Source organism: Sesamum indicum, linkage group LG3 (assembly GCF_000512975.1).
Source record: "Sesamum indicum cultivar Zhongzhi No. 13 linkage group LG3, S_indicum_v1.0, whole genome shotgun sequence".
Classification (NCBI taxonomy): Eukaryota; Viridiplantae; Streptophyta; class Magnoliopsida; order Lamiales; family Pedaliaceae; genus Sesamum; species Sesamum indicum.
The window spans coordinates 11671041-11743129 of NC_026147.1; the positions used below are offsets into that span (position 1 = coordinate 11671041).

The following is a 72089-nucleotide window of genomic DNA, read 5'->3' on the forward strand; positions in this document are numbered from 1 at the left end:
TGCTCCCATCTGGAGAAAAACGGACGCAGTTTACGAAATTCGAATGATCCCTGCAGGCCAACGTAACAAGAGCCTTGAGGGAATACAGAAACTAATAAAATAGACAAAAAAATCAGTTCCAAACCATCAACATTTCCTTGTGTTCTGTTTAGAGCAATATAAAACCAATTTCTTCAAAATTAAGTACAATAATTGACAAGTCTTAGCACTGTGCATAAGAACAGTAAATAATCAAATCCCGTTTTCCCACTCACAGAAGCAATATCCTAACCTCGAAACTTTACAAGGGTCAGAGATAACTCTCACCAACATAAGGCCCACTAAAGAGACAGTAAAGATTAAATCAAATGCCATACAATGGTTGGTCAATGGTTGTGTGCATGGGGTTCACTAGTGAGCAAATATAATTTTGCACAATCGCATTCAGGAAACTTGGTTCAGTGACGAGATGTAAATATACCCCAAAAAGTATCTTGAGGGTTGGGTCTGCATACGCAAACTAGTATAAGTGCACAGTCTAATTCTACGTGGGAGGGAAGATAAAAAAATTGGTAAAGGAATGCAGGGAACTTCCACTAAAACTTTTAACTTGCTCTAACTGAAAGAGCAGTTCTTTGCAGCTTACGAGGAAGGAGGCAAGTAGGAGTGCAGCTCCACCAAAGATTAGCTTTCATACTATGAATGAAGAGAAATTAATATGTTGCATTGTAATATACCAGTTGCTTTAGATATATTTAATATCCAACCTTTTAGGGATTCAAGGAGGATACGGCATAGTGAAGAAAGTCATAGCCATTCAGCTACTGGTTATGCATCATCATCTTTTCCAATTAGAGTTCAAGGTAGAGGATAGAAGAGCTTCCAAATGGATGGTAAATCATGGTAAAATCCTTTTATATAATTTTTGTTTAGGTGGACAGAGAAAGTAACAGGTCAAAACAGTAGTGATGAGATACCTGTGAGATAGCTTGAACTTAAATGGAGGCCCTTCATAAAAATTAACCAAAAAATCCTCCCCACATGTTACAATGCGAAACGGTCTTGTCGGCTTAAATGCACAACTTAAGACTCTTCTTGAGTGCCCATCAAAGTCTCCAACATTAGTTCCTGAGTCCCACCTGCAAATAAAGCCCATCAGACAACAATCACCATCATTTGAAATTTCACAATCATCAGAGATCATATACTGGTAATTGATATAGATCTGACGTAAATTAAAGAAAGAATCTCCAGACTTAAATAAAAAGTGCCTTGTCAGAAAAAGTGAATCATTGCATTGGGAGGTACCCTGTTTTGCAGTTAAAAGAAGAATTTTGATGATAACTTGCTGTCTCTTTAAACAAGTTACAAAGCCATGGGGAATTTGTTAAAGATGTTTCATTGTCGGGAATAACACATCATGTTCAACTGAACTAATATTTTTCTCAAATTGTTGGTAACTTATACAGTTGATTTGGTATAACTACATTTTGGTCTCACAATAATCGGAGCTGCATTGGTAACTTCATGTTCAACTGAACAAGGCACTCCTCTAAGTGATGCTGCTTCAAAATGCCATAAAAGCATGACTTTGTTCCGTCTGGTGCATCAGATGATACAAGAGATCCTAGCTCCCTTTGCCAACACCAACTAAACAAAATTGTGGGTTTCGTGTCATCTTGAAAGCAAATTTCAAATGATAGAAGAAATTGGAGTAGAGAATAAAGGCTTGTCATTTAGTTATTCAATCTATTCCAAGTCTGCAAGTACCTAAAAGCAATTCTCTAACTAATGAAATGCGAAATTAATATTATATAAAAACCTCCTAACTTCAACAAAATGCACCTTATTTGCACTAATTATATTAAATTTGGCTCCATTTTCCCCCGAGTAATAGTAAAATCTTCTGCAGCATTTGGATCTAACAACTTAATGAACTCACTAAATATAGGCACTAACAACTAATCTTGCAAAGTAGGCATAAAAACTGGTAAAGAACCAAATCTTCACTACGTGAACCTTAAGTTCATCCTTCAGAAATTTAAGCCCATTGGTAACATCATCAACTTCAACCAAATTAAACAAAAGAAAGTTCAATATTGAAAACAAACCACTTCCAGAAAGACATAAAAAGAACAACCAATTAACAGCTTCAGAACCAGTTTACTCCCTTGCCCGTTAATGACTGCACCAAATTCCTTCCTGAAATATCTATTGATAATGGCTTATTTCTTCAAAGGACACCAACTCTAAACAAGATGAAACTGGCTGAAGATTTTACTTTTACCATATATAGTCAAAAACTTTGGCCAATTCAAAGAAGGACATTATTTTTAGGATAAACCCTACGTTCTAACTGACACATTATATAATTGAGACAGTGCTTACATGAAGGCGCGAACGAGAGACTTCCCCTTGCCATCGCCAGATGCCACAATGCGCTGACCGTCGGGGGACCACTGAAGATCGTCGATCCGACCCGAAAGCACCCGAAATTCCTTCTTCAGCACGAACTCATTGCGGGTCCCCCAGATCCGCACCGTACCTGACACGTCAGCAGAAGCGATCCACTCGCCGTTAGGGGAGTATCGGGCCACGGTGGCGGGGTAGGCGTGCTCTCCATACACCTGCACCTCTAACGGTCGGTCCAAGTACCGGATGATGACAGATCGCCCGTTGCAGTAGAGGATAGAGTTCGATTTCGAGTCGCCCGATATTAGGATTCCCCTGCCCCGCTCCGTCGACGGCACGCACGCGTATGTTTCTGCTAACTGCGCCATTTTTGGGTAATACCCCTTTCTTTCTTCCTACTATCTGGGGTTTGTGAGGTTCGTTTCGGAGCTGCTATGTGCGTTTCTTGGGAGATGAAACTGAAAGCAGCAGAATGGAAATGCGTTGTCTAATTTTGCTAACTGTATAATTATGTTAGCACGTCTGACAGCACTGCACGATATACTTTTTTGGCTTGACACTGACAGCCACAGTATGATATTATACACAAACATGATACTCTTTGGTACTTCTTTTGAAGCAAAGTAGACTATGGAAGTTGTTTGTGTCCTATTTTGTGAAGCGTTTTTCAACTTTTGATTTTAAATTAGGGTTCTTCTAGTTGTTTTGATTTTTTATAAATAAATTTAATTTATTTTTTATTATTTTAGTCTCGTTATAATAATGTTAATTTGATTTTATTATTTTTAATTTATTTTAAAAAATTTTATATTTAAAGTTGATATTGAAATTTTTAAATAATTCAAATAATTTAACAATAATAAAATTTACACTATCACATATTAAATATTTTATAATTTTTATATTTTATTTGCTATATTATCTAATTATATTATTCATTTATCATAAATAAAATATAAATTAAACGACTATGATTAATTAATAAAAGATTTTGTCATTCATACAAGTTTAATTACTGCGTATGCATCAACAATTATATTACTTAGCGGTTTTCTATTAATATCATACAAGTTTAATTACTGCGTATGCATCAACAATTATATTACTTAGCGTTATTCTATTAATATTTCAGAAAAAATAAATATGATATATACTAATCAAAATAAAATTTATTTTATGTTTTATGAAAAAAATAGTTATTATTGACAAACAACAAATAAAACTATAATAAAAAAATAATATCTTTTTAACATATGAGGACAAAATGGTCTTTAATCAATTAAGTTTGTTTTAGAAATGATTTTTCCGAAACACTATCTAATTTAGTTTTTGTCTACTTTTTATTTTTTTAGAAACACTACCAACTTTGATTAAACACAACTTTCAGCTTTCTTTACAAAAATCACTTTTCTAAAAGTAGAGGTTTTCACAAACAGTCTCATTGTGTAAAAGGAGGAAATTGCATTAACATCCCTTAAGAATATTCTAATTGCACAAAACCTTTTACCTTTAATGAAATTACAAATAGACTACTTGAAATTATAAGTACACTACATTAACATCCCTTAAGAATATTCTAATTGCACAAAACCTTTTACCTTTAATGAAATTACAAATAGACTACTTGAAATTATAGTTGTAATTATAAGTACACTTTTATTCAATAACAAATTATACACATGCACACTTTGAAGTAGATTGTAAATTTACACTAAACACCCAATACAAAAGATATTTGCATGGTTAATCTGAACTTTAAAAGTGTTCTTTTTTTTTTCCCCAAGGAAAAACATAAACTATTATTACTGTAATGTAATCAAATCACATAATTAAAATGTCGGAGCATCTAACGTTGAGAAAAAGAGCCATCGACTCTATGACCTAAAAATCTAGCTAAGTTGTGTGCAATATTGTTCATAGTACGATTAACCTAAGAGAATTCACAAGACGACAGAATTTAAAGCATGTCTAATATCTGAAGTAACTGGTCCAATATTACTAAGATCTAAAGCAGATAATTTGAGTTTATTGATGAGGTTCAGACCAGTGTTCTTAAATTCAAATCGGACCAGCCGTCTGACTGAGAACTAGATCTGCGTCCGATCTGGATGAGAGTACAGAATCAGGGATGGTCAAACCCAAAATGAACAAGGGACTAAAGGAGTCAATCCTTGACCCAACGGAATATACCAATTTAAGTTAACTCCTAAATATTTAGGAGTTTGGAGGCCATGATGGCCACAAGAAGAACAACCAAAAGATGATCCAAATGGAGAGTCAAATCCTTATCATAAAAAACGATTAGAAATCAAGACTATACGATTTGAATTATCATCTAGATTATTCTTAGATAGTAAAATGCACCCACAAATTAATGATTGGTGAGGGGTAAAATCAATTTAACACACCTTCACATTTATGGATAGCATAGTATAAATACCTTCTAATTTCATTACAAAGGGGACTTTCGAAAAATGAATTAAAAGGAGAGGCTTTGATAGAAGCTCTAAAAATTTCTAGCTTGTGAAGTGTATAGCGTACTTTGATTCCGAGCTTCTTGTATTCCCCCATCAACATGTAAGTAAGATTAACTCAATACGTGTGACCATGGCTGGCAAGCAGGTTTCAAGGAAAATACATATGCTGAGCTCGTAGAATCTTTTGTAGCGAGGGAAGCAACTTACCTCGCCCAATGTCATTAGTGGAATAGAATGATTCTGGAGGCTAAGAGCTCATTTGGTTGTGTTTTTATTTTTATTTTCAGTTTCCAACAATTGAAAATGTGTAAAAATGCTTTATTGATTTTTGTGCGAAAACTGAGAATATGTTTGGATTAGTTGTTTCCAAATATAGGTATATAGGTGTGAGAATGTTGAATATAGGTATATGTATTTTTGATGTGACAGAAAGACAACTATGACAAGCCCATGTGACCTATATGAATTTGAAATTGAGAATTAAAATAGGAATGCATTCTCACTAAAAATGGCTTGACCAAACAAATTCCCACATACCCAAATAGTGAAAAGTGGAAAAAAATCTCATTGAAAACACAACCAAACAAGCCCTAACTGTTTATGTATATATATGTGTGTGTATATATATGTATGTATTTATGCTAAAACAGTTAAAAACACCTAAATAAGGTATTTTTGAATGATGACAAACATTCAATGTATTTTGACTTGTCTCGAAAATAATTTGAAAATAAAAACAAATATAGTGGTAAAGGTTTTCAATTTTCTTCAATCTATTTCCATACAAAATCAAGTTTAGAACTTATTTTGCTTCCCAAAACTCGTGCCTAAATTTAAGCCCCTTTCACAATCATCTGGAAATTCATTCTTTTATGATCTTGATGATAAAGCAACATTTAAATATCGTATCAATCACCCAAATTTGTGGAAAACACGGGTTAAATGCAATTTAACTCCTTCCTCTTTGTATCACATCGCGTCATAGGGATATATCTTCATTTAAGAAAGTTCAAGAGGGCAATTTGTTTATTTATTCTTCACATAGAGTATTTTGCACATTTTGTATAGTACAAAAACTAAATTGCATTTTTTCCAAAAACACTGAGCTGCCTAAATGATGTAGTGTAGAAATGGACATAAATAGGCAAAATCATGAAGAAAACCCAGAGTTCCATAGTTACAATACCGTCTTATAAGGACTCCATTCCCCACATATCAAAATACAAAGAAAGAGAAAGAAGCAATATATATATATATATATATATAGGTAGTGCATTTATATATATATAGGTAGATTTGGCTAATACTGACGCTTTCTGTTTGCCGGCTCCTTATGAGCATTGAAATAAACAGTGGCCACAGGCATGCCCAGATCAAGCTCTTGCGCGAACGCTCTGGTGTTGAAATGCGTGCGCGACACTGGTGCCTCCACCCCTTCCACGCTCGCGTTCTGCCGGAAAAGCACTAATATATAACGGTGGATTCCGACGGGTGGCCGTGGCCCTATGTACGGCAGCACCTCCCTACCTGTGTGCATTTTTAGTACCAAGTAAGGTGCTACTTATGAATAGCCTAAATTTTATTTTATTTTCATATTATTTATTGGATAAATGCAATTTCCTCCTATGATATGCTAAACCAGCAAAAAACGAGCAAACAACGCTAATTTGCTTCATTTCCCGAAATACAGAGAGTAATTTGGTAATTTTTCGTCTCATGAATGTAAGTTCATTTCATATATTATAAGAGATAAATTGCATTTAAACTACTTATTAGATATATACCTCATGAATGTATAATTTTTTTTAAAACATCTTTACATAATTATGATAATTAAACATAGAAATGAATGTTTCTTATAATTTTTCATAGGGTTTAATGCAACTTACCCTCATGAGCAAATGACCACTCTATAAAAAAAATATCAATTTGTTTCCATGTTCTCTAAAATGAAACAATTTTAGGGGAATAAATTGCTTCATTTTAAAAAACTCAAAGGGGTAAATTATCGTATTTTAAAAACTATAGGAGGGTAAATTCTTAATTTATCTTCATAGGGGGTACATTATTATTTTTTTAATAAGAAGATAATTTGCTCATTTGTAATATCACAGGAGGATATTTGCATTTTTCCTATATCATTAAATCTTGGTCCAAATTTTGTTATTAAATTATAATTAATCATGTATGTATTAATTCAACGATTCATATAAGTATAAATTCACATAAACAACATTTAATTTTTTCTTAAATAGGCAAACAATTAATGAAATGAATGTGCAACTAATACTAGAAAAAATATATTTTTTCACTACGACTAATTACTATAGTCAAAAAAGAAGAAAATCGTGAAAAATATAAATCAACCACGGCTTCTCAACGACCATTAGCGCTTGTTGCTGCAAGTTTAGCCGAAATTATCATGACAAATGTTTTGACTATGGCTAAAAATTACGATGAATATTAATTAATTGTGGTGAAAATTTAAATTTTTATTTTAATTTTATTTAATCGTAATTAATAGTATTGATTTATTATGATTTTTAAATCGTGATTATTTATAGTGTAGCAAAAATTCAATTTTTTTTTTAAAGCAAAATTTTCGAAAAGTTTTCTTGCCAGAATGAAAAGAAAAAAAGCTTTAATTTACCTCTATTTGTTTAAAAAGGTGTGTAATTTCTTATTGCAAGAGGTGCATCACACGCGCTTGTCACGCGATTTTATTTATTTTTCCAGAGTAAAAGGACATTTACTTAGCTATATTAATTATGAGTGGTTAGATTTTATTGATATAAATCAACGGTCTATATTTAAAACGATAATAATTAACGATTTTGACTTTGCTTTTGGTGTTGATGGTTCAGATTTAATAAACTAATTGATGATTTGAACCTTCTTTAATTTAGATTTTAATAAAAAAAAGGCATTGTTCAACGTATAGAATCAAAATTGCAGGACCAAAAATATAATTTACCCGAAAAAACAAGATAGGAGTGAATTGCACTTTGTGTTTTTACAGGAATTTTTCTGTATTTTTCTGTTAACACTGTGTAAATTGCATTTAACCCTCTAAACATAGATAACAAATATAAGAACAAAAATTTTTAGGAGGTTGATTGATTAAGTTCGATCAGACCTGATTCGGACAAAAAATTTCGACAAGCATGCAGAAACAAAGCATGGACATAGATAAGAATATCAGAGTTCAGATGTGAGGTTTACGTGGCTGATAAATTTGGAGCAGGGAAACCTACCTCGAGTGACATTTGAGCGCCCTGGAATGTCCGTCACAATCCTGCAAAATCACAACTTATTTCATCTTACTCTTTATTCTCTCTCCCTCTCTCTTGAAATTACAGTATTAATTTTCTATAATTACTAACCAATGGACCCACTCCCTCATGCTTGGCTCACTTGGACTCGGAGCATCAGGGTCCGTCATCACCTGCATGAATTGTGAATTGTAAACCAATCACACGATAATATATACTCAAACGGTGTAATTAATTCAAAGATTAACCGTTTGAGTTAAAATTTCGACCAAAAATGATTGCGTATGTGGAGTTAAAAACATGGAGAAAGAGAGAAAAGAGCCGACCAAGGTGTAGAGTTCATTTGCATGTCCGGTGATGGTAACTCGAGGTGGTGCGGCGGCCATGGAAGGCTTAATGTCGCAGCCATTGTTGACATGCTTCGATCCATAGTACACAGACATGGAAACAGTGGGCACAAACATGTCGACCACATCGCCGATGACTCGACCAACGACCAAGGGATCAACGTTTGCAGCCATCGCCACGCACAGATTTGGTCGCACAGCATGCGGATATTTATAGGCCCGTAAAAGTGAGAGTGGGCTGGCAGAGGTTGCAACCTACAGAACATGCACAGGGCAATGCAAAAAGCAGCAGACCACGTGTGAACCGAATGCCTGCCACTGCAGATTAGCCACCAAACTGTTGTTGGCAGCCGACACGCGTTGGGTACTCTTGGGGTATCTGCCATCCATCACTCTCAGATAGATTATGAGACCACAGTATTGTTAATCTTTTTCAGAAGTGGAAAGCTTCGCCGAGGTACTAATCTTGTTACATTGGTTGATTTTTTAATTGGATTGTCAAAGTGAGAATTATAGATTATTTTTATTTTAGTGCATACGGTTAATTTGGTCATTGAGGAAATAAATGAAAAATACCAATTCGGGTACCAAAATAACATTAATGGTGGAATTTGGATATCAATTAATTCATTTATAATTCCTCGATCAAAATCTTACTAATAACAAAATTCGAATATCAAAATGAATTTTAATCGATATGGGATACAAATTGTAGGAAAATTTGCCTTTTTTGTTAAAGTATATAAGGATCTTCAAGGGTTGTCCAAATGAAAGAATCATTATAACTCGAAAAATTTTGTACACAACGAAAATTAAAAAATTGGAAAAATTGCAATATTTCCTTTAAAAGATTAAAACATGAAAATTAAAACGATATAGGGATAAAAGCCCTTTTTCCGAGCGTCCAATGCTAATTAAAATATAAATGAACTAACAAGTGGCTAAATTAGAAAATAAAAAATTGTATGAAAACATGAAACATAAATCACCTTTTGTAGTTAGTCTTTAATCGGTACAACATTGTCCTATTTCTTACCTTTCCGACTTTCACCAAGAGCTAACACAAGCTTTCTTTATTTTGTCCACGTCACACTTGAATCTGTATGCTCCGTCTTGCTACAAACAAATGCGTATAAAGAAGAAAATCGAAACAACTTCGTACAATTAATTTGTACAATTATTTTGTTCTTAATTATTAACTTGCAACTCTTGCAAGAAGAACAAAAGAAAAAACACATCAACTTACACACCGTAATACTCACTACTCTTGCACACCTTGAACTCATAAAAAATGCATGTGTGCGTATTACAAATATGCATGACCGAGTGGTAGGGTTGAAGAACTCCACACTTGGCCATCTCTTGCTTCATGGAAGAGGTAAGTTTATCTCCCTCAAATGGGCTCATGGGTTTGTGCTTGGATTGTTCTGTGTTTTGGGCTTGATTTTGATTTAGCTTTTAAATTAGTATAAGTCCAACTATATTTAATTAGGTCTATTAATCAATCAATTTCATTAATTTTAAGGCAAGGTTCAATCCAAATTAATTTAATAAGATTTAAATAAATCAAGTCTGAAATAATTAAATGCATTAATTAATTAGATTCAATCTGAATGAATTAATCTCATTAATTTAATTGAATAATTTCGATTAATCATATTTGATGTGCATAAAGAATAGGCTGGTCCAAATAGATCCAAACATCTCAAAAACGAAGAAATAAACGAAAGGTCCATAGTATTCTCCGGAAAGCCCAGGACATCCCATGCCCATAACGCCACCAGGAGGCCAAGGATGTCCCAATCCATAGTTTAATTAGGCAGGCCCAAACAACCCAAGAAGCTCATGAAGAGGAAAGGAAGCTTGGAACATCCTCTGACTCGGAACATGGTTAAAGCTCACAAAATATTCAGCTTAAAAAGCCCACACACGTGGCAGCCTATTCTCTCACGTGGCATCTCATCAACCCAGGTGTCAGCAGCCACTTTGGACCACATCACCCCTAACAAGGAGGAACTCCTTGCAGACGAGGGGTCTCCCTAGACAAAGAGGACTTCGATTAACACACATCCAACTGTGGATAAGAACGACCTACTCCTTATCCTAACCATCCCAACCAATCTCCATGAATATCTAGTGAGTGGGATAGACCCTAACTGATAGTGGTATTCCCCTATAAATACCACCTTGCTACCTCTAGGTGGGGGACACCTTTTCTCACACCCCTCTTACTCTTTAAACTCTTCTATCACTCTCTAAACTATCTTTTGAGCTCTCTCTAAGCATATTATCAAGTGTTCTTAAACTTTTCATCAACTTTATTCACAATATCTAGACTTCTAATTAAAATTCACTTATTTTTTCACTTTATTCAATCTCAAATCCAATACTAACTTGGTGCCGAAATACTAACGTCTTTTTGGCAGGTCCCCTCTTGAAGATTTGCATTCGCTTCAACCCCAAGTCTTGGATGACTGTCCAAATTCATTAGACCCGTGCGTTTTTTGAACGCATCAATATTAATTAAAACTTGGGCTCCCATCACATGGGTTCTCTATCAAATGAACATATCATTTAGTCTCTAGAATTAAATTTCAACATTTCAAATTAATTATTTTTTTCTAGAACTAATTCATAATTTATTTCAACAAATCTATAGTAACTTTTATGTGACTTTATAGGTCCACTTTCACCTAGATTAGGGTTTGTGTCAATACATAATTTAATTGAAAAATCGATAAATAATTTCATGTCTTAGACTATGGTTTGGAGATAGCTGCTGGAAGGACAATATCTGTATTTACTCGGGAACCAATAAGTTCATGTTACCTCACCTGTCTCTTCATGGCACGTGCTAGACGGGTACTTTAAGATTAAAAGTTAATTAAGAGTGATTAATCAAATGAATTTTAATTAATCTAGTACAAACTGTGTTGCTGATTGAAGATTCTCTGTAACATGATGGTCGTAGATGGGTTGGACTGGGTTCATGGGGCCGCCCGGCTTCATGGGAAGAGACAGGGTGGTGGAAGATCCACTAAGGTGTCGTTCTCATCACCCTCAGGCGGTGCTTGCAGCTACAAATTTGCCCGATTTATAATGAGGTAGGTGGGATTACGCATTTTGATCCTGCATCATTTTATTTTTGTGATTTTAGTTCTTTTCTTTACTAGAGTTCACCGTGCACCATTGGCGAGAAGGATGAACTCTAATGGAAAAAAATGACAGAACTCGAAAAAATTAAAAAGATGTAGAACCAAAATTCTACTCTACAAAGTTTAAAGACAAAAATGTTGGCGAAAATGAGTTAATTATAGGAATAACTACCCCAATTTTAAAAGATCACATGAGATGTACATATATTTTTTTGGCGAAAAAAGGGAACTGAAATTACGAACATTAAAAAACATGTAGGACCGAAATAATATTCTAAAAAGTTAAAAGACCAAAATACCAAATAATCTAAGTTATGAGACCAAATATGCATTTAAGCATAAATTTACACTATTATATATGGTAAGATTGTCATTAAAATATGACGTAGCATTATATAATTTCAAATTATGAAAATATTACAACGTTTATAAGTTTTTCATGCTTAACACGAGTTTCGTGCTAGTTAAATAATATAATGTGATTCCTGTAAAAAGAAATAATATAAGGTGATACATATCTTTTCAATTGCATTCCGAACTTGTATTCCCCCTGGTACAAAAAACACTAACATGAATAATTTCCCCCAAGAATCACTTTCTCACAGTCAAATAAGAATTATCTCACAACCACCTACAAACAAGATCATATCACAAGGTATGTCGCAATCAGAGGGCATATAATAACCTTTATCTAAAATTTCTATAAATCCAAACAAATGTGTTCTAAATGGCTACAAACTGATCAACAAGGGGGCAGATCACTTGGAGGAGGAAGCAAACACTGATAAGGCTCTTTTCCACTTTTCACTATGAAACCCATAGCCAAACCCCATGATGTATGTTCCTCAAGATGGCAATGGATGAACCACACCCCTGGATTATCGGCATTAAGCCTAATGGCTGCCCATCCCCCCATTGGAACGGCTACGGTGTTTCTCTCTGGAGGATCGACAAGATTGTATCCCTTTGGATCCTTTGCAACATCAAAGTTCCCGAACCCTCTTCCCACAATGAAGAAGTTGTGGCCGTGAACATGGATAGGATGGTTCTCAGGATTCAAGAAGTTGGTGTCTTGGAGCACGATTTCCAGTCTCGTGCCAAAAGGCACTTCGAGTACTTTAGTGCCGAACTGTGTGTTCATATTCTCCGTCACAGGATTTATGCCAGTGTAGTTAAAGACATACGGTGGCTTCTCAGGGAAATCGGATGAAAATTCAGTCTTGAGGTTATGGTAGTGGGATTCAAGGATGGACAAAGAAGGGCGAACGAACGAATGGTTGTTCATGGAAGCGTAAAACCTTTTGCCTAGATAACCTTGGCAAGTTTGATTAACAGGGCAGTCTTGAAGGTTCAGACTTATTGTTGTAACGACTCGTTTGTCAATCTTTTGTGGCACGTTGCACGGGTAATCTTTAGATACAAGGCTGCGGAGATTGTTGGAGAACTGTGCGGCAAATGGGGTGTCTTCCATTGCAGGGAGATTCTTTGGTAGTGCGTAAGGAGGCATTGGGGGCTTGTTTCTTTCAAATTTTGTGTTTCTGGTGGCTTTGTACTTCAAGAATCCAATGGTGGTGGAATTGTCAAATGGGAAAACTGAAGTGAGATAAGGCCTTGCAGCCATAGCAAACATGCCAGTGGAATCAGGGACTTGATCTGTTGTTAACAAAACATTGGTGGTCTGTCCAGGAGTGATCATTATGGCTGATGTTGTGAAGGGCTTTGTGTAAACTGCATCAATCTCGACCACAGTTAAATTGTGATTTGCTACGGCAAAGAAGAGCTCGTCGTTTAACGCTGCGTTTATGATCCTTAGCAAGTAGGTTTTTCCAGCTTCAACGGTCTTGATGAATGTATCTGCCGTGCATAAAGACAATCTTATGAACAATTTCCGCGCAAAAATAGATACTCAAAAAACAACACGTGTATGACATGCGCTCCATTAAAGCTTGAGGGGAATTAATTAAGGTAGTTTTCGTCAGAAAAATTAACATTACTAAAGCTTGAGATTGTGCAAGTATTTTTGGAGGTATGCAATTGGGACAAAATTACAAAAAGATTACCTTATGAGACGTAAAATGCATTTTTCCTAATATTTGTCATAGTGTTAGATATAAATATGGTTAATATTTGTCGATGCGTAATTATAAATTAAATAATATTTATTATTATATTTAATTTTAATTAATTAAACGTGACAAAAATCATATTTATTCCGAAGAAAAACAATAGGAGCAAAACCACATAGTTTTACCTTTGGTGGAACAAGGGTACAAGGGGCCAGGCAGACCATTGATGGTGTATGCATCTGAAGCATTAGGTCCTCCGCCGTATAACATCATCTCGCGTTCAACTACTTCAACGTCTCTATTCCACCATTCACCTGTACGTGTTCTCAATTTAGGAATCAAGTACGCCTATTTTTCCACACATAATTCTACTCCACTCATTACTTGGTTGTCATTAAAATATTTATTAGGATTAAGAAAATAGAAAAAAGAAAATATGAAACCTAATTACAAGTCTACCACCATAAAAGATGCCAACTTACTACAAGTAATCAACAACTTCAAAACATCAGTACCGATTTAGTTATTTTTCTAAAAGTTTATGTGCCGGTATTGAGAAAAAAATTGGATGAAAATTATATATTGGGTAACAGAATAAATAAAATAAAATATATTCTGTTATGTTTTTTAGCACTTTTTCGTCCGACAGTTAACAGAATTGCACTTGAGAGGAGTTTTATATTCATCCCGTCTCTCTTCTTCCTAACCAAACACCAAACTTGTACGTACATTTTACTTCTAGTTCTACAAATTCTAAGTTGCGAAAGTTGATATGAGCAGCCAACCTCCTTAAATCTTTTTCCTTTTTCTCCTCTCTAATTCCAATAGAAAGAAAACAAAATTAACTGTAAGAATTGAAAATTTAATCTTATAGTTAGTAAATCAAAGAAAAAAAAACAGAAAAATGAAGAGGGAGAAGTGATGATTACCAAAGATGATAGGAAAATGGGAGTGGATAGGAGGTGAGAATGGGAAAGGCATGCGCGGGTAAATGATGAAAGCGCCGTAGACAGAAGCACGTTGCCATGCGAAATGAGCGTGCCACCAAAGAGTTCCCCGCTGATCCACAACTGTGAAGTTGTAAGTATAGGATTTGCCTCCTCCGATGGGGCACTGTGTTACGTACGCCGGGCCATCTGCCCATCCTGTTCTTAGCTGCCTTATTCCGTGCCTATTCATTTTCCAGGCGTCTCATCAATTTATTATTCAGTAATTCATTGTAGGGTCGAAACCCAACCCACCTAGTTTTCGATTGGGTTTCAAATTTTCTAATATGGGTTTAATATAGTTTTGTTTAAATAAATTAAAATAGATTACGGGTTCTAATGGGTCCTATATGGGTTGATGATGGGTTCTATATGAGTTGGTAATTGATTTTAAGTGGATTGGTGAGTAAAAGGGTTCTAATTTAGGAGTGTACTTATAATCTTGCAAAGAGTATGAAGTGTTTTTATAGTTATATGTAACCTAATGGAGGTCGATTAATTTATCTTAAAAATAATTACACTTTCCTCCGCTGAGATTTAGTGTAATTACATATTGATCCCATGCGGTTTGAAAAATTACATCTAGTATTTTTAAAGTTTGCTTTCGCCTAACAAATAGGTCCATGCGGTACTAAAAATTCACAAATTTGTTGATATTAATTAAAAAAAAATGAATGAAAATTGATATTACCATCGATTGACTTAATATTGTCTTATTGCAGGACAATATTTTTTTTTTTTGAATAAACTTCTCTTATAACGATGAAAATACACCTCCTCATTGTGAAGATGTATAAAAGTAATTTGATCTTGAAAGATTTATTTGATTTGTAATAAATAAATAATAAGTTAGTTAGAGGTAAATATAAAGTTTTATATTAAGAACAATAGTATATATATTGATGTATAAAATATATTAAACTTTATATTAATAATCATTTAAAATGAAGTACTAAATTATTATGGACCTATGCACGTGAAATGAAGAGAGCCAAATAATTAACAATTGAGAAGGAGATGGATATAAATAATCATTATGAAAATAAAGATAGGGCAAATTAAGGGTGATGACGTTACAAGATATGAAGTACAGTAGCTGAGGGAATGATACAAAGAAAGCTGTCCATAAAGTATATCAATAGCCATGTTGCAGCAAAAGCTTAATCACAGTAATATTTCCTTTGCAATATCATTCTCTAAACTTTTGTAATATAATAATAATTGGGGAAAAATCACAATTTTGATCTTGTAAATTGCATTTATTTTGATAATTTTGTCTTGTAATTTTAGAAAATATGTTTTGAGAACAAAAAATGACCAATATTTGCTGAAATGATCGAAAAATTGGATACAACATTTCTTTTAGCAAATTTAACTCATTTTTGTTTTGAATGTGGGGACTTTTTAATATTTAGGACAAAACTGTCAAAATGAATTCTTGCAGTTAAAACTTATCAACCCTACACTTACAGGACTAAAATTATAGTTTTTCATAACTAAAAAAGGCCAATAAACTCCATGAATACTTCAACTGACGTTTTTTTCTTTGGTAAGGTTGAGGGCTCGTTCGGTTCGTGTCGATAGAATTAGGCATGATGAGATTGGATGGGATGAAAAATTGATTTATATAGTGTTTGATTTGATGTATTGTATATATGATATCCTATGTGATGATATTATAGGTGTTTGGTTCAAGTATTATATATGATATCCTATGTGATGATATTATATGATATTCTTTTGAGCATGTATGTATTTCACAAGTAAGGAAAAAGCCAAAGTGAGAAAAGTGGCTTCCATATTTTCCAGAAAAAAAGTGGAAGGGGCATATAAGGAAAAAAAAAAAATCCTACCTTAGACTAACCAAAAGAATAGTCGACCTCACATTTTAGGTGGGCTATACTATCCCATAAATTTGAATTGCCGAGATTGAACCCAATATTAATATCGAATTCTAATACTATAAACCAAACATATGATTATGCATAATAGACAATCTTATGATACATAATCACACAAATCAAACGAGACCTTCATATTTTTACACGGAATAAAATAGAATTAACCCCATAAAAGTATGTGGGAAATTGAGAAATACTCACCAATGGATGGTAGTGTTCCTGGCAACTCTATTAGTGACAATCACTTGGACGTTGTCCCCTTCATTCACAGCAATAGTTGGCCCTGGATACTTGCCGTTCACTGTCAGAACTGGCTTTGTATGGCAAAGTCTCGTCACAGTCTTCCACTCCACCTGCCGTATATTCATCGTCAAATCGTCACATCTTCACAGAGAGAGACGTAGATACATGTCTCGTCCCCATTGAAAATGAAACTAATCCCGTTTGTTTAAGACGGGATTGAAAGAGTTAATTCAAAATCCAACTCGCTTACCACTGACTCACGACTTGTTTGGTGATACTTTGTTTAACGCAGTTGTAAGGGAACATCGAAATTTATACTATAAAGTATACTTAAACACTACAAACGTGTGTGCGTGTGTGAAAGAAAGATTTGGAGCTCACTGCTCGCGCGCGCATTTTATGTGTTCATTTGTGTAACTTACACTGAACCGAAAACGCTTTGTGGTGACTGACGACGACGACGACAACGACGAAGACGAAACTGGCAGTGCAACTATGAGTACTGCAACTAGCAGGAGTTGGCAATATGAGCTCTCCATCTCTCAAAATTGAACTCTCTAAGACTGACTCTGAACTAATGACACTGCCTCTCTCAGAAGCCCTCTCTGCATGCGGCCCTATATATATACACGAATTGGCATCTTTTCGTCACAAATAGTTTATGGAAAAAACATTTTCTTCCTATAATTTTAGTTTGAATTCATTTTGGTCTCTTTATCTTTGGAAATATTAGATTTAGTCACTTATTAATCAATTTTACGTAGATTTCGTCCTTTAGCATCATTTATGACTATTATATCCTTTTGATGATAAAAATTGATAGTCCATCGAGATGCAAAATGAATAGATATATATGGACTAAAATTGCTCTTGAAAAGATGTGTAGGTTAAAAAATTGTCCGAGAATGGATCAAATGACTAAAATAAAAACGGATAAATTTAAAGAACTAAACTAATAGTACACAAACTTAAACGACTAAACAAATAATTTTTCTGTAAGGAAAATTCTTATCGAAACAAAGTCTGGTCGAACCCAATCAAATGCAAAGTAAGTATGGCGCACTTGTCACGAGTCATATGATAAGTATATTGCACTTGTCATATAATTAATTTAAGTTTAACTAGATTCAATCTTTATTAAAAATTTTCCAAAATATCTCATTTTCAGAAGGTATATGTAATTAGAATTGGGAGGGATTCATGCATAGGCTACAAAGAGTAATACACGTTTTATTTTTCAACTTGAATAAATAAACCTTTCAAGGTATATGAAGTTGTGGAATAAGACAAGAGCCTCATCACAATCCATCAAATGTGTAATTATAAAATGGAAATCCGTTCCTCTCATAATCTTCAGTCCAAAAATCCCATGTCAATTTTCACTTGAGTTTATTAGTCAATTGGGGTATATTTTGAATATTAAAAAGTATTTGGTGGGTTAGGTGTGAGTAATCCCAACAAATTGGACTGTGATATTCAGTCTCATTTTTGCAGCCTCAGATACAATATTTTTTGGTGTAGAAAATAAAAAATTTGATGCATGATCTAGTTAACACATCATCAATGGCTTACATGGGTTGGACTTGATAGGGTTGTCCAATTGTTATAAAAATAGTATTTTTTATTCCATAACTTAGAGTTTTTTTTATTTTTAATTTCATTGATTATGGAATTTTTATTTTTGATCCTATAACTTTAAAAGAAATAACAGTTTTGGTGTCATGACATCTTCAAGTTAGATGCTTAACGAAAAAGGCCACGAGGCCGTTAAATATTTGGGATCAAAAGTATTACTTTTTTGAAAGTTATGGGACTAAAAGTAAGAGGCGTTTAACATATGGGATCAACAGTGTAAATACTCTAACTGTCACGTGCTAAGCCTATGGCATTTTTCGCTAAAATATATAGCGAAAATATATCATGGGACTAAAAATACTATTTTTTAGAAGTTACAGAATCAAAAATAAAAATTTTATAATCAATAAATAAAAAGGCCATAAATTAGGAGACAAAAAAATTTCATTTTCAATGTAGTTGATAATATGAAAGAGAGTTGTAGTTGTCAACATGTGTATAGTTTGTGGTGAGAATCTTGTTGCGTTTGTGTCACTTTGGCCTCCCAACTTGTCCTCCACCAACCACGAGGCCGCCCTCGTTCTGGTCAAGATTGGAATTTACAAGGAATTGGATGAAAGATGGACTCAACCTCCGAATATGGAAAGCAACGGACAAAATCCGTTGTAAAATCTGCAGCAAATTTAACGATTCAATAATTAGCCACTACAGCTATAACGTATGGATCTCAACAACTTTATAGGTCGTCTTAAAAGTTGTTGTAAAAATATCGAAAAATACTGACATTAAGCATAAAACAATCGTTGCAATGCAATTAATAATTGCTACGAACTATTTTCATTGGAAACGTTGTGGAAACTTGTCGATGCTGTTGTAGGCTATAGCAAAATTCGTGGCAAAAGAAATTAGGACATTGCAACGACTTGACTCTGTTGCAATAGTTGTTGGAAATTGTTTGCAATGAATATAATATAAAAATCCATTGTAATGTTGCAAAAACTGCAATTCGCTGCAGCTTCCATTCTAAGTTTGCAATGGAAGACACCTGTGCAATATTTTGTCACGAATTTTGCAACGACTTATGACAATTTTGAGTCATGTAAGAGTTGATCATAATTTGCAAGGGAACATTACAACGGTCTATCCATTGCAAAAGTTTATCATCAGTTTGCACTAATATTTAACATTAAAATTCAAAAAAATTGCAACTCTATGTAATTCCGTGGCATGAAAAAATACAACAAACAAAAAGGAAACATAATGCTACTTATAGAAGGGGCAAATTACAATCTAAACACCCCCTTGTGGAAAAACAAAAGTCTCAACTTACCTCCCTAATCTTTAAAAAACGAGCAAAATACCCGCTTATGCGTTGCGGTGTGCATCACTCGCTTTATGTATGATTTTATTTAAATTTTACTTATAAAATAATTTTTATGCCTCAAAATGTGAACAATTAGGTCTTTATATATATATTTATATCAACGGTTGAGATTTAATAAACAAATCAATGGTGTAAGACGGGGGAGAAGAAGGTGTTTGGGCTCCAACGATGAGGGGGGAAAATGAGGGTGAGAGGAGGTGTTCGGGCTCTATCAATGAGGGGGAAAGGGAATGTGCAGGCGGCAGTGGGAGAAGGGGCTAGTGAGGATGGTGGGTAGGGAGGGAGGATGCAACAACAGGAGGGGACGATGGAGGCGGAGAGAGGGGGAAAGGGGCGCTTTGTTGGGCTGATTAAGGGCATTGACACCGAGGACGGGGCTGGTGGAGGGGCAGCAACAGTGGAGGACACCGGCGGTGGTTGTTGTTATATATATTATATAAATATATAATATATATTTATATTGTATATATATTTCTAAGTGTATAAATATATATGTGAAATTGATCTGGGGCATCCATCTATAAAAATAAGATCCAATAATTATAAAATAAAAACAAAAAATAAACATGGCGTGTGTTACGTCACTAGCGCGAGGGTCGCTCCTTGTATGAACTTTGAGGGAGGTAAATTAATGTTTAATTTTTTCACAAGAGGACACTTATTAATTTTTCATATCACAAGTAGATAAATTGTAATTTGCCACTTATAACAGTACTGAACTTAAAATGAGATTATAAGCAACACGCTGCTAGGGAGGTAAAATGAAGCAATTTACCACTGTCGAGAAAGTTAAATTGCTTCATTTTAAAAAAAATACAGGAGAGTAAATCACTTCATCTAAAATCCCTAATACTGTAAATTAATATTTTTTTTCATAAAAAGATAATTTATTCATTTACAATATTACACAAAATCGCGTGCATTTTTCTTAAAAAAAGATTTGGGTATTGAGTACTAAAATATATTTTCGGAGTATTGAAGTATAAATCACTACAATAGAATAGGATGGTGATAGCTTGAAATATCTGTATCAATGGGGTTTGGTAATGATAAGATGATTGATTTGATGAACTTTGTCCTTTCCCAAGAAACAATTCTGAGGCATGTTAGATAGAATTATGATTGATGAAGAATCTTTTGCTGGCTATAGAATTATACTGACATAAAAGCATGAGCCAAATGCTTATACGTATAATAATGAAGAACAGAAAAATTTAGAGGCATTATGAATACGTTTGCAATGATGCATTGGAAATTTTTGTTTTTTGGGAAAAAATGAATCGTATAAAACAAAGTTTACAAATGCATAACAAGATAGCCCTACTTTATCCGATCCAGCATGGGGTCGTTAAGTAGGCCATTTGCAATTTTCCAAAGTATATACAATACAACGCAAGTGATTGTAAATTAAGGAAGTATTCGTGAAAACTTTTGCTTTTGAAAAATTGATTTTTATAAAAGAAATTAATAGTTGTAGCAGAATTAAGAGCGGATAGTTTTTAAAATAAAAAATGAGAAGAAGATAAAAGTCAATTGAGTAGAGTTTTGAGAAAAAATTACGTCTGGAATAAGTTTTACTGATTAAAGACCATTTTTTATTTCTGTTTATTATGTTTACTTAATATGTGCCATTGTTTTTTATTAGTAATAAAATGTTTTCTCAAAAGATAATATATTTTATTTTAGCTTCTACATTTCATATTTAATTTCTGAATATTTCTCAATTGTATTATTAAAGTATTTAATACTAATAGAAAAATAAGTTGAATGTATGAACGATAAAGTCAAAGTAGCTAAAAGCACCTTGAGGGGTGTTTCTAACTTTTGACTTAAGAGGTTTTTTTTTTTTTTTAACAATTTTAAAAATAGAAGTTGGCAACCCAAATACCTAAAAAATGCTTTTTTAGAGCTAGAAGTTGAAAAGTTTTGGTAAACGCTTCTTGCTAACTGTTAAGTTGTCACTTAAGATCCGTCATCTAATCTGTTCCAACACCAAATTATACCACACTCTGAATTTGTAACGGCTAGTTTGGAATGGCCATAAGGCCATTCCGAAACGCACGGCTTTTGTTACGTATTTGTAATGGATTGGATGTGATGACATCATGCAAGGGTTGATAACAATTTAAGTTATTTGTAACGGCCAAAGCCGTTACAATTTTGTTGTATCCGTAATGCCGTTACAAGATTACAACCGTTACAATGTGTAACAGTCTTTGTAATTGTTTCTGAAGTTAGAGAAAGGCCAACTTTTCACATTATGAGAGTCAAACACATTACATGTATTTGACAGTTACTATTTTCCTGTGATTTTTGTAATTGTGTTTAATATTTGCAACGGCTTGAAAAAAGAATGAGAAGTCGTTACAATTATCGTGGAAAAAATTATGAGAAACTGTATAATAAGAAGGTGTTATAAAAATTGTGTGATTAGTACAACTTTTTTTACTAGATAGTATTACAAGCTGTTCCAAACGTGGATATGATAACGGCTATATTAATTGTTCCAAGAGCCGTTACAAAATAGCATCTATATATGTGTGTTGCAAGTTGTTTTCATTTTATTTCATTTATTATGGAATTACTTATTAACCACACACACTCTCAATATTTTGATTTTCGTGCATATACACTTGATCAGGTAGATTATTACTTAATTTTTGGACCATCAACTGCTGATCATCTCTTAAGTTGGTTGACTAGGTAACAACGACTTTTTTAAGCCTTTTTGTGTTAATTAAACTAATTGTAGTTTGCTTATTTTAGTGTTATTATTTTTTGATCTTATATGTTATGTATTCTTAATTAGTAAAATGTAATATTCATAAATTTATAGGTCGTCGAATTATATAATTATATATATAGGTGTGAATATGCAGTGATATATATATACATATAATATCATGTTACGACAATTGAGGAGATGAATGTATCATAAGAACCTCCTGGATATGGCAGGTCTTAAACTAGAGTTTGAGGATGGGGTTAAGACTTTCATAGAATGCGCCAAATGTTAGCCTGGACATATGGATGGAAACAAAATTAGGTGTCCTTGTCGGAAGTGCAAAAACACAAAATTCAGAACACCTAGCGATGTCAGTTATCACTTGTGTATTCGAGTGTTTATGCTAGAATATTATAATTAGACTTCTCATGGCGAGTAGAGGGTGCACGAGTATTTTGATGCTGTGACTGCCCCTCCAATGCCAGATAAGCAAACCCCAACTGCTCATGAGGAGGGTAATTATTCATATTGAGGTGATGAACAACAGATGGATTGGGCTGATTTTTTATGCAGTTGGGCCGAGTTATTTTTCTTCTTCTCATGATGGTGTACCTGATGATGGTACAAGGTCATGCCTTATTGATGCCAGTCGTAGTTCATATTATTTATGGCAGTGACCCCTATGATTATGTGTTAGAGTTGACAGATCATTTTTACGATGAAGTGCATGTTGCTGACCACCCATTATGGAATAGTTGCACCCAATCCCAATTGGAATCTGTTGTTGAGTTGGTGGATATCATAGCAGATGGCTATATTTTTGGGTGATCATATGATTGAATATCCTAGTGGGCTAATAAAAAATGCCCCCCGATCACACCCTGCTGAGAAGTTACCACAGTACGAAGAAGTTGATAAAGGATTTCAGTTTACTTGTTGAGAAGATTGATGCGTGTAAGATGGCTATAGAATGTACTAGAAGGAGGATGTTGATTTGGAATACTGCAAGTTTTGTGGAGTTGCTAGGTACAAGCCGACTCGAGAGCGAGACCACTATCGTAAGAAGTTCCCGGTATGCCGCCCTTACGATAATGTGAGTGATGATGATGTGATTGATACTATAATATGAAAAATATATAAATTAAGCTAGGTACCATGGCGCGTAGGGTATCGGGGTATTTCGGGCAGTGGGGAATATCCTGTGCTGTTAGCTACACATTGGGGTGGTGTGGGGATGCCATGCTTGTTGTGATGTTCTATGCTGATATTGCTACACACTGGAGTAGGGGGGGAGATATCACATACAACTGGTATTCTGTGTTGTATATGATATGACGTTGACTGAGATGATGATGGTTGACAAAACTATTGACTAATGTACTCCAATTAGAGTAAATAGGGCCATTAGTTAATAACCGATAACGTCAAATATTATATCGTGGATTGATGTACAGTCGGGGGTATGTATTATTCTTTATGTCTGCTGTTGTTATATGACGAATATTTGTTAATTGATGTGATTGCATGGTGCGTGACTTGCAATCTATGTGTATATATATAGGGACTGGTTAGCTATACTTATTGAGTAGACAACTCATTTCTTGCCATGTACTTTTCAGGAGATAGGTCACATTGACTAGCCACGTCAGACTTCGAGCTGTGCTGTGTCTTTATTAGATGGGTCAGCCGTGTCATCTAAAACTGGAGTTTTGGCTGTTTGATTGTTAAATATTTGAGTCTTTTGTCGGGTTGTGTTAAAACTGTGTACACGGCAATTACGCTATTTCGTTGAAGATTATGTATATAAGGACATATGGTGAGGTAAATAATAAACTTTTGACGATGCCTAATATCTTTTATAATATTTATATATTAGTTGAAAAGAAATTATTTATAACACGAATTGTAATTAAAAAAATGATGAAATAGGGATAATTAAATATAGTAAGTAGAGGGTGCTACAACTTCCGAGGTCGTCCTAAGATCTAGGAGGTCTGGGAGACTCATCCCAACAGTCCCCTAGAATGTGGAGACGTTATCCAAAGGAGGAATCATACAAGCCTAAGGGAAAAGTCCTCTCAATAGCTTAGCCCACAGGAAAAAGACCTCGTCAACATCAGGCATCTAACCCTGGAGATATCACTCTTTCGAGTGCAATGAGAACTAGACTCTTCCAATCGGGTGAGGAGGGGCTATAAAAAGGTTCCACCCCTCTTTGTAAAGGTTAAGATCTTCTTGACATTTGCATACGAGAAAACTCAAGCTAACTTGCACTTACTTTGTTCCTCAATATTACACCTTCTGGTTAACAATCTTCATTTTCACGATAGTTATTAGTTTGAAGATCAAAGTGCTAACATATTTTTCATAGGTTCTTTTTTTAAGATATATAGAAACCTAGGCCCAAAAGTTTTAAGTTGGACTAATTGAAATAAGCAATTTTTGACCTGCATCAAATATATTTCTAAATTATTAAAAAAATGATATAATCATGAAGTAGTGCTTCTATTCACAAAGAAAAAACATAAAATTGTGAGAGGTTAACTTTTTTGTCACTTTAACAATTTCGTAGTGTTTTGTTTTTTTCTCCAATTCCATTTTGGCCGACCGAGGTAGATACTAATCCAACAGGAATCACTGTCACAACTTCACGCTTGAGCTTTAAGTTATTTGGCACTATCTATATTTTGCTAATTCGTATAATTGTTTTTTTTTTTTTTTACAAAAATGAGAAAGTAGGGTTGACATTTTTAGACTCCATTGAAAGAATTGTGCCTATATTATGTATGTTTCTATAGCCGATTTATTATTTTAAAATTTTAATATTTAATCACTTAAAAATCAATATACATGTTAATACATATATCTAGTCTCACCAAATGTATTGACAAGAATTCGAACCCACGGGTTGACAATATTTGACTTTGAATCACGAGTTCATAACAATTGATCCTATTAGCATAATTCATGGTCCAATCAGTAGGAATTCCCTTAAGGGTGTATTTGGATTGATAGATTTGGATTTGAGAAAATGATTTTAAATGACTCCATTTAAAAAAAAATTAAAATCCATCAATATTCACAATCCTGTTCAAAAAGATTTGAAAATTTCATAAATTTAGGATTATCTAAATGATCTATTGATAAACACAAAGCCACGGCTGTTGTTACGGTTGAATCATAAGGTGAAAGTAGAGGTGTCAATGGATAGGGTAAGACCCTAAACAGACCCATAATATAATTCAGAGACCCAGCCCAGACTCAATGAATATTTTTAGACCTAGACCCAAACAAAAAAAAAAAATTATAGATGAGGTCTGGGTCGAGTCTCTACTCATCAATACCCATAGGTTTTTGAACCCAATTTGTACCTAAAAGATATCTATTTTTTTTCTAATTTAATTGATTATTATTTATCAATCGATCTGGTAGAGGTGTGCAATTTTTGATTAATTGATTGAAAACCGACCGACTAAATCAAAATTTTGGTTCGATTTTGATTTTTTTTTCTAGATTTTGACCATTTAGTTCGATTTTAATTTTTTATGCAAGTTAATCGAATACTGAATTTAATATATATATATATATATATAATTGAAATACCAAAAAATAAATATTAAATATCTTAATATAAGTATTTATAATAAAAAATAATAATCTTATAGTTAATACATACTTAATTATTAATAATTTTTCATCAATAAATTAACATTATATTTTTTATTATTTTCGGTTAATTCTGTATAAAAATCAAATTGAATCGAAATAAGTTTAATTTTTATCGAACCAAATCAAATATTTTGGTTCATCCAGTCCGTCATTTCGGCGTACCAAAATTTCAATTAATCGAACTTTCGGTACGTTCGATTAATCGAATTGAATACCGTTATGATCTACATTCAAATGAATAAATTTAAAAAATTTAAGACGCCATAACATTACTTATCGTTTAGTTCTTTAACCATGTACATATTTTTTAAATACTAAATAATTGATTATATAACTATATTATCATGTTGGGTATATTTTTCAATTTTGCCTATCTTTATAGGCAAAATTGTTTGTTTTAAAACCTGAAGTGATCAAATTAAAATTTAAAGTTTTATAATTTTAAATTCAATTGCTATTAAATATGTAGATTTGAAATTTTCATAAAATTATTTTGTAAATGGTATAACAAAGGATATAATATTTAATAAATTCTATAGAAAAGAGTTATTTGTGTGGTGTGAGTAACTCTAAATTTATCGAAATTATGGAAAAAAATAAAAAGAAAAAGAAAAAAATTTAAATTAATTAGTATGATTTTTAGAAAAAATAAATTAAAAAAATTAGGTCTGGATTTGATCCTACTTGAAAATTGAGTGTTGATCGGGTTCAGAGACCTAGGTGTTTTGAGACCTATGGGTCTTGAATTGAGCTTAAGGGTTTGGGTATAGAATAATTTTTTGGGTCTACCTTGGATCCAGGCCTGAGAAGGGTCTTACCCTACCCATTGACAGACCTAAATGAAAGAAGTCATTCCAATTAAGTAACCGAATTGGATATCTTATTACAATTCATATCGCATCTTTTATTTTATTATATATACACACACGGTTTATATATAATTTACTTTAAATAAAACTAATAATATAATTTTTATACATATGACGTTTATATATAAAATTAAATAGATGATCCAATAGAAATCCTAATAGAAAATTCAATTGACATTACATCCGACCAGGGCTACAGTAATCTTTTTCTTTTCCTTTTCTTTGTCAAGTTTACAAGTTGGATAAGCTCTCTTTTGGGTAAAGGTAAATTTCATTAATGAGAGAAAAAATGAGTACAACAGTGTTCAGGAGCTCGGTTCTCCTTCGACAGGTCAAGAATTACGCCACAATCTATAGAGTGCATTTGTGCTAATAGATCGGATAAGCCCTCTTTTGTAAAGGGAGTTTTGCGGCAATTAATACTTCAATGAGGGTCAAAGTGCAAGAGCCTGAATATTTATATTATATCTCCTATAAGAAAAAGTGATGAAGATGGTCCAAAGCAAAATTTGACACTGTTTAAGTGATGCTACCTACCGCACCTATTTTCTTACAATTGATTATGATGAACGATGTGGTTGTGGTTTGGAAAAAGGGAGTGAATGTAAAAAATTACCATCCACACGACTAATATTTTTTAAGTTTTTATTTTTATTTTAGAGAGAGAGAGTTTTTGTATTTGTTGTCTTGATACTTTTTTTCTTTTAAAAAATAGGATAAATTATATTTTTTTATTTGAATTATGCCCGTTTTTATATTTTGTCATTTGAATTATACCCGTTTTTATATTTTGTCATTTGAATTATGCATGTTTTTAGTTTTTGTCATTAATTTTTTTTTTGTCAACTTATCAGTTCAACTTTGCGAAATTTGTATTTTGCCATATACGATGGTTTTTCTGTTGGAAAAATATCACATCACATAACTTTTAAATATCATATATGCACTGCATGTGATTTTTTTAGACAAAAAAACTTGGTTGAAAAATAATTATAAATGACAAAGTGCAAAATTTCGTAGAGTGGAGATGATAAATTGACAAAAAAAAAAAAAAATCAGATGCCAAAGTATAAAAAATGTTATAGTTCGAATAGTAAAATATAATTAACCCTAAAATAAAATAATATATTGGATATTTATAATGGAGTTCGGAACATTAAAATACGGTAAGGTGTAATATATTTATGATGCATTTTAGATATGAGAATTACTTTTTATACCCTCATAATTAATTTAATATTACTATTACGCCCATCGTATAGTCCCCGCTTTTGAATGAATTATTAACATTGAAACGAGTGAGTCATCCGAGAGCAAGAAGCAGTATGAAGGATTCAGGGGTTGTTGGAGGGCAACTTTCACTCTTTCTTCTCAAATCAAAGCACGACTTCTCAACGTTGGTTCAAAATTTTATAGTAGAATTGTTTGCATTTTATCAATAATAATAATAAATTGATTCCACATAAATTGAAAGAAAATGGTTAATTTGTCTTTTCCGTATTGTCAAAAATAATATAAATCAAAACCAATGACCACATTATTCTTGTCAAAGGAAATTTATGGGTTTGAATTTTACGAGACTTAAGAACTTATACTGAACCTTCTTAAATACAAATAAAAGAGAAAATTATCTTCAATTATAATTTGCAGACAGTTAGGGCAGTCAGTGTATTTGAAAGTGAGAATCCTTAACCAATGACACAAAAAATGTAAAAGTTCTAACCGTCATGTGCTAAGTATGTGGCATTTTTCGTTAAAATATCTAATAAAAATGTGTTATAAAATTGAAATTACTCCAAGATTAAGAATTCTATAACCAATAGGACTAAAAGTGAAAAAATTCGGGGGGAGGAATTATTAATTCCCCTAAAATTAGATTAACCAGTGAGAAGCGTGGATGTTAGTTAAATTTAAATACTATAACATTAATAATCTTTCCTTTTATTATTTTAAATTTTTAGATGATGTGATAGTTTAATATAGTATCAGAGTGAGTTAAACAAAAATTTTGAGTTCGGATCTCATTCTCACCTATTTATAAAAAAGAACGATTTATTATGACGTGAGGAGGGTATGTTATAATTTAATAATAAATAATTTTTCAATCCAATAATTAAATTTTTTTAAATAAGACGGTGGTTTTGAGTCGGGCATTTTGGGTTATGACCCGATCCGTGAAGCTGACCCGATCCCTCCCCTAAGTACAGGTTACATTGTGTGTCTTCTTTTACATATATTTGGAAGATAGACTTAAATGTGTGGAGTCATTCCAATCTTACTTAGAAAATACCTAAAAATGATCAAACGGTTTGTTGCCTTTCTTGACTACAACGAAAAGGAATAGAAATGGAGTGTACGATATATTTGGAAGATGGACTTAAATGTGTGGAGTCATTCCAATCTTACTTAGAAAATGCCTAAAAATGATCAAACGGTTTGTTGCCTTTCTTGACTACAACGAAAAGGAATAGAAATGGAGTATACGATATATTTGGAAGATGGACTTAAATGTGTAGAGTCATTCCAATCTTACTTAGAAAATGCCTAAAAATGATCAAATGGTTTGTTGCCTTTCTTGACTACAACGAAAAGGAATAGAAATGGAGTATATGATTTGGTCTCTTAAGAAGTATCTATATTGAAATATTGCAGCCCCAAGTAGAAAAACATTCTCAAAAGAATCAAAGATGATGTAATTGACTACTACAAGTGATTCACATCTTGTGTTTTTTCTTTGTACAAAATGTAGTTTACTTTCTTCTACTTTGCTCCTAATATTTAGGAATAATTACAAGCCCTTCCCCTTAGATTTGGTGTAATTATATGTAAATTGCATGTAGTTTGAAAAATTACATTTAATACCATTGAAATTTGCTTCTATTTAACAAATAAGTCATTCCTTTAGTCAAAATTCAATGAATTTGTTGATGTTAACTTGCTTATATTAAAAAAAGTTAAAAAAATATTTATGTTTATCCCCAATTGACTTATTATTAATTTATTCTAGATTAAATAAAACTTTTTTTGGCCAAATTACCCTCATACGTCTTCACGCGTTTATGTATCTGAGGAGGTATATCTTCACTGCTATAAGTATAGTTTAGTTAGAAAAATTATTTGACCTGCTATAAGTCAGTAATAATTCAATCGAGGGTAAATATTAATTTTTATTTAGTTTTTTTTTTGTTAATAGTAGCAAATTCGGTGAATTTTAACTAACGGAGGGATTTATTTGTCAGACGGAAGCAAACCTCAGGGGTGGCTAGGTGTAATTTTTCAAACCATATGGGGTTTACGTGTAATTACACCAAACTTCAGAGAATGAGTGTGTAATTATCCCTAAAAATTATATATACACATATTAGAAATGTCAAAAATCAGTTACACTAAACACTTATGCTTTTTAAAAAATTAATATATACTTCACAAAAATGTCAATATTCTTTTCACAAACTATCCCGATTTCTTTTTACTACTATGAATGATATCTGTAATTATACAAACTATAGAGGTGATTTGTGTTACCAACTAGATAATAGATCAAGGGTGTATAAAATTATCCCTCAAAATTATTATTTACTTCCTAAGTTAACGATTAAGGAAATTGACTATTAATGTCATAAAATTTAAAAGCAAAAATTACGATTTTATCATCCAAAACTATATATTACATGTTGATTTTAGGGATAATTTCAATTTTTGTACTCAAAATATACCTTTTTTAGTTTTAGTACCTCAGGTTTTCAAGTTATCAGACTTGATACATAAAGTTTTTAATTTTCATCCACTTAAGTACCTTCCATTAGGTTGACCATTAAAACAAACGGCCAATTCAATTTTGGAAGGAAAAATCAGGCGGGATCTTGTCTATATGAGAGCATGTCTGGCTACCACTTTATTCAACACACAAAAAATATCTATTTTGATTTTAATTTTATAATTGAGGACAATAATGTAAATATATATATAACGCAATTTCTATATAAAAAAAAATACTAATTCAAATCGTTATGGAAATACAAATTAAAAAAAAAATAGTAGTCACAAAATAAAGCCAAAAAAAATCATTTGTTGAAATAATTAAAAGAAAAGTATGAAAATTATAGCCTTGATAAATAGTGTATGACAACATTTGCAATGCGGCAAAGCAAAAAGAAAAAAAATGTGGTTTTTTTTTTTTAGTAGAATTGGTATTTTTTGATAGATATTGGATTTAATATGTACTTTTTTGAATTATTGTCCTCAATTATGAATTGATGTGCGCTGTCTGATTGAGACAGTTGGTTTTGAGCCAAGTGAGGCTCGATGTAATTGAGGGGGTTGTTGGGTGAAAGTGAAATGGAGTTGACTCCCTCCATATAGTTTTAGCTTTTGTGCGGTCTCGAAGCACATGTGAAATCGAAATGAATCAAAATAGAATTTTTTTTACGTATTGAATAAAGAGGAAGCCAAACATGCCCTTATATAGAAAAATTCTCGCCTAATTTCCCCTCCAAAATTAGGTGGACCGTTTGTTTGAACGGTCAACTTAACGGTAGGTAATAGGGGGATGAAAATTAAAAATTTTGGATACCAAGTCTAATGACTTAAAAACCTGGGGTACTAAAATTGAAAAAGGGGTATACTTTGAATATGAAAAGTGAAATTATCCCTTGATTTTAAGACCCTACTAGAAGAAATATGAATTTTTACTAGGGTTAACTATTGTAGATAAAATAAATAAAAAAATTATGGTGAATACTAATTAAGTACGGCAGCGAGGCGACTCTTAAATGTTATTTTTACAAGCGATGCTAAGACATTTATTAAAGCTAAAAACTTTGGCAAACATAACTTAAATCATTCGAATGTTGATTATCTGTATTAAAAAATTAAATTTTTAACAGCGATTTATTGATTTACAACGTTATTTAAGCCGTAATCATTTAAATAATAGGGAATAATTATTTTTTTAGTAAATGGTTGCTACTTTGATACTCCAGAAAATATCAAACAATTCTACAAATTCATATTGACATTGTTCATGCATCCATTCAAGTAATTACTTGATAAATGTTTCTGGAACAAATTTGGATGTCTGAAACACACTTCAATGCAGATCGCATGAACTGCGAACAATGCAGGAAGAAAAATTGTTGGATATTTTAATGAAATGTATCTCAAAGCTCAATCAAATAAAAGTTTCAAGTGAATCTCCAAAGGCTATGTGTTCTTCATGTATGCACCCACGTCCTTGATAAAAGCATCAACAATTTGTCTCACTTTGAAAAGTCGTTCAAAAAAAGTCGTCGGAATCTTTTGGCATATATGATGCCAATAGAATTTGAGTAATATTTGCTCGCTCTTCGTTTTGATGACTGGAGAGTAGAGATCCTCGATAGGATGCAACTTGGCTAAATTGCATTTACTATAGTCCCTAAAATGCTACCCCCCAATATACGGGGCAGTAAATGCAATTTAGCCGATGCAACTTCAGTAGAAGAAGATGGTCAAAATGGAGCTTCAAATGTCTTTTTTGGCTTATTCACGACATTCTCTATCATCGGTTGGCAACACGATGTTCAGATGTTTTCTAAGAGTTTTGACGGAAGGATGCTCGTCCTTAGAAGTAGGTTGCAACATCCTCTTCAGGCAAGCCAAACGCAGTAATCCCGTTCACTGAGCCTATGCTACCTTCAGGAGTAATGCGGAACGCTTCTTCAAGATGGGCATGCTGAGAAGAAAGTACAAAAGAAGTATAAGGAAGAGGGATAATAAAAAAATAAAATAAAATAATCTTGAAAGTGATATGGTGATATGTTACATAGAGAGGCAACTCGTCTTAAGGCATGAAAGAACATCGGATGCCTTCAAAGAATGAAAAATTCACACCAATAGTGTCTAAGTTAAAAATCTTCTCAAGTGGTTGAGGGTTGCTAAGTTGCCCGTTCGAGATGGATAAGGCAGAAATAACTTAATTTTTGTCAGATAGAGGGATAACGGGCGTGTTTGGGAGCACAATATGCCTCGTTTTGAAAACAATAATAATGAATTTTGTCGCATCAATTCCAATGGCTGGAATGACTCAATTATCTTTGGACCCCTTCTCCAAATTAGGAGGATGATTGACTCTCTAGTTTTATTGCACTTAGCCCATCAATCCGTGTACTCCTTCGTGATTAGGGGAGACGAAGAAATGCTATTGGGAAGGGAGAGTTTAGACAAGGTGCCCGACAAAGTGCAAGATTGCCAAAACCGTTTATGTTGCTTCAAATTGGAAGTCAAAGCCTCATGTTTCAAACTTCCCAGAATGTCCCAGCAGACACCAAAAACTGTCAACGACTAAAATAATGGAGGACTTTAAGCTTCAACAATGGATTTCACTCCAATTCCAAGTGTCAAATAATTAAAGCACAAAGCCATGAAAAGGTCTTTGTAGGTGTTCGATATGCTTGCTCGTCTACCTACAGACTAGTACCTTGATATGGATATGCACGTGTGATAGAATAAGTCACGTGCCTCGACAAGTTCAAAGTGTATAGAATAAGCATTGTTTGTGCCACTATTGGTATTTGTCTGATAAGAATTTTCATAGCACTAGCTCTAAATGAAACATATGCAAATATTATGTGAAAATCTTTGTAATTCTTATGGATTCATATTGGTATTCTTTATGGCATTTTTATTCAGTTTTATCTATTGTTTTAATATAATGTGTTGGTTCATTGTTTTGTTGTTGTTATTATTACTATTATTTGATAATTGATCAATCATGTAAACTTTAAAATAATTTAATTTGAGTTTTAAAAAAATAAAATTATTTTTTAGTAATGAAATTAGCGACAAAAAATGGAAAATAGCATTTTGCTCTCATAAGTTAGGCTCGTTACACTGTTGATCTCATTCATTACGAGATTAGCATTTTAGTCCCGTAACTTACAAAAATTAGTACTTTCGATCCTAATCCACTTTTTTGTTTATAATTTAACGTGTAGTCCATGTGCCTGTCACATGGCTATTAAGTATTTCTGGATAGAAGGAAAATTGGGGCATTTTTTAGCTTGAAACCACTTTTAGGAGGAAATATAATTAAATTTGAAAGAGAAATACAAATCTTGAATAAAATTAAAGCAAAGAAAAGAAATTTCTCTATTCTCTTACAAAAATTGATTCTCATTCTTTCCATATTTCTATAAGTTGAAGCTAAGTAGAAGCAATACAAAGAATCATGTCTTCCACAAGTGAATTAAGTAAGCTAAATGGGATTTCATATGCTATTGTTGGATAAGGACCAATTTTTCCTCCAGCCAAAACTACTTAGAGGCCACGTGCTAGGCATGTGATCTACACTATTAAATTATAGACGGAAAGTAGATGGGGGCCAAAAGTGTTATTTTTCATAAGTTACAAAACTAAAAGTGCTAATCTTATAATGAATAGGATCAAAAGTTAAACGAGCCTAATTTTTTGGACCAAAAATGCTATTTCTCCATTTTTTTGGTAAATAAAATTAGCAACGGAAAAATATGTTGATGATTAATTTAAATTCAATATTATAATAAGTATTAGCGACGAATATATACGATGTTGAATATTAGATTTTTTTAATATTTAAATATTAAAGTAAAAAAATGACCAACAGATTTATTCTTTGCTATAAGCGGGAACGAAAATATCCTTGCTGATTACCATTAAATATTTTCGTTAGTAAATTTATAGCAAAATTATAAATGAAAAAATTTCATGTTAAAATCAACTCAAACAAATTAGCAAGTAAATATTTTTCTTGCTGAATTCATTGCTAATCTACATTAACAAATTTCACTATTTTGCAATGAATATATTTCATTGCTATTTAGCATTATTTCTTGCAATATCTCACCTTGAAGGCTCATTAGAAGAAATTTAAAATTCAGAAATTGCAATTTACGTCTCACAATTTACCCTTTTTGCTATTTTAGTCCCATTTGTTTCAACTATCACCATATATATTTAGTCTCATAAGTCACAAAAACATGCAATTTTAGTCTCAATCATAAATTTCATTAAATATTTTATAATGGAGCAAGTGCAAATCACGGTCTTCCTCCCTTTAAATCAATGGTTAGTTACTTAGTGAGCACGTGCTCCATCCGTTAAATAGAGAAAATTATAATTTTAGTCCAAAAATATAGAGTATTTACCAATATTAGTCCCATATTTTTTTGAAATAATCATATTAGTCCCATATTCTTTGAAAATATTGCAAAGTTAGTACCACTATCGAAAAATACAATATTTAGAGCTAATTATGCAATGTTCTGGACTAGCTTTACAATATTTTCCTAAAATGTGGGACTGACTTTGCTACATTTTTCCAAAGTGTGGAACTAACTTTGTAATGTTTCTCTAAAGGGCTTAAATGCAATTACTACCCTATATCTAATGGATAGTGACAAAATAAAGACCGTAATTATAGTTAGTCATGAAGAACACCGCTTTTAGTGGTGCCAAATGAGGACGCTCAACTCGAAATAAGGAGCCAACTTAAGATTTCTTGCCAACAAGACTAAAACTTGACTTGCACGTACAACATAAGCCTAGATAATCCCTTAGGACAAATCAAGCCCGTCGAGACGAAAGTTCATAAGTTAAACGGATAAAATATAATTTACTCCCTTCTGATATGATAAATAAGTAAAAAAAAATCTTTGTAATTCTTTTTCAGCAAATTATTCCTTTAAAAATAGTTCAAATATAAAGATAATTTGCTTCATTTTTCAAAACACAAAATAATTTACTATATTTTTATTGACAATTTTTTTACTAATTTTTTTATATCATAGTACCACAAACCTTCCCACCAGAATATTGGAGGACTCCCGAGTTGTCCGAAGAGAAAGAAATGGTACCAAAGAACAAGAGGGACACTTGGACAAACAACAACATTGAAGAAGTCCCGCACGATTCAATAGTCACATCAAATTGCTCATTATCATTAGCCTTTTATCAATGAACTCCAACCACACATAATTAATGCATATTGTAAAGCAATGAACTCCAACCACACATAATTAATGCATATTGTAAATCCTATAAAAACCAAAACTATGGGATTGTAAGAGGATGAAGGAAAATAGGACGAAAGTTGGGCGTGTGCTAGTTGTGGTTCCGATCGAAATTTGCTGTCTACCTCACCCGTAAAAATAAAGAAAAAACCCAATATGAGAAAGAATGGGGATGAAATGTGAATAATTGAAGATCTTATACTTTTAGAAGGGTAATTCATTATAGTGGTACGTATACTTGAGAGATATAAACTATATCTAGCCCCATCCTTTATGTAAGGTAAATTACAGTGGACTCTTATAAAATTTAGTATAATTATAAATATCTTATCATTGTTCGAAAAATATCAATAATTTTATGATTTTAGCGATCGTCTAACAATAAAGTTGATGAAAAGTGTAAGAACCCATAATAACGTGTTTGTAGAGTGCTTAGATAATGTTCTAAAAAGTGAAAGAGATGATTAAATGTGTGTTGAGAGTGAGAGGAGGAGTCATAAATGTGTCAAGAAGATGATGAAATAGATGTTAGAGCGTTTTCTTATGGAGGAGTTCCTTATGGAGGAGCAAACCTGTATTTATAAGGGGGTGTCAACACGTTTCCTTCATTCTCGAAGAGAAATGGATAAGAGCCATTTGGATGAACTATAATCTATCATATCTTCTATTAATCTTGTTGTTGAATGCTTATCTTCGAGTTTGGAGGACCATTCATCAGCGGGAACTCCTAACCGCTAGGGATTCCTAACCGCCAAGGAGTCTAGGGCTTTTGGGGAACTTCCCTTGTTTACAAGAGTTCCGACCGTCAAGGATGTCCTCCTACTAAGGCTGATGTAGTGGCTGCTGACACCTAGGCTAACTGGATGTCACGGTGGAGTGTGGGCTGTCATGCGAATTTTTTGGGTCGAATGTTTTGTTAGGCTTTGATCATAGTCCGAGTAGGGGGTCCTGAGCCTCCTCCTCTTGTCAATCTGTTTTTTTAGGGGATACCCGCCAGGGCCGCTTGTCAGGTCTTCTTGGACCTTTTAGGATGTTACGGGTCTCTTGTTTCTTCCTTCATTTTAGACCACTTAAATCTCTTTGAGCCAACTTAATTTTATGCCTATTATATTTACACTTATTCTAAATTAGATTGAATCTTTGCATTTTACGAACCACATATAAAATACCACATCATTTCTATACTTAATAATATATTATATGTAAATTTTGTATGTATAAAAAATAATATTAGTGTGTAAAATTAATTTAAAAAATAAAAACTAAGATGCAGTCCAGAATTTCAGACAACCAAATACGAAATGTAGAACCTATATATCACATTCAAACAACTTACTCCCATCTTAATGATATATAACACAAGAAAAAAAATTATTATGGGTTATAATATTAATAATTATGGCTAAATATTATGATAAATAATTATTATTAATTAAAAGATGTAAAAATTAATTTTTCATCATAAAAAAACATTTACTGCGATTAAGTGTTGTGGTCAAATATTTGCCACTTATTTTAATTATAAAAAATTTAAACCAACTTTATTTATTATTAATTATTTACTACACTATTTATTATTAACTATACCAATTAATCATATTTAAATATTATAATTCCTGGCGTGAAATAAGGTAACTGTATCCCACAACGATCTAAATGGTATGAAAAGATTTAAGGCAGATGTCATCCAAATCAGAAGTTATCTTTATAGTCATTACAAAAGTAAGCAAAGGATTTCAGACTGTCCGTACAAATTTGCAGTCAATTACATATCTCCCAAAGCAAATCAGATTAATCTTGTACCGTTGATTAGAAGAAACATCTGGTCCCGGACACGCCGCCTACTTCGCCTTGCCGTTGTTACTTTTATTGTTGGTCATCATCTTCTTGAACTCTTCGAAACTCACGTAGCCGTCCCCGTTGGCATCGATGGGCTTGATCATCCCGGCACAGTCCTCGATGGAGCAGTGCTCCCCGAGGCGCAGAAGGGTCTTCTGGAGCTCCGCCGCCGAGATCTTGCCGTCGTGGTTCTGGTCGTAGAGCTCGAACGCCTCTCTCAGCTCCTTCTCAGCCGAGTGGTAGGGGTCCGCTTCGGCGCTGCAGAAGGCGGCGAACTCTTGGAGGTTGATGTTGCCGTCCTTGTCGGTGTCAATCTCCCCCATCATCCGGGCGACTTCATCGGGCGAGCTTTCGGATCCCAGAGCCTTCAACACGCCACCGAGCTCGCCGGGGGAGATCTTGCCGTCGTTATTGGTGTCGAAGCGGTCGAAAACTTTCTGTACCTCGGCCATATCTTCGAGGTACATTGAGGGCGTGGAAGTGGGAGTGGGATCCGTCGCCATTCTTCCTCAGATTGGCTTTTTCCTTGATTTTTATGAGTTGAGAGAGGGGCGGAGATGAAGAAATAGAGGGGGGGAGGGAAGAGTGGGGGACCTCAAAAGAGAGAAATGCCCACTATGGCTATGGCTACAGTTGAAAAGCAAAGAGAGGAATAAATTTATTTCAACCATTTTTCGGTTATGTCAACACATAGAAGAGGTGCTAAAACATCTCATATATATTAATAGGGTGAATTACACTTCAATTTCTTTTAAAATATAAAATTATATTTTTTTTTAAATAAATTTTAAAATTATATCTACACCTCATTCAAAATTTCTCTATATACGCATTAGAGTTTTTACGAAAAATACTGATATCACGAAGAAAAATACATCAATTTTAATTTTTGCTCATTATTTATCATTTTTATGTATATTTTTGTACTTATAAGGAGATAAATATAATATACATATACTGACTGAGGTTAATATTATTATAATTTTCTTCTTATAAGTATAAAATTATTAAATGAGAATGTTAAGTTAGGGATAAAACTAAAATTTTACGTATTTTTTGCCAATGTAGGCATTTTTTGCCTAAATCATAACAATATGAGATCAGATGTAGATGGTGAGTTTTCGGAAGGAGTGTATGAGTAATTTTGAAACTTCTCTAGAAGAAAGTATTATTTCGTATTTTTAGCGAGCGTCTAAGTATAATTAACTTTATATTAATATTATATCTATGTTATGTTGTATATTAAATCGTTTTCAAATTATAATTCAAGTAATGAATATTTGTAATTTGAAAAAGATTACTACTAAAATTCATTGATATAATGTCAATTTCTAATACAAAAATGTGACAGAAAATTCGACACGTCCAAAAAAGGGTTTTTTAATAGTCCTACTTGACTAGTCAACAAACATATATTATTCTAAAAATAGAATTTTTAATGACATCTTATCTCTGTTCTCTAATTTGTTTTATTATTTATATAAGTCAACTAAGTACTTTATTTCATACTTTGAAAAATCAAGTTGATTGTTTTAAATAGTATCAGAGCATTTAAGACAAATTAATTGTGAAGATAATAGTAAGAAACGTATAAATTGTCTTAAAGCAAGAATTAGTGCAGACCAATTTATGTGTGTAAACACACACCAAGTATGGTTAATTATTTACTATGACCTTATGTTTAGTTAGTACTATTGAAAAAATTAACAATTATTGTAGCCTACTTAAAGGTCGAACATTGTCGTACCCGTGATTTGAGTTTTAGTTATTGTTAAAAGCTTTTAATGGTGCTGAATGTATGTCTTGACCCGTGTGTTGATTCTCTTAATTTTCGTTCTCGATGGAGCTAAACGTATGTGCCGACTTGTGTGTTGATGATTCTCTTAACTTTCGTGTCCGATGGAGCTAAACGTATGTCCTGACCTGTGTGTTGATTTTCTTAATTTTCGTCCCAATGGAGCTGAACGTATATCCTGACCTGTGAGTTGATTCTCTTAATTTTTATTTGGAGTAAATCAGATATAAGGATTCTAATTGATATATGTATATGGCATTGGCACAATCCTCTTTGATGGGTCCGTCAGGTCTCATTTTTGCTTTCCCGTTCATAAAACTAAAAGAAATACTATTGAAAAAACTCCAAATTTTTGAAAAAAAAAAATTAGCGGAATAGATATCCAATAAATAATAATAGTTAAAAATAATTAAATTATTTAAACCACGCGAAAAAAGAAGTTTATAACTAACAAAATGAGGTTCTACAAAAAAATGAGTACATAAACTTTTGTTGAATACTTTTGAAAATACTTCTAAAATAAAAATTAGATACGTTATTTATCTTTATCTCAAAATGTCTACTTTATTTAGATAATAATAACTTAATTTTAGAACAAAAAGAATACTAAGAATAACTTTTTATATTGAATATTTTTGTATATTTGTTATACTCATTTATGGTTTAGCCTATAGTCTTGAAAATTAAATTACTTAAGTACCTGATTATTATTTTGCAAAGTTTATTTTATACTTACGAAAATTGTTTTGTGACAAAATAATAAACAGATTTTTAAAATGTCAAAATCACCATTTGTCTAGTTTTTTACATTCACTTGTTCATCGAACTCTTTTTATTTTGTAATCTGAAAGTACTTATGGCTCATTTTATTTAAGTTTTCTTATTTATCAAACCAAGTTAAAGTTAAATTTATAAATGCATAAAATTACCATATTTATATAATTATATATATATATATAGTAATACATTATAAATGTATATTAATTCTATATTTTTTATTAGTTCATCAGACTTTTTGGTTTTATTAATTGTATATTTGTTTAAGTAAACATGTAAATATATATATATATATATGCTTGTATAAGTTTATTTTTAATTTGGTTTTACAAGTAAGTAAAACTAAAATAAAATGAGCTAGACAAATAATAATTTTGGCATTTTAAAAATCTTTTTAATTTTTGTTTCACAAAGTAATTTTTATAAGGGTAAAATAATTTTTTTAAATTTGAAAAGTAAAGGCTAGAGAGGTTTTTGAAGGTTCGAAAAAAATTATTATTTATTTTTTTTTTAATTTTTTTCTCACTTGAACCATATGAATCCTGCCGTCAACAGATGCATCTTGAACAAATAGATCATATAATAGAAAAAGTGTGAGAATATGTCGACAAAAATGAATAAGTAACCAAAAAACAAGAAAAAGAAAAAAAGCATGAGAGATAATGTGTGGGAAAAGAGAGAGATAAGAGAAGGCCACAAAGCAGCGAAAATGACATATGAAGTGAGAGAAATTGAGATATATCTATTCTAATTTTAAGAAAAGGAGAAAATAATTATTCAAGAAATATAAGAAAGGAAACATAGATATCTTCTGTATATAACGTGGAAATCGTGTGCCCACCGAAATGTAGTGGCGTTGTGGGTTCCCGACACGTGGTATTATGCCATGCAGACTACTCGGACAAGAAAATTTAATTATTTTATTATTCTTAAAATAAATTATATTTATAATATATACTAAAAGTATGTCAGAGTCATGGATTACATTCGCGACTCGACATTAAAAATATTTTTTTTAGAAAAAAGAGGCATGTCGTGGATCTGTCCACGACATGAATGAATTCATGAATTTTTGTTATGAATGCCATAGGTAAGCATACGAAAAACAGTGTACAGTTGCTTACAACATGATGAAGATATAATCAAGGAAAAGTGGAAGAATTTTTGTTATGAATGCCTCAGGTAAGCACAAATCCACAGAAAAAGACAGATTGGATCAGGGAAAGATAGACATTTTTTAACAAGAAATTCAGCATGCATTTTCTCACATTTCCCAATGGCTAAATAGATGTTTTGCTACAACCATTTTCCTTGATTTCCGAATCCTACGACAAGTGTCCAAACACTAGTACTAAGAATCTCCAAGCTGCAACCTTGCTGCAGATTTTAATATCTGCTTACAAAGGGATGAAAGCAAACATAAGCTAGCATAAATATAAATAAAGGCTAATATACTGTGGAACTTTAGCTAGGTTTCATAAGGAACGGGCTGGCCTTGGAATCTCTCGTCTAGGCTGATTGTGAGATTCTTGTGCCCTATATATCATTATCCCACCCTTCAAAAAGGGTTTTGTCCGCAAGGCAAGAAGTAGAATGAGCAGTCACAAAATCCCCCAATAATTCCCAAGTGGCTTTAGTTTCAAGCTAGCCTTTGTTGAGTACCTGTTGTTGTTGGCAATGATCGGCGACTTTGAATTCTTGCAGGTGCAAGTTAGTGAGGAGGAGGCACAAGATATCCTCCTAATGGGAAATTATGATTACAGGGTGCACCACGGGAAGGTTTAAGTATTGACACATGCAAAAAGTGAAAAGGGGCCATAAAACCGTTTAGCAAGTTTCTAGGAAAGTCGAGATTGAATGGATGTTAGACAGTAAGGTTGACCAGAAAGCCAATCATGGTGCAATTGGAACACTTTATTCCCGCATTGTGGTGCAATAGGAGCACTCGAAGTGTAAGAATAAGTGATCATAAAGCCAATTAAATTGATTATTTGTAATCTATCTAAGCAATTTCTTCTCACTTTGTAATATTGAGTTAAACAAATAACAGTAAGTACTCATTTGGCTTTACTTTGTCGTTTTTACTCCTGCATTTTTCATGCATTGCAACAAAGCCCACAAATCACTAATCAATTAATGAAGTTGAATTACGCATTTGATGGCAACTATAAAGCCAACTTATGAAGGTTGGATCTGAAATGTTCCAAGTCAAAAACGCCGAAAATAGGCATCGAGTGTTCTATTGAGACTTACACTAAATATTACACCCATATGAGGGGTTTTGAATTTCATAGGCGACATACATATGATGTTTATGCAATTTTAATTGATGGTTTACAAATGTTGTCAAACTGACTGAATTGACTCATGGGGGTCGTCATATGGAAGCTGGTGTGCTTGGTTAGTATGACTTAAACTCGTTGGCTACAGTAGTGTGGGTTTAGCCCTCATATTTGAGGATCTACACAGTTCATAAATGGGAAAACTGTATCCAAGGTCTGATAAAAGATGACTCTGTTTTGATATGGTTATTATAATTTTTGTTCCAGTGCAGTAAAAACATGTATGAAGACTGGTAAGTTCCAAGGGGAATTCGTCGCCTATCATGAGATGATGACGATCTCCTATTCGTTGTGCTCCCGGGAGTCTATGGCCACAACTAGTCATCAAGGAGGAAAGTAATTTTCTATGTTGAACAAGTGGAGAAACACAATCAGACTATTAAGCATAGATGTCTAGTTCAGGATGAGAATCGATGACCAATTCCATGCCCTAGACTAAAATCGAGATATGACAGATGGAAGAATCGTTCCCGTATGGCACTTGGTAGCGCTAAAATTCACGCCATTCTCATCTATTCTCTAATCCATAAACCGTTGCTAAATGGTCACCCATGGTGAGGGTGCTTTCAGATTAAGTGTTAATCGAAAGTGATTAATTAAATATGATTAATTAATCTAATGCAAAAATATTTGTCAATGAAATTAAGGGTGAACTTGCAAAGTCACACAAAACACCACTCAAGAAAGTAGTAGAATTTATTATGAATTAATTCTAGAGGAATAAATTAATTTAACGACTTTAAATTAATGCAAAAGATTAAATGATTTTATTTAAATAGGAGAATCCATGTGATGGGAAGCCCAAGATTTAATTAATAAGATTAATTAAATTTGGTTGAGGTTCTATCCATTTAATTGGATCGGATGAATTAATTAATATGAGCAGCAAATTAGAGCTTAGACTTGATAAATTAATGAGATTAAATAAATCGAGTTAGGCTCAATTATTTGATTGAATTAATTAGGCAAAATTGCAAAATTAGTCCTGTATATTAGGGGGGTGGCAAAATTGGTCCCCTAGCTATGAGACTGGCAATTTTAGTCCTTTATGTTTAAAATTTGTAGCAATTTCGGTCCTTCTGGCCAAAAGTGATCGAAAATTAACAAATCAAATTGGGGATTAGGGTTTCGGCGACAAATGGACATTACTACACAGGTAGCATCCTACGTGGATGCTGACGTAATAAAAGAAAGATTAACCATCACCCACCACCACCAAGCCGGTCGCCGGAATTTTTTTTTCGGCGCGTCTCCGGCCACGCGTACCACCACTAAACTCACCATCCTACGCTGATTCCAACCCTATAGCATGTGTTTCAATCAGAGTTCAAACATGCCCCCAATTGTTGATTATAGTCTTATCCTAAAACCTAGATTTATTTTCTTTCTCTTCTCGATTCACCGCCGTCCGACCTACCCACTGTTCGAGACCACCACCAATCAACTCCCCATCCTCCGGCGAGTTGATTGCACCCAAGCCCATCCATTTTCATCAACTATTCGGTCGGTTCTCTTCATTTTTATTTTCGTCACTTTTTCTCCGCGCCCACCATTGATTTTTCCGTCATATCTCCGTCACTAGCGATTATCTGGTTGGCGGACCAACACCTTTGTGTTCGCTCCCCATGGCGCACACATCCCTCCGATCAGTTTCCGTTAACGTTACATCCACGACTTCTCCTTAATGTTTTATTTTAGTGGCAATTTTAGTCCTATATGTTTTAATTTAGTAGCAATTTTGGTCCTTCCGACCAGAATTACCAGTCAGCAGCCATGTAAGATGTCACGTGTTTAAGTAGAGACTAGTTGGCAACTGAAACCCTAAGCCCCAATTTTTCCGGCTAATTTTTGGGTAATTTTGGCCGGAAGGACCAAAATTGTCACTAAATGAAAACATATAGGACTAAAATTGCCAGTTCAGTAGTTGCAGGATTAATTTTGCCACCCCCCTATACTTACAGGACTAATTTTGCAATTTTGCCAATTAATTAATTAGCCTATGGGCTAGGATTTATTTGATGAAATCAAATAAATCCCACTTGGGCTTTGAAATTAATTCTATAGAGACCCAATAGGGTTTAATTTATTTTGAATTAAGCTGAGTAAGCTATATATATATGTAGCCCTAACTTGAATATATATATATATATACTTATATAATATATATATATATATGTATATATATATGAGGGTGTAAGGATGAAGGAGTTATTACTTGAATACTTGTAGTACTAGTAGGTAATGTACTATGGGGAAACCCATTATACCTATTTTTTTTACTACACATGCAGTATATACATGTATAATACAACAAGCACATGAGATATTTCTTGTTTGTGCATATACTGTATAGGCTTGTGTATATGTTATTCTGGATATGATACAAAAGACAAAAATCCTCATTATCTCGACAACTCTCTTCTTCCCATCTTTTATCTCTATTCTCTCGTTCTTCTTAAATTAGTTTTAAGTTAGGTCAAGGTTCTCTTAAATTTGATATACTATGCTAATAGTATAATAAAGTCTCTTATACTACATACGTCTTACGTCTAGTAAGTTCTTTTGTACACCACATTGTGTAGTGAGTGTTCAACATAGAGAAAACTCCATTGATCTTTTCGTGGCATACTGTTGGAGTAGAAAAACTTGAAGAAAGTGTTCAAATCGATAAGATAAAATTTCGTGATTATATTTTCGTCACTCTATGTCACAATAGGCATTTGTTTTGTTTCAAGCTTCCTCTCTACTTGTTGAGTGCCAAACGCCAGGGATTAAGGGACTAATTCTCTTTAATTTAGAATTTAACTATGCTTATTTCATGGTTTGTTTGGAATCCTTGATTGTCGAACCTCTTCCTCTTTCCTTTACCCTCGTCTTGCGGTGTAATAGTACTCAAAGTGCTAGCAATAGTTGACGATGTCTTAGCTTTCTTCCTCTCCTGTTGTCTGGCTACCTTGCCTTTCGCTATTAAGGTCGAACCCTCTTATATTGATACTGATGATGCAGACTTTACAAGTATTATCTCATACTGAACCAACATATTTATCAACTTATGAAAGTCTTTATTCAGCCTATCATGTTAAAGTTAACAATAAATGGGTCAAAGGAGGGATGAAGAAACTGTGGGGTCATGTCGATGTGCGTCTCCTTCTCGAGATCAGCCTCGTGGCCCTTAAGTTTCCCCACAAGGGATAATATCTTGACCCCATGCTCTTGGACAAATGATCCCTCACTCATGTAAGCATTGAAAAATGCAAAGACTCCAAATAATAAGGACTATTTATTTCAACTCCAGTAGTCCAACACAAACCTTGCACTATTGGAGTGGGAGTGGGAGAGTGATGATGCTTTCATTTCCAAGCCCAAGATCCAATACAGCCAAAGCCCAAACGGAGACGAGGCTCCCATTCATTCAACCCAACATGCCCAATACCCTACTCCATGGCAAAATCGCAGACAACAAAGGCTCCAATCCTTCCTACTGCCCGACTGACGAGGCAACGCCCATAACAAAAGGCCCACTCAACAAACCCAAATACCAAAAAATAAATTTATAAGTATCTCTCATTACAAACATGGAAATGCACTTGATCATATTATCAGAAGATTAAAAGTGAATTTGCATCTATCTTCAAGCCACATTGGCAAAAACCGAAACTGACTGTGTACTATACGTAGTAAATTAAGTTACTGTAGTATTTAATTGTTTTATTTTAATAATTAATTTTCCTAGTGTTTAAGAGTAAATTACTGTATTTTCCTAAAAGAATTAACGGACAACAGAGAAGATTTGGTATACTACTATCGAAATGAGATGATCAAGAAGGCAAAGGGATCCGTGGCGCAATGGTAGCGCGTCTGACTCCAGATCAGAAGGTTGCGTGTTCGATTCACGTCGGGTTCAAATCCCCTAACCATTACCCTTGATTTTTGTTGTGCTTACTACTTGGTACTTGAGCAAATCTCAGACGAAGACTCGGACAACTCTGTCCCAAAAAAATAATCATCGAAAAACCATTTCAAACCAAATTCCTAACGAAAATCGACTCTATATATGGGACGATTTTAAATGTCATTCCAAATTTTATGACGCATTTCCAAATTGTTGAAGCCTAGAAAAATGTATGTCCAATAAAACTAACAACGTCCGGAAAGCCGATGGAAAATTGCAATTTCGTTAATCATCTATTGGATGCATTTTTCCACTACTTCTGTGTCCGTCAGAAAACTTTTCTAACGAATTGATTTTCTATTGGTAAACCGTCGGGAATTCCATTGGAGAAATTGTCAGATAGAATAATAATTAAACTTAAATGCACAATAGTATAAATTCTAATACAACTAAAAGTTTCTTATATTATTATGAATGCCAAGTTCCAACCACAACAACATTTAAAGAAAAACGCAATAGAAAGGGAGAGGGAAAAGGGGGGGTTGCTCGGTGATGCCCGGGTGTCACTGTCGGGCATGCCATGCAGGATCAAGGCAGGATGTTAGCATATCGAATGGGCCTCGGACTTATGATGCGGTCCTACTCGGGCAAGGCATAAAAGACGGTCACGACGAAGGCGTGCGCCGAGTGAGCATTGGGCATGAAACGGGTGTTACGGGTGCATGGGGAGCGCCGTAATGTCGAGGCGGAGCAAGGATGCTCCTTGCCATCGAGGAATGCATCGGCGGGTTCCGAAATTGTGGGCGAGACGCATGGTGGCAAACTAACTAGTCGGGTTCGGCTGCTAAGAGACACTAAGGCGTGCGTGCCTAGAACCTCGACGAATATGGGCATTTTGGATAGGCAAGCGCAAGGGTAGTCGATGCCGCGCAGAGATGCGTTCAGTTATCATGCTAGCGAGCTTCAGTGTCGAAGACACGCAACGGACAGTCGGTAAACTCTAAGATGTGCGAAGGCTGGTCGAAGGTTGGGTGTAACCTGAGACACCACACGGGCGAAAAGTATGTTCCGCTGCGAGACAGAAGAGTCCGCCCGTGACAGTTGCTATCAAAGCCCTGATAATCCCGGGCTCTTGAAGGAGAGTTATGCCCAGTTGAAGATCTGGCACATCAGCACTACGTCAGGTAGAGGCGAGTTAGGTTGAGACCGTCAGTTGAGACAAGATCAGACCGAATTATGGCATAGTTGTATTGGTTTGTTGCCATGGGCTTTAAAATGCTTCAGTGAGCCGATTGTGAAACGGTATGATTTTGGGGATGTCTACCACAGAGATTATGTTGGGTAGAGTTTTTTTGTGCCCGTTTGGGCTGCTTCAGAGAGCAAGCGGCTACGGTGCAACTTCGTTATTATTGGTTGGGTGTGTGTCGCAGATATGTTGAGCGAGCTGTCAACCGTGGTCCGAAAAATTTTTTCTGGGCTAAATGATAATCCAATTTTCAGAATTCATCTTGGCGTCCCTGAGCGAGAAGGGGACATGCCAATGCGTCGGGTGGACTGCGAGAGCCACGATTGCGAGATAAGCAACCATGTGTTTGGAACTACCGCAAGTCAGGAGGTGATCAAGGCGTTGAGGCCGTTTCGGGTGGGTGAAATGCCACCTTGTGTGGAGAGTGGTGGATGAAGGGTCACTTCTCGTTCAAGTTTGAGGAATCTTCCAAGGGGAAGTATGAGCTTAATGTTGAGGTGCTAAGGCACAATTGCACATGTGATGCTTGCAACAAGCTACCCTTGGGGGTGTGAGGAATGAATGTTGAGACCCCTTCCTTTTGTGGGTTGTCAGAATGAGCCGTATTTGGCCGAGCAGAATTGTGCGATGAAGTGTTGTTTTGATAGATGATGGTGCGTCTAGAGGAAAAATGGCACGCTTCAAGAACCAAGGGGGATAAGCATCGATTATGTGAAGATATTTATAACAAATCATCAGAGACTTTGCTTATTTAAGACACCTTCAAGATATTTAAGACACCTTCAAGAATTGCTTATTCAAGATCTCCTCAAAGACCTTGATGTTTTATCATCCAAACTAAATATCCAAGGTTTTGGATGGGGATCTCCATACCACCTGCGGGGACCTTGTTTGTCACTATCAAGTACTAACATGTATGGCACACTGCTCAATCCAAATTACATTTAGATAAAGGGTGCACATGAACTCATAAAATTAGACCGACAACTACAAAATATTAGCTCCTCAGTTAAGTACAACTTTTGCTACCCCATTATTACATTTCTCTCTTTGAGAACTCTAATCCTAACACTGACTTGAGCACCGAAAATCCCTCTAACTTGGCCCTCATGCAATCTTCGTTTTAAAGAATTTGCAACATTATAGAGAGATTACATGTGCGATGGGAGTAGAAGAAACCCCATACACTTTACTAAAATACGTTGAACACGCATCACTGTTTTTCTGGAACATATTACCAAATGGCATATCATGCATATGAAACATTTCAACCAAACACAATTATAAATCTTAAATACCTAAATCTTCATAAACAATCCCTTTGTTACATATCACCCCATATCCTATCCATTAAGCAAACTAGGCATCGTATAGCTTTTTTCCGGAGCCTTACTTTTATCCAGGATTATAACTAGACAAACCAAATAGTTAATTATGCATGATAGTATTCTTACGCATGAACACTTGAATCGAATGGAGTCCCAGAAGAAAAGCTTTTTCACATCATAAGATTGACAGAAAAGTTGCGCACATTATGATCCAAGCAAGTCTTTATGGATCACACAAGCTACTAGAAAAACCGTCATTTAATTGGTCTTATCATCGATAGCCAACTTTATTCTACAGAAGCAACTTAATTAGCACAGAACACACAAAATGAACTATTCCCACTATAATACTAGCAGGCATATCTCACGAGAGTTCACTTTTTCTTGGCAATGAACAGACCCCATCTCTGCTCGCCCGATGAACTCCTCACAAGTTTGGCCTTCCAACCTCCAACTATGTCACTGTAGTCCTCCTGCAAAGCAAGAAACGAAAAATAGAACATTTTCAGTGTCAAGATAAAAGAAATAGCAAGTAGAAGACAGGCGAATAAGAACGCACTTCAGAGAAGTCCTGTATGAATGCCTCCTTCTCCTTCTCCACTGCATTTAATTCCTTCTCAAGAACTTTTATGAACTGGAAATAAGAAAGAAACCGTCAATCTTAGCTATTGCAGAAAATACCCATAACTGACACGAAAGAAACAGCCAACGAGCACCTGATCAGTTCGATCTTCAGCAATGACCTCATCAAAACCAGCATCACGAAGCATCTGTAGAAGAGCAAATACATGAAGAACTGGCTATGACAGAATCATAAACATTGGTGAAGCATGCAGAGAATGAACATTTCCAATGTTACCTGGCCGTAAGCCTTGACATCATGTAAATCATATCCCCTTTGCTTAATGTACTCAGCAAATTCAGTAGATGGAGTTCCATCATTTCTGCAGTAGTCACTTATAAGGACTTTGCCTCCTGGCTTCAGCCACTTGTAGAATGATCTAAACAGTGCAGGTTTGTCCTGAAAATAAGTCCAAGGTATTTGTGTTAGCACAGATAGAAGCACATGAAAAGACTGATAAAAACATTTCTAATAATGCATATCCAAGTATAAGGATCTTAAGACAGATTAGGGATCAACAGAAAATCAGTACCCTTGTAAAAATTTACATGGTAAGCTATGAAGATATTACAATAAAAGAAGCTGACAGTAGTCATGTCGTGTGTTTGTGTAAGTGTAACTTTTACAGTCTTCTCTGGTTCCAGAAAAATCAAAGCCCATTAATAGAAGTTAAGAAAAGATACCAAGGAAATATGAGCGAAAAATTCATTTAAATAAGAAATATTTGAACTTGGACTTGAAAAATTAAACAGAACGAACTAGATGGTGAGAAATTAAGTAAGAAAATTACTTGAATATGAAGAATGGTGTCACGACTATAAATCACATCGAATGTGCCATCAGGATATTCTTTCTTGGTACAGTCAGCAACCTCAAATTCAACAGCACACTTGAGACCAATTGCACGTTCAAGAGCAAAAGATATCATATTGACGGAGAGATCAATGCCAACGACATGAACATCATACTTCTCAGCCATGTAGAAATCACCGCCTCCAATGCCACACCCAACATCTAGGACTTTCTGTCCAGGCTGGAGATCCAGTTTAGCTACAAATTCTCTGGTTGTATCTGCTCATAAACAGAAGATCACTCGATGAGAACAAAAGCATAGAAACAAATCTGAATTTCATGAAATCCCATAACCTTATTATAGGATATTTTGGTCAGAAAATGTTCTGTAAATAATCATGCTGATAAGTTCATAAGGATACGGTGCAAAGATCTAAGTTAAAACTTTAATAGAACAGCATCAATGAAGAAACTAGAAAACAACTGGTGACAGGCTCAGCAGAGAGAACACATTATCTGTGATAGTAATTCTTAGCGCACAATTCAGATGTAATTTATCTTCCAGAATTCCTGCTTTTACATTGAACAGCAGTATTTGACAAGCAGAAATGTTAACTCACGCTGTATTAGTGGAGCAAAGTGGTTTATTTTTATGTGCAGTGCGAAAAAAGGCCAGGGGTCAAATCGCGGTAGGAGAAACATACCTATCCCTCCTGTGCTCACGAACCCCTGTCCAAAGACACGCTCATAGCGCAATATGCCACTACTTTTATACTGGACATTATCCAAGAACTTCTGAAATCCTCTGTCATCATCTGAGCCAATCTTTCGCCAGATCCAGCAAATCTGTAAAAACGGCATTCGTACATTATACATAATATTCTTCTGGGTTGATTAGAATTTGAAATAGATATTGACTGTACCCCTCCCTCATTTAATATTAACAAAACCTTACTTTGAGATTCTACCTCTTAAAATGCCCAAACAGCTGTGACAAGATGAGCCACTACCATCACACAATTCACTAAAAACAAAACAAGAAAAGCTTAAAATTTTCTGAAATACCGATAACTTTTTACCCTAAATTGATACTTTTATGATGGATATGAATTGCAATTGCCTTTTCGTATTAATTTCAAGTTAATGTAGATTTAATCCAGTAGGCCCAATTTCATATCAACTTGAAACCCTAAATCCTCACCTACTCCACCCACATATTTGGACGTTATCCTTTTTCATGTAAAGTCCAACAGAAGTGGCAGATGGGTAAATAGCCTAACTTGGAGGGAAGGTTTTAATGTTAGAAAAGAGGTAAATAGTCCATAATTATGTTATGAACAGATCCATGTAACTAGTCCTTTCTTTCTCATTTTTTGATTAAGAAACAGAATTGGAAATGCAGTGAAGGGCAGCAATGCCTCAGTTCTTAAAAAACCCCAATAAAATTACAACCAATTTTGGCAGAGACTTTGACTTAGCCAGACAGGATAGTTTACGATTTAGAGTATTAACACTTTCAACCCCTCTCCTGTCAAAGTTACAATGTAGAAAGCAATCAAGTAATGGCACAGATCTAGATCCGTAGCACCCCAAGCAACTTACAAATAAGTGCGTCAACATTTAACACACTTTCGATTCTGGTGCACTGAATAACAAAGATACAACATGACAAACACTATAAAGGAAAAAAAGAATACAACTTTGTTACCTGATTCTGATTCTTCTTGTTTTTTACGTAAGCTCCGATACATTTGCAACTCATAAGAGAAAGTTCAAATGAATTTCCAGCTTTATCGTAGGAATGACATTCTTTAAACACCTGCACGTTCAAATTGAGGAATCACAATACATAATTGAACAGAACCAAAAAGAATCATCAAAATAAGTATAAGGTGGCTCCATATCAAGATGTAATATGAAGCTCATAATATTTGTCCTGTCTATAAGAAATCAATAACTTTCCTAGAGCATGCAAGTAGAGAGTATGACTGGGCAATAGCAATTGCCAGTGAACAATTTCCAAACTTGACTTAGATCAAAATCAACAAGTCATATTCAGTTTGCCAACTTCACTATTACATGAAAACATAAAATTTCTCGTTTTCCCAAATTCTGAGTTCTTGGACAAAATAACTACTAATATCATAAACTTAAAGAAATAGAGAGATAAATGCACAGCATGTTACATATTTTATGGAGACACTAACATTAGCAAACAATAAGTATAGACACTTGCAAGGATATAATAGCTATGCTATACAAAAATAATGGCTATGTACAAGCCTCAAACCTTGGTATAGTATCTTGGTTCACGGTAATGAGTTGGGTTACTCTTTCGCTTGTGGTCTCCAGACTGATGAAAACATGATTCTCTGAAAAATATGTAGCCACCAACTTTTAACCATTTGACCATTCTCTGGGCAAGGTCCTCAACCTAAGACAGGGAAATAATATAAATTGCTCATTACAGTACAATAAATGAAACATGAAGTGACACGTACATTTGTAAATAATACAAGCCCATGCAATTGGTTTGAAATAGATGAAGACTAGGGATTACCTCCTTGTCTGAAAGGTACATCAACAGCCAGTTTGAAAATATTAAGTCCAAAGATCCTTCTGGAAAGTTCAAATCCGGGGATGTGACATCAGCGCACATAAACTTGACATTCTTATTATGTCCGTTGATAGTCTCATTCTGCAAAGGCATATCAAATAACTACCAGGCAATTTAATATGAAAAAACACCAAAACTCAAAATACCCTGAACAAGGTCACAAACCTTCTTTATTACACTTTCAATAAAGTCCAAAGCCACAAGTTCGCCTGCCTTTTTGGCTAATTCACCAGTGAAACGGCCAATACCTGCTCCAAGCTCTAGAACTGACTTTCCTTCATATGGTGGAAGCAGAGAGAGCACCTAAGCAGATTTATTATAAAGATGGGTTGCATAATTAGGTCTCCATTTCCAGGGAATAAGCATCACCACTCACTTATTGTCCCAAAACAGGTCTTATTTAATAACCAAATTAAAGAGAAAAAAGATAATCATAGTTCCCCAAAAAAGAAAACTATTTTGACAGTTTTACCTAGGGATACAAGGAATTGTACGAGTATGATGGATTTAAAATAGTTAAGATCTGAAAAAAGAAAAAAACTAGCATAATTACAATAAAACAAAATTCCAAAACAAGGTATGTGCTTTAAAGAGATGTGTACCGAAAGACAAACATTTGATAGGTAGTACACAAATACTTAGATAGCTTAAGAGAAAATAAAGATATAACAATAAGCAAGGTAATTTGAAAACTTAATCAGTCATTTATATTTCTTACACGACAGTTTTGCAGACAATTTAACAGTGGGGTACTAAATCGACAACCATAATGTTGGGAATTTAGTGTAGGTCTGGAAAGTTGTGGATTTCATTTTAGGTGATAAATTATTGGAAAGGAGTTAGTTCTTGCTGGCCTGCAATGTATGTCAACTATATAACGATATTTTTTCCAGGTTTGGATGCAAAGGCTAAATTGAACCCATCAAAATCAAGAACAGGTGGAATCGGATAGCTCAATGTCAGATCTAAACCTAGACCAGACAGTGTAAGCATAGATAGAATAGAGTCTTCAGTGAGAAAAACAACTTATATCTTGAGAATACTTATACAAGGAGCAAGATACCTTTGGATTAACATCTTCTCTCTTTATTTACCTTTTTTTTCCCTGTCGATCTTCCTTTGTTTTTCCTGTTCTTCCTCTACCTTTTCATTTCTTTTCTCCTGCATTTATATTCTTTCTTTGCTTTTTGCTTGTTTTTCAGCCTTCTTTTCTTTTTCTTAAACCTACGCCTTACCACCTCAAGCTAGTGCGGTGATACCTTGCTGCCCAACCGTCCCCTTCAACTCCAACTTGACACTGGACCCCAAAGCCTAAATTACCCGTGTGCACAGTATAGGGAAATGCTCGTTCACACACACATATGTATAAATCTATATACATGTAATATAAGTACACTGTACACATGCAGATTTATATAGATGTGTACATATTGTACTTATGCATACACATGTATAAATTTTAATATAGGTATATATAACTTGTTGGTGGTGGCTGTGTCAAATCAGGTGAGGTGATGGTTGTGGTTAGAGTAGGAAATAGATTCGTGATTGATTGAGCTTTCTTATGTTAAGGGCAAATTGGGTTTATAGAGAAATGAAGAGGATGAAAGGTCAATAATAATTTTGAGCATGTTTACTGAAAATAGTAGCAGTCAAAAAGCCCCATGTGCGGATGCTCTGGAGTTCCAGCTGCTTTTAGCTTTTTCTAAGATAAGCAGAAACAAAAAAGTAATAAAACACTCTTCATTTTATGCTTTTAAGCCTAGCTGAGACGCAGCTTTTGGAAAAATTGCAAACACCAGACATATCACGCCAGAACTTACAACATGTCCAAGTCATGGAAGAACTGGTCTCTAAACAACTAATTGGGAGATCACACCATATTTTCACTCAAAACTACTTTTAGCTAGAAGGAACATCCTATTTGACCAAGTAGGCCCTTTATTTTATTTTTGTAAATTGACAAGATAATGAAAATGACACTGAAAGCTAAAAGAAAAGATATGCATAGCACTTTTAGTTAGCATGAACCAAAATATCATCTAAAGCCCTTCATAAACTCCAAACTCAAAAACATGCACTGAATCCTCAAAACATCCAATTAATATGGAGATATCAGGAAAAAGAAAAAAGATCCACCTGATTTTGATGCAAAACCACATAAAAAGTTAAGAAACCATATAGCGTCTCAAGCATAAACGAGAAAACAGTGAAGGTTACATTACATCCTTATACAAATCATAAATAACATGAAATAATCATAAAGGTCTTAGTGTTATTTTTCTGAATTCAACATCAACACACACCAACTACCTAGAAAATTATAAACAACAAAAGGAAAGTTAAATATATCCAATCTTCATGCCGAAGTCAGATAGAAATTAGAATGAGTTTCCATTACCGACTACATAAATGCCGTATACCAAAGACAAAAACCGAAAAAAATCACATACATGAATTCTATACTTATCTCTTATCATATTTCATTTTAACACCAAATAGACGTTTAATCCGTATACCTCAGGCCTTTCTTCTTTGTCAAGATCGCATGCGTTGGAATCAAGCATCATAGCCTCCAGAGTAAGGTCAACGGAATGCTCCATCCAGTAACTCTTTTGAACCTCACGCTCTTGCTCTGCGCATTATATTCTAGAACAATTATTTTTATATTATAAACCGTCCCATTTAATTATTGGGATAATTATATGGTGCACCAGCGGTCTATCTACACAATGTCCGTTTTGGGCAATTACAGAAATCACTAAGAAACAAAAAATGATCTGTGCAAAGATGATATTTGACGTATCATAAGAATATATTCCTAACTTTTCAAAAAGTACGAATAATTTGTGTAAATAAACCAATGTTGGTTTATGTAATTCTCCCTTAATTATATTACATATAGAAAAGCAAGGAAAAATATCAAAACATCTTGAGTTTAGTGAACCTTGATTGGCAGCCATGGCAAAAGGACAATTAGGAACAGCAGTAACAATGCAAGGGGTTTATCTTGGTGAAGATGGACTGCTGACAAAGATGGGATTTCAGAGAGGACTGAAAAATTGGAATGTTTTTCTGCTGGAAGAACTAACAACCCTCAACTGCAATGCGGGATCTTGAAAATGTCCTGGATCTTCTGTTGAAGGATCTCCCCTTTTGCTGCATTAGCTAGACCTAGAAACAGGGCATATATACGCGAAAATACTGGAATAAGATGGTACTTGTTAGAGAAAAAGAGTAAAATGATTGCAGTAGTAATCTGGAGTGATGCTGGTTGTGGTGGTGTTTGTGTGAGGGATGAGAAGAAAGAGGGGCTTATTATAGATGGAGGAGTGGGGAGTGGGGAGTGGGGAAGCGAGAGAGGGGGAGACGGTGAGGTTGGTGAAAACTGCAATTAATAAATAATGATGTGGGCCTGTTCCAAATAATGCACACTTTCACTCTCTCTGTTAACTATCTACTATCTATTTGGATGAGTAGTTGCTATGACTAGTCGGTTTTATGTGTACGTAAAATTCTTTTGTGTTTTAAAAAGTTTGTAATAAAAATTTATCTATTATGATAATAGGTTAAAAGCTTTCTTGAATTTTGTAAAACTCAACTCAATCTTCCCCTCTCCATTAAATCTAACTAACGGTATTAAAATTTTAGAAAATAATGTAATACCTTTATTTAATATATATTATTTCTTATTTTAATGACTGTTTGGATTTATTTTTATCAAATATTAATTGTTAGATTTAATAAATTAATTTCAATCTTTAGATTTTAAAAAATAAAAGGTTTAGATTCAACAAATTATTTAACTTATATTATATATAAATAATTTAAAATTTTAAAAATATATTATTATTATTATATATAAAAAAATGATTATTGTGGCGATGCAATTTATTAAAAATCATCGTATTTTTGTAAATTTTTTATCAAATTGAGTGAGAACGGTCTCGTTAGAATCGTCTCAAATAGACAAGACTGATGGTGGTGGTTTGAGATCGAGATTCGATCGGAATAAGATGAATCAATGGCAAACATGTTCGACGATCGTGGCTTGGGCCCAATCTCTCTAATGGACGAAAACTCAAATTGAAGGTAAGAAAATATTCGTCTTGACAAAAGAATTTGAATGGTACCATTGGCCATCGAAAACTCGTTCTAACGGGGCCAAAAACTTAGAAATAAGTTTCCGGCGAAAGAGGGGCGAAATTGTTCATATTTTTTTTTTATTTTTAATTAATTTTAATTATATTAATTAAAATATATTTTAGTTAATTAAGAATATTTTAAATAATTATAAATATTAAATATTTTTAGCTAATTAAGAATAATTATAATAATAATTATTGTAATTAAATATATATTTTAATTAATTAAAAATAACTTTAGATTTAACAATTAACAATTATAAAATTATTTGAATTTAAATATAATTTAATTTAATATTTAATATTAAATAAAAGTAATATAATTTAATATTTTAATTTAAAGTATAAAAAAATACAAAAACAAAGCAAAAATAAAAAAAGCATTTTAATAAAAAAACACCTAAGAAAAAGGTAAAAAACAGTTAAAAAATACCCCTACATGCACAAAAAGCGTGTGTAATGCACCTTCCATTAATTACTAACGAAATGGGTGTTTGTTGCTGAGTTTTACAAAACACATGAGGGTTTTTAACCTATTCTCATATTAGACTGATTTTTTTTGCTGACATTTTAAAACACAGGAGGGTTTTATGCATTTTGTCTGTACGCTTTCACTCTCTCACCTCTCTCTGTTAACTATCTATCATCTATTTGGATTAGTAGTTGTTATGGCTCGTCGTTTTTTTGTGTATATAATAAATAATAATTTATATTTTAAAATATATTAGAAATAATAATAAAATTATAAATTAATACATCATATTTAATAAATAAATAAATAAATAAAATAAAATTAATTTAGGGATATTATAAAAAAAATTTGTCTGGGGGCAATTTTCATATTAATATAAATGGATAGTATAAATCATATACATAATATTCGAATTTGAGTAGCAGTGGTTGAAAATACATAAGGACATTTTTTTGGTAATTTGAAAACTTAGTGTGGCAGTGTAAGTAACCGCTATTTATTAGTGAAAAAGTGATTTATATATATAGAGAGATAATATATATATATATAGATATTGCTATTAAAGTAGTGTTAATTGCACTTAAACCTCCTCTCAAAATATTAAATTATTTTTTAAAAAATCTAAAATTATATTGATACATCCTCGAAAAAAAATTTATATACGCTCGACTTCTTTTCATTAGGTTTGGACGAAAAATATTGATTTACGTAAAGAAAAATACACAAATATTTTATTTTTCCTTCATTTAACATTCTCATGTATATTTTTATATTCATAAAGGAATAAATATAATATTGACGCACATGGTTGAAGGAGGTCTAGTCCAAGAAGAGAAACAAAGCTTGAGGATCGCCCGACATATTTGCCCTAGCGTGCTCGGAGACCTACTAGCCCAGGACGAAGGCCCAATGTACCCCTAACTCAACCTACGAACGTGGCCCAATAAGGATAACCAGCCCAAGGGCCCACATTGCGTAATTTTCCCATGGCGTACAACTAGCTTGCTAGTTGGTTGCCATATCAAACCACGTTAGCCTTGAGGAGGCAGCTCAAGTAAAGAAGGACTCCTTAGAAACCAGGACTCCTTGACGGCTGAAATTCTATTTCAATGAATGGTCTCCCCCAATAAAAGGATACTCATTGTGGACTTATCCAAAAAATGGATAAAGACAACTAACTGTTTATCCAACCACCCAAACCCCTCTCCCAAAAGATTAAGGCAGGAGGATAGACCCTCGGCTGATGGGAGATGTCCCCTCTATAAATACAGGTTCGATCCCTCAGGCGGGGGGACAGTTCTTTTTTATGCTCCAAGCACTCTTTCAAGCACTCATCGAGCATTCTTTTGTGAATTTGCAGATTGCTTTCGATTTTATCAATATTTTTTTATTCCTTATTATGTTTGTTTATTTTTTTTTGTTGTATCAGATCTTGAATTCAATACTAACTTGGGTGCCAGAGTGCTAACGTGTTGTTTTGCAGGTTTCTTTCCTCAGATTATACATGCTCCACTCCAACTTTAGCAATAGCCTAAGCCAATCGGACTTGTGCTATTTTTGCACACATCAATTAACGTCATCTATGGAACACAGAATTGAAGACGTGAGTAACGATGGAAGCACCCAACAATGCATTGAGCAAGCAGAAGGAAACTGAACCTTTTAAGGAATACTCACAGAGATTCAATGCAGCTACACTGGAGGTGCCCTCAGTGACTCAAGAGGTTAAAGCCAGCGTCTTCTCCCAAGGACTCCTGGATGGGGACTTCTTCAAGTCCCTAGCCAAGAAGCCCGTCTCCAAGTTCGAAGCTCTCCTGGCTCGTGCTGCCAAATACATCAACATAGAGGATGCCCAAGCCTCCAAGAGGGAAAGCCATGGAGAAGGAAGAGGTTCCCTCCTAGAAGCCCCAACTGATTTTCGGATAGGAAGCCACTTTTCGAGAAAGTAAACATTGTGTACACTCCGTTGATTGGCCCCGTAACTCAAGCCTTCATGGCGGTGGAAGAAAAAGGTGTATCTGCGCGCCCCAAGTCCTCTAAGGATGGACCCCATCGTCCCAAATCTAATAAATTTGTCGTTTTTACAATGACTGTGGTCATAGTACGAAAAGATACCGACACCTAAAGAATGAGATCAAACGACTTATTCAAAATGAATATTTGCACGAGTATGTGTGTTGAGAGAAAGCTCGAGGCACAAGTCCATATCGAAAGTAAGAGGCTGATAAGTCAAAGGCGACGAAAGATTCCAACCTAGAGCCCCTCTCAAAGGAGGTGCCCAAGATCATGCTTGGAGGTAGGATCGAAACTAATGACCCCCTGCAAGAGAGTCATATGGATGATCGCAAGAGGGCCTATTTCGGGCGATTCACACCATGCTAGAAAAGTACAAGTAAAGGAGGCACATGATATAATTGTGAGTGAGGTCCTGAATGTGGAAGCATTGGAGGACACCCCTTTCATTCAGTTCGGGTGAGTAGAGCGGTCCGGGCCTAAGGTCTCCCATAATGATGATTTGATCATCACAACACTATTGGCCAATTATGAGATGAGACGGATCTTCATAGATTCAGGCAGCTCAGCAGATATATTATTCGACAAAGCTTATAATCAAATGCAGTTGGGGGACTTCCCCCTGAAAACAGTAAATACCTCCCTGTATAGTTTCGCGGGCGAGGTGGTGCACTTTAAGCTTTAATAATTTTTGATAATTTATAAAAGTGTGATAATTTTTTAATATTAAACTTATTATGGAGTAATTAATTTTATTAATATATTAATAAAATAATTTAATATTTTAATTATTAAAAGGTGTAATTTTATTAAGAGATTCATTTTAAAAAAAAGTTAATAAAATAATTTAACTTAAATTAAAAATTATTATAAATAACAAAATGATTTATTGGGGTCATATTACTCATCTTTATATACATTACTTTAGCACCCTCTCTATCTTTTGGTAATTACAAGAATACCCCTGCGGGCATTCTGTCTTTGCAAAAATTATATTTCAACTTGACCAGGGGCAATTTTCAGTTTTAAAAGCTGTCAGGGTTAGTTTCTGTTATTTTATAAAAAGTAAGGGTAATTTATACATAAAAAAAAAACAATAAGTGAGGGGTGTAAATTTAATCATCCCAATTAAATATTGAGAACTAAAATGAATTTTAGCCCAAACAATACCATTAAAGGATAATTTCACTTAAAAGTTTAAATTATTATAAAGAAAATATAATATAATATTAATACATATCTTCAGCCGTGGATCACATGCTTGTTCCTACAAAAAAGGTTCAGTTAATCTTGGGGGATTTGATCGTGTGGTGCAGATTGATTGAGGGACCAAATAGAGAGCCAACACAAATTTGTATTTTGTACTATGAGACTGTTCTGTCCCACTGGTAAATGTTAGGTGGATGTACTTTTCTATATGGAAATGTTAGGTGGACTTCTTTTACTCTCTGTCCCATGTGTTAGAAAATTTAAAAGACCATTTTTACCTCTTAGCACTCAAAGATTCCGATCGAATTGTTCACGAGGCCTTGTTTGATTGGTGACGTCAAATTTTATAATTAAAATATCATTAGAAAAGTAAATATTATTATTGTCTATATTTTAATTGCTATGGAGTCAAAGTTATGGTAAATAATAATTATTAATTATGATTAAATAAAGTCGATATAGAAACTTATTTTATTTACTATGTAAATAATAATTATTAATCATAATTAAATAAATTCGATAAAAAAACTCACCTTATTCATCACGACGACAACATTCGCCATGGATTTTAGTCACGACAAACGCTTCAGCAACTCTACCAAAAATCAGGCCCAATAAACATTGAGTAGTCATGGTCAGTAACTATTTACTATGGTTATTTCTTTTAAATCATGACAATTAACTTTGGTTGAAAGTTATATTTCTTCTAATATATAGTGAATCGTATTTGAATATATTGAATGATATAATGAATAACATATTATGGGAAAAAAAATTCTGATTGAACGTGGGACATTTTAATTCTCTAATAAATTACTCAATAATATAAACAAATTAGTTAATAAATTATGAAGGCAAATTCTTAAAAAAAAAAAAAAAGAATTTACCCTTAGAAAAGTGAGTAAACAAAAACGTCCTAATACAACGCCGTCGTGGTTTTTTTTATCACAATTTGACGTCACATCCACGTTGATTGATATATATATATTTATATATGTTCTGAGAATTGAAAAATATAATTAAATTAAAATTTGATTCATAGTTTGATGCATACCAATTATAAATTGACAGAATTAAATACAATTTATTTCCATGTGATATTATAAATAAATAATTTATTCTCTTCTGAAAAAAATAGCGACTTATCCCCTATGTTCTAAAAAATAAAGCAAAAAATCCACTCATAGGGTTGCTTGTTTGCACACATTTTTCTATATTTTTGAAATGTTCTTTTTTTTATAAAATGATATTTGCATTATTTACAAACATTTGATTTGATTTGAATCTAAGATCGAAATTTAATTGACTGATCAATGGTCTAAATTTTACTTAATCCAATCAATGGTATAGATTTAATGTACATTTAAATAATATATATTTACATAAAATTTAATTTAAAATATATATGTAATATATTTATACATATAATTTTAATTATATATATAGAGACAGAGGAGAGAGTGAGGGAGGAGGGCTTGAGGGCGGGGGTTGGCAGCGATTGCAACGGGCTGGAGGGAGAGGGCGGCTACTGGAAGGGGGGAATTGGGCGTGGTGACGACGCGGCGACGGGAATTGAGGAAAAGGGAGGCGGGGGCAATGGTGGAAGGGCTGGTGGGTGAGTAAGGGTTGGGGGGAAAGGTTTTGATGGATCCAAGAAATTGTTTGTTTATAGCTACCTACCAAAGAGAAATCAGTCTGTACAGTGTGATAAACCTTGGATTGGGTGAATACTATTTTTCTATTCTGCACACTGTCAGTTTACCTATTTTGCACTTAACTCCCTTACCACTAAATTTGCATAGATGAATTTGAAGTTGTAATGTCCGAACTAAGATTTTTCGATACTTACGTAAGTTCAGAATTAAGATACAAGACTTTGATCCGAGTGTATTTAATACCAGTTTGAGTGTAATAAATATCTTACCATAAATAAAGTATAAATGTCGTATTTATAAGGTAAAAAATGACCACTTTCCTAAGCCACGTGTTGTGATCTCTCGTTTGGTGGTCTCAGGCGGATCAATAGCTTCAATTAAAGACCTGATTTCCTGAGCGGGGTCACTGGAGCAGGTCGGATCTTTGGTATAAACTATAATGAACACTCCTTTGTGGGAGTATTTTCGTCATTTTCTTAATAATAACAATAATTCCGATCAATATTGATAAATTTTAAATTATGTTTTCATGAAGTTATTCAAAATACTTTTTTCAAATCTTTTTACCAATTTCAAAAATTCATCCATCCACACACAACATTAAACAAATAATTGAATTTACTCGTCTTGGACCCTTGGCAAAACTGCATCCTCCCTCATATTCAAGTAAAATTCCTTATATGAAGCGAGGGTAAAATTGTCAAAAGAAAAAGTTAGTGCTAATTGAGGTGCTTTAAACGCAAGATTTGTCATAAAACACTTTTCGTGTGATAGAATTAGGCATAATGAAATTTGATGGAATGATAATAAATCCAATAGTTTATTATATAGTGTTTGATTTGACGTATTATATGTGCGATATCACATTTGATAATATAATACAATGTTTAGTTGGAAAAATACAAAATATAAATAAATATAAAAAGACCACTACGGATATCATTTCTTAAATTATTTTTATTCTAACATTAGAGCTTCTAAATAATTACAAAAGAAAAAAAATCTCTCAATAATTATTGAAATGTAATTTTTAAAATAATAATTCCTATGGAATTTTTTTATTTTTTTTCCACGTTCGTATGAAGCAGAAGTCCAAAATAGACATTCAATAATTTAAAAAAAAAAGAGAGAAAAAGGTTTATTTTTTTTCAAAAAAAAATTATAAAAATATTGCAAAAATTCTACTTTTTGAAATTTAATAACTAATCAAAACTCAAGTATTTTTCAAAAATCACCCAAAAAAAGAAAATGAAGTAATGTTTTTTTTTCCTATTATACTTTATTATAAAATTATTATGATTTAAGGTACATTCTTATAAGCATATATGTATTTTACACATAAGGAAAAAGCCAAAGTGGAAAAAAAAATAATTTTCATGAAGAAGTGAAAAATAATTAGCCAATTTAATAATGAGTGAACATATGGATCACAAAAATTATACATTAAGTGGAAGGGCATACAACGAGAAAAAAAAAAAATTAATCCCAACTTAGACTAATTAATGGGATAGTGTATTCCAGTTTTTAAATAGGATATATTATTTCATAAATTAAAATTGTAAGACCGGACTCAGAATTAATACCAAGCTCTAATAATGCAAATTAAATATGTAATTATGCATGATGAACAATCTTATCATGCCTAATCACACGAACCAAATGCGGGCGAATCTGGGCGCGGGTATTTCTATTTTTTGTGGGTTCACACAAATATGCCACTAGAAAAAAAATGACTATTGGTTACCATTTTAATAGCTATGAACTAAAAATCATAGTAAATAATTTTTATTGACCACGGTATTAAAATTGATAAAAACAAACATAGATTTTTCAATAAGAAAAAGTTATTCGGCATAGCTAAAAATCATGGTAATAATATTTGCCATAATTTTTAGCCACCCTCACAAATACCACGGCCAACAACCGTTGCATGGTCATAATCAATGACTATTTGCTACTGTTATTTTATTTTTAATCATGGGTAATGTTGTATTTTTTGTAGTGCGTGAATTAATAAATTCTGAACAGTGTAATCTTATTTTCGAATTAAATTCATTCATGCAATGCAATTTTTTTTTTTTTTTTTAAGATTTGGAAAGCTCAAGAAATTTCATGGGACCCATTTGTGGAGCATATAAACAGCAAAGTAGTCTTAAGAGGAAGAAGAGAAGGCTTGTGTTGTATTGGCTCAAGATTTGACATGTTCTTTGGTCTTATTATAGGGCAGAAATATAAATGAACCACACTATTAATGTATTATTCAAAAGCAAGTAAATATTGAACTAAAATAAATATGGAGATTATAAAAATAGTAAATAAGTTATTAATTAATTATATTTCAATTGTCGTCTTTACAATTACAAATTAATATTTGGGCCATTTATCCTATATTGCGACGTAAACATGACCTAAGTTTATTAAGCTATAACTCCTAATATAAGAAAAACAAAATATGTATTCGCCGTAAATCTCTTTTCTTATTCTTCTAAAAATTTATTTACAAATTACATAATAATTACATAGTAGTAGAAGTGGGGCCGGTGGCAATGGAGGAGGAAGAAGGAAGGGGAGAGGTCAAACAAGGCGGTGGCCATGGAAGAGGAAGAAGGGAGGTGACATGAGAAAACAGGGGTCGGGGAAGAAGGTAGGGTGTGGTGGGCGAGGAAGAAGGAAGGAGGGGGCGGTGGACGACGAGGAGACGGGAAGGAAGAAAGAATGGGGAAAGTGGGGAAGAATGAAGGGGGCAAGGGGTAATTTTACTGATTGTACTGTCGTGCTGATTAGGATGGTGAATTGAGTTATTCAAGTTGAACAGTAATTAGTATAGGACTTGGTCTCCAAATCCCGGCCCCCATCCCTCAAAGTAAACAACCTATTTATTTGTGTAATTCATCTTATTCAAGCTAATCAATTGGAGTGAATTGGGCCTTAATGATTATAATTACAAATATTATGCAGATACAAAAAAATTATAAGTATTATAAAAGAATACCAAAAGATATATGCACTCATACATAATAATTACAATACTTTGCGTACTTTGTCGGAGTTGTAGAGAGGTTTTCTCTCTTTGAAAATTGAATTTGGATTAACTTAGCTTTTATTAACATAAATTGTGTTAGGGTCATAAATCTGTCTGATTCTTGCCTGGAAGCTCAATATGCTAAATCAACTCCATGCAGGGTTTTCCAATTCACCCCCTAAACAGGGGTGTAAATTGCATCATTTCATAAAATATAATGGGATCAATTGTTAATTTTTTTTTTATAAAAAGATAATTTAATCATTTACAATATCATATGGGATAAATTACACTATACCCAAAAAAAAATATCCGATCATAATGTTTCATTGGGAACAGGAAAAGCAAATGTAGAATAGAACTTATGCGAGAATTATTTTTGCAAACCAAAAATTAGTTGATGTAAGAAATCAGAAAAATGATGTCTTCAGTTAAGTAATACCGGCAACGCATATGACGTTACCAAAGAGTGAGGATCCTCACGACATTTGCAGAAAGTGATAGCTGAGGTATTGGTTACCTACCAAAGAATGTTACTTAGTAAAAAGCCTACTTTCCCCATAGCTGGAAGTCATACGTATGTTGTGTTTATTCTTGATATATCGAAAGGCCTTTTCTTGTTATTTTACAAAGTGACAGGGAATAAAAGGGGAGCTTGTGATCTAAACACACTTCACGAACCAAAAAATCTCTCTTCTTCTCAATTATCCAAAGTCCCCTCTATTCTGATGATTCTGAGGGAATATTTAGAAGGGAGAAATGTAATTTACCCTTTGTGATATGAAATGAGAAAAAAATTTAATGTGAAACGTGTTTTGAAAAATGAAGCAAATTAGGCTCTTATATAAATTATTGATAAATTAATCCAAATTATAGCCTATTGTTTTCAAGCCCAATAAAAGCCCTTATTCATTCTTACAAAAAAAAGGCCTTCAGGACACACTACAAGACATACAACAAATCCGCAGTGACTCAAGTCGAAAACTCTCTAGCATAACAAAGTGTTACAACCATGAGGTTTCACATCATCCTTGGCATCAAAATATTGAGGAACTAATTGTTGGATTTATTAATCCAATAATGTTGGATCATTAATCCAACATTGGGCTTATATGTAAAATAATTATATATTATGGACTATCGAAGTTTAGGCCCAATAAAGTGATCAAATAAGGTTTCAGAAATTTGAGTCTTAATGTATCTGATAGGATGTGGGGTTTTAATAAGTAAAAACTTATGGTAATTTTAATTTTAGTTATGGGCTGAAATTGAAATACTTATTATTATAGATATATGTCAAGTCCTCATATCACACGGTACTTCATTATATCTTTTGACATCCCATTATCAGAGAAATTAGATATAAAAGAAAATAAAGGAAACTCTGTGAAAACGTATTGATTTGGAATATTACTGACACGATTCCATTGAGATTCCTAGGGCTATGCATTCAGGTATGCTTCCGCATTTACGTTCATCGTATTTCTTAATAATTTAGCATGATCAGTTTTAGGATTGATAGTGATTGTTGTTTCACTAATAAATATTTAAAATTCTAACACTAATGTCATATTTCAAGGTGATCCATAGTTTGATCCATAAAGCCCGAAGAGATTACATATCAAGTTTTTAAGAACAAACTTCCAACCCTTAAATCCCAATTCAAAAAGAGGAATTAGAGGACAATCGCCACTTCCCAAAAATTGTAACCTTTTTATTTACATTCATAAAAAATTTTATTTGTCCATACTTTTTTAGTCCCGCAATTCTTTTTCATAGACCCGAAATTTGTATTAACATGTCCTATATATTTGTGCACCAATTGGCACAAGGCATATGAGGTCTATCGTCAATGATCTTGAAGATGGCAATGGACATGTTCATGATTCTATCAGAACAACAAGACGAGTCTGATCCGAATATGTGCATCAACATATTTTTATTGCATATAATCATTTCAACCCACATTATGTGTATATAAGTAGAGTAATATTTTTGTACACATAGTTTATATTGTGAGGTTAATTATATCTTATTTCCTACTATAAGAAAATAGAATCTAAGTACAACTCAAAAGTTGGAAGTTCTTACATGCTTTTGGTGCAGCTTTTGTACCAAAGATTCCAACTCTTACAAACCTAAAGCCAAATGATGTAAAGATTTGCTATTCGCCGGACAGAATATTTGCATAGATAAACGAGAATGCATCATGTAGCCCACCTCTTCCATCCTCAATTGTAATTTGATTTTTTATATTTCATATTTTATTTTAAAATTATTGATATTTTTTAGATTCGGTAAAATTCTACAAATATTTCCTGTATTTTATAAAATTATAATTATATCCCCTAAGGGTGTAAGTGTAATATTTTTTAGAAAGTATTTATATAAGTTTTGCTTTTGAATAGGATGTGTAGTTGTAATTACAACTATAGCCTCAAGAAGTATAACTGTAATTTAACAAAAAATAGAGAGTATTTGTATATTTTGATTTAATTTTAAAAGGTGTCAACGTAAATTACTCTTTTTTTTTATATCGTATGCTCATGTAAGAAAAATCCAAAACTACTTGATTCATAACACTCATCTATGACATAGAATATAAATATACATTAAAATAAAATACACCAAACATTATCTTAAAAGAAAATAGAGAACCATACTTTCTATTTCTTCTTGCAAGCATTAGTTAATTTCTTAAAACAAAAATAAAATAATACAGCGATCCACTATAAATATCATTTTACAACTTTTACTACAAAAACTAGCGATTGATACGCACTCGATTGCCTCTCTTATGATTAGACCTTAAAAATCTTTACCGTCTGCAATAATACAAACTTCCAACGAGTTTTTCACCTTCGTTTACCTATCAAATGATCGATTCCACCTTCATAGCCCCAACAAAATGTAGTAGACTAGTGTTATGGGCAATGCGATCAACATTCCGAAAATGACACTACCATATAAAAATCATAGATTATAATTAATTCAAAAATCGAAGTACATGAATTTTATTCGAAAAAATATACATAAATAGCTATATATATATATGCAAATATATTCTTACCCTGTACTGAGAATATCCGGATGGACGTTGTACTCCTTGGCGAAAACAAAGGGGACTATTCCCTGAGGCAGAGCAGCCTGTTTGCCAACGCCAACACCATCAATATTTTCAATGCGAATCTTTTATCACATTTTTATAAACAATGTCACATTAATAAGTAATTGGTATGTGATTATGTGTTCGGTTTTAGATTTAAAAAATATGATTAAATTAAATTAAACATTGAAAGTAGAGCCGTATACAATACACGCACAATAAAAAAAATAAACATATAGTCTACATTGCAACAACCACAACTTAAAATTTATGGTAAATCAATACTATCTACCACAATCAAATAAGATCAATACAAAAAAAAAAATAAATTTTGACCATGATTAATGAATATTTCCCGTAGTTTTAATTATAACCAAAACATATGTTACGATTTTTAGTTGCGACTAATGTTTTGGGCTCGTAGAAGACAACAGGTTAATAGCCATTGTGGGGCCATAGTTAATTACTGAGAAAATTGCAATATTGGTCCCAAAGTATAGGGTGGTTTACAATATTATTCGTATAGTATAACGTGGTTTATAATATTATTCCCATACTTTCTAAAACAGCCGATATTAGTCCGATTTTAGGAAAACATTGCAAAGTTGGTCCCAAATTCAAATTTGCAAACTTTACAACATTTTTCTAAAATGTGGAATTGATATTGCAACGATGATACTAATATGGCAACATTTTCTGATATGTCGAACGAATATTTACAATACCAAAAGACATAAAATTAATACTGCAAACCACCTTATATTTTAGAATCAGAATTATAAATTTTTCGTTAAATAATATTTTATACACCTTTTTATTTTAATCATAATAATTAATCATCATCACTTTTTTAATTTTTTTTTTCTAGATTTCCGTTGACTGTGAAATTGTCGTGTTGTGTTTGAAAGTAATTGACAGTACATTCCTTTTCTAAATTGATAATGATAATTAGTGTGGGTGTTTGTGTTTTTTTCAAATTATAAGCCAAAAGAAGTTAGATTCACGTGTTGGCTGTCATGTGTTGGTATTTTTTAGTGAGATTCTCAGGGGAATATTTTTAATAATTATTTTAAAATTATTACTTGAAATAAATTAATAATATTTGATATAATTGAAATATTGGAGAAAGTAAAAGTGACCTGAACAATAGCAACGCGGAGGAGAACGCCACGAAGGCCAACAGCAATGGAAGCAGCAGCCATGACAGCTGGTCCTGTAAGGAATCTCACAGCCATAGCAAAAGCTGCCACGGAATTACCACATGCTATGATCCTCGGCTGCAATGCCATGAACAGACCTGCAGTACGTACTCAACCAGTCAACATATCAAATCCCCAACATCAGCATGCACCTCTCATCATCATCATCATCACTACCGCATGTTTATACTGTCTATAATATTTTTCTTTTTCTTTTTTTTTTGGTACATTATATCCAATAATTTTGTAAAAGATAAAATGCGTTTTTATAATTAAACCTAACTATAACAGAAAAAAATTAATATAATTTACTTTTTTTAATGTTAATTATAATTAAACCCTCTATAAAAATGCAAAATTACACTTTCTCTCGTAGAAAAATTGAAATTACACTCAACAGTCCCTTCGAAAATTTTTCATTTACACCTGACCCCATTTCTATTAGGGTTTGGACGACAAATATTGAAGTTAGCAAAAAATATTTGAAATTTTTTTTATTTTGTCCCTCATTTAGTATTTCTCATGTATATTATTGTACTTTTAAAGAGATAAATAAAATATATATAGAGTAAGGTTAACATCACTTCAAATTTTTTATAAATATAAAATTATACATGATAATGTTGAATGAAGGATAAAAATTAAATTTTTCTTTTTTTTTTTGCTAATAATGTCAGTATTTTTTTGTCTAAATCCTAACAAAATGAAAAAAAAAATGTAAACAATAAATTTTTCAAAGAGAGTGTAAGTATCATTTCAATTTTTTTTAAAATAAGTGTAATTTCACATATTTACAGGGATTTTACATATAATTTACCCTTTTTTTTTAAGCAGAAAAAGGGAAATAAAGAGGGAGACATGCATCATGAATCTCAACTTTGGCTTTAATATAGGCGTGCTTTGCTTTTACCATTTTTCACGCTCATATATAATAATTAAAAGCGGGGTTTAATGATGATGATTAATGTCATTTAAAGAACACAGTTGTCAAGGGAAATTCTACTTGGAAAAATTTCGATTAAACTTAAATTAATTATATGATAAATATAATATACTTACTGTATAATTAGTGTACAGTTTAAAAAAAAATATAACAAATCATATCACACTTACTCTGTAGTTGATTTAATTTAACTAAACTTGGTTCGAATAAGAATCTTAACCAATTGTCAATTGTTCCTAGAAAACTCCCCCAACAACAATTCTTCGACACAAGTTGTGGGATGTACCTACATTTATTTATTTACTGTGTATAACACGATATTTCAGGGAATATTGGGTGCAATATTTCAGGGAATATTGCGACTAGTTTAATTAAGTGTATTTTTTAATAATTTAAACAAATTCCGACAACTTTTGTTTTTAATGTAATTTTTAAAAAAATATATACGAAAAAGTAACAATTGAGATAAAAAAAATGAATACAAACATTTCTAGCGAGAATATTAAAAACAGACATGTTTTCATTTTCATCAATGTTTCAAAAAAAGAAAAAAAAAAAGCTGAAAGTGAAACCAAACAAGATAAAAATTTTCAAATATATTCTTTAGAATTTATATTGCATACGATAATTTTTTTAAATAAATCAAAAAATTAAAACTTTTTAATTTTTTTTTATAAAAAATAAAGAGTTGCTAACTTACTATCAAAAAATTTAACAAATTACTTTTAAATTCATTACAAAACTAACGTATTCTGAAATCTTTCATCTTATTTTTTATTCAAATATTTTTAAAATAAATAGTTTATAAGATTTAAAAGTATTTTTGTAAGATATACGAATTCATAAAATATTTGGAATAAATTTACCTAAATATAAGAAATAATGGTTGTGAGGAAGAAGAGAAGAGAAGAGAACTGACCAAGGCTAAACATGGCCATGCCAAGTCCCGCATCAGACAGTATAGAAATGGATTTTGCTATTATAGCAGG

The 72089-nt window shown here is 33.2% G+C and overlaps 6 protein-coding genes and 1 non-coding gene across 7 annotated transcripts in view; 1 reads left to right on the forward strand and 6 right to left on the reverse strand.

Moving 5' to 3' along the window:
- Nucleotides 1-2964, reverse strand: part of LOC105158063 (actin-interacting protein 1-2) — a 7565-nt gene extending 4601 nt beyond the window's left edge. Inside the window, exons 1-3 of the mRNA XM_011074688.2 lie at nucleotides 2368-2964; nucleotides 957-1118; nucleotides 1-50 (exon numbers count right to left, since the gene is read on the reverse strand). The exon at nucleotides 1-50 is cut by the window's left edge and continues 137 nt beyond it. Coding sequence (XP_011072990.1) covers nucleotides 1-50; nucleotides 957-1118; nucleotides 2368-2759 — 604 coding nt within the window. The 5' untranslated portion in view covers nucleotides 2760-2964. The remainder of the gene's footprint in view (nucleotides 51-956; nucleotides 1119-2367) is intronic.
- On the reverse strand, nucleotides 6164-8691 carry LOC105158064 (protein MOTHER of FT and TFL1). Its single transcript, XM_011074689.2, has 4 exons — nucleotides 8467-8691; nucleotides 8252-8313; nucleotides 8123-8163; nucleotides 6164-6395 (listed from the first exon to the last, which is right to left on the reverse strand). Exons 1-4 carry the CDS (start codon nucleotides 8659-8661, stop codon nucleotides 6169-6171), a joined length of 525 nt encoding a protein of 174 aa, XP_011072991.1. The 5' UTR covers nucleotides 8662-8691; the 3' UTR covers nucleotides 6164-6168.
- On the reverse strand, nucleotides 12146-17436 carry LOC105158065 (laccase-1). The gene is made up of 5 exons (XM_011074690.2): nucleotides 17261-17436; nucleotides 16797-16948; nucleotides 14638-14879; nucleotides 13894-14022; nucleotides 12146-13496 (listed from the first exon to the last, which is right to left on the reverse strand). The coding sequence occupies exons 1-5, from the start codon at nucleotides 17375-17377 to the stop codon at nucleotides 12385-12387; spliced, it is 1752 nt and encodes a 583-aa protein (XP_011072992.1). The 5' UTR covers nucleotides 17378-17436; the 3' UTR covers nucleotides 12146-12384.
- On the reverse strand, nucleotides 37740-38601 carry LOC105158066 (calcium-binding allergen Ole e 8). Its single transcript, XM_011074692.2, has one exon. The coding sequence runs from the start codon at nucleotides 38426-38428 to the stop codon at nucleotides 37928-37930; it is 501 nt and encodes a 166-aa protein (XP_011072994.1). The 5' UTR covers nucleotides 38429-38601; the 3' UTR covers nucleotides 37740-37927.
- Nucleotides 46672-46743, forward strand: TRNAW-CCA. The gene has a single exon. It is a non-coding gene; the product is annotated as a tRNA-Trp (tRNA).
- Nucleotides 49452-56709, reverse strand: LOC105158067 (phosphoethanolamine N-methyltransferase 1). Its single transcript, XM_011074693.2, has 12 exons — nucleotides 56284-56709; nucleotides 55856-55971; nucleotides 53502-53639; nucleotides 53280-53417; nucleotides 53010-53153; nucleotides 52428-52538; nucleotides 51424-51565; nucleotides 50718-50998; nucleotides 50165-50326; nucleotides 50022-50075; nucleotides 49865-49939; nucleotides 49452-49778 (listed from the first exon to the last, which is right to left on the reverse strand). The coding sequence occupies exons 1-12, from the start codon at nucleotides 56297-56299 to the stop codon at nucleotides 49680-49682; spliced, it is 1476 nt and encodes a 491-aa protein (XP_011072995.1). The 5' UTR covers nucleotides 56300-56709; the 3' UTR covers nucleotides 49452-49679.
- Nucleotides 68717-72089, reverse strand: part of LOC105158068 (auxin efflux carrier component 1) — a 7527-nt gene continuing 4154 nt past the window's right edge. Inside the window, exons 3-6 of the mRNA XM_011074694.2 lie at nucleotides 72020-72089; nucleotides 70098-70255; nucleotides 68923-68999; nucleotides 68717-68811 (exon numbers count right to left, since the gene is read on the reverse strand). The exon at nucleotides 72020-72089 is cut by the window's right edge and continues 16 nt beyond it. Of these exons, the coding sequence (XP_011072996.1) occupies nucleotides 68745-68811; nucleotides 68923-68999; nucleotides 70098-70255; nucleotides 72020-72089 (372 nt within the window). The 3' untranslated portion in view covers nucleotides 68717-68744. The remainder of the gene's footprint in view (nucleotides 68812-68922; nucleotides 69000-70097; nucleotides 70256-72019) is intronic.

Coding starts and splice junctions, on each gene's coding strand:
- LOC105158064 (XM_011074689.2), bottom strand. CDS start 8,661: ATGGCTGCAAACGTTGATCCCTTGGTCGTTGGTCGAGTCATCGGCGAT. Junction 8,314..8,466: donor CAAATGAACTCTACACCTTG/GTCGGCTCTTTT, acceptor CAATTCATGCAG/GTGATGACGGACCCTGATGC. Junction 8,164..8,251: donor ATGAGGGAGTGGGTCCATTG/GTTAGTAATTAT, acceptor GTGATTTTGCAG/GATTGTGACGGACATTCCAG.
- LOC105158065 (XM_011074690.2), bottom strand. CDS start 17,377: ATGGAGAGCTCATATTGCCAACTCCTGCTAGTTGCAGTACTCATAGTT. Junction 16,949..17,260: donor CAAAGCGTTTTCGGTTCAGT/GTAAGTTACACA, acceptor AATATACGGCAG/GTGGAGTGGAAGACTGTGAC. Junction 14,880..16,796: donor AGGAACACTACCATCCATTG/GTGAGTATTTCT, acceptor GAAAATGAATAG/GCACGGAATAAGGCAGCTAA.
- LOC105158066 (XM_011074692.2), bottom strand. CDS start 38,428: ATGGCGACGGATCCCACTCCCACTTCCACGCCCTCAATGTACCTCGAA.
- LOC105158067 (XM_011074693.2), bottom strand. Junction 53,640..55,855: donor ACAAAGAAGAAAGGCCTGAG/GTATACGGATTA, acceptor AAATCTGCTTAG/GTGCTCTCTCTGCTTCCACC. Junction 50,999..51,423: donor CGTGAGCACAGGAGGGATAG/GTATGTTTCTCC, acceptor GTTTATGAGCAG/ATACAACCAGAGAATTTGTA.